The sequence below is a fragment of the Hyaena hyaena genome, unplaced genomic scaffold, assembly GCF_003009895.1.
Source record: "Hyaena hyaena isolate Hyena2069 unplaced genomic scaffold, ASM300989v1 scaffold_155, whole genome shotgun sequence".
In the NCBI taxonomy this organism is placed as follows: domain Eukaryota; kingdom Metazoa; phylum Chordata; class Mammalia; order Carnivora; family Hyaenidae; genus Hyaena; species Hyaena hyaena.
The window spans coordinates 2,931,347-3,002,385 of record NW_024080787.1 but is presented as its reverse complement, the minus strand read 5'-3'; the positions used below and the strand labels follow the sequence as shown (position 1 = coordinate 3,002,385).

The 71,039-nt window shown below is 45.2% G+C and overlaps 3 protein-coding genes, 1 long non-coding RNA gene and 1 pseudogene across 5 annotated transcripts; 3 read left to right on the top strand and 2 right to left on the bottom strand.

The window, feature by feature from the left end:
* Positions 1–10,815: 10,815 nt before the first annotated feature.
* On the bottom strand, positions 10,816–11,134 carry LOC120236490 (annotated as a pseudogene).
* A 13,592-nt stretch (positions 11,135–24,726) lies between these two features.
* LOC120236489 (olfactory receptor 15) lies at positions 24,727–25,665 on the top strand. The gene has a single exon (XM_039239315.1). It carries the CDS (start codon positions 24,727–24,729, stop codon positions 25,663–25,665), a length of 939 nt encoding a protein of 312 aa, XP_039095246.1.
* Positions 25,666–36,552: 10,887 nt separating this feature from the next.
* ZSCAN32 (zinc finger and SCAN domain containing 32) lies at positions 36,553–49,801 on the bottom strand. The gene is given in 7 exon segments (XM_039239313.1): positions 36,553–36,917; positions 36,919–37,684; positions 42,012–42,135; positions 42,435–42,529; positions 44,846–45,011; positions 47,134–47,612; positions 49,738–49,801. Coding segments are annotated over 6 exon segments (1,620 nt in total). The 5' UTR covers positions 47,497–47,612; positions 49,738–49,801; the 3' UTR covers positions 36,553–36,811.
* LOC120236494 lies at positions 37,010–43,700 on the top strand. Of its 2 annotated transcripts, none has more exons than XR_005529687.1 (5): positions 37,010–37,091; positions 37,206–37,301; positions 37,659–37,841; positions 41,073–41,209; positions 43,632–43,700. It is a non-coding gene; the product is annotated as an uncharacterized LOC120236494 (long non-coding RNA). The 2 variants fall into 2 exon arrangements; XR_005529686.1 differs by having other exon boundaries at positions 43,627–43,700.
* A 221-nt stretch (positions 49,802–50,022) lies between the features above and the next one.
* ZNF174 (zinc finger protein 174) lies at positions 50,023–57,043 on the top strand. Its single transcript, XM_039239314.1, has 3 exons — positions 50,023–51,132; positions 52,041–52,263; positions 55,901–57,043. The coding sequence occupies exons 1-3, from the start codon at positions 50,725–50,727 to the stop codon at positions 56,500–56,502; spliced, it is 1,233 nt and encodes a 410-aa protein (XP_039095245.1). The 5' UTR covers positions 50,023–50,724; the 3' UTR covers positions 56,503–57,043.
* The last annotated feature ends 13,996 nt before the right edge of the window (positions 57,044–71,039 follow it).

The following is a 71,039-nucleotide window of genomic DNA, read 5'->3' as shown; positions in this document are numbered from 1 at the left end:
GAGATAAGTAATTTGTATAAATTTATGTCATTTTCATTTGGTTGACTGATTGGTTTTCCACCATCAGTTTCCCACTCTGCCTTATCTTCAAGTCCAACTTCAACTCCTGTAAAACAGAATAGGAAAAACATACCTCTACTAACTTAATATTAATTTTAAAGAATAGATGTGAGGGGTGCCTAGGTGGCTCAGTTGGTTAAGTGTCCAACTCTTGATTTTGGCTTAGGCCACGATTTCAGGGTTGTGAAATTGATCCCTGTGTTTTGCTCCAAGCTAACAGTGGAGCCTACATAAGATTCTTTCTCTTTGCTCTCTCTGCCCCTCCCCTGCTGCCTCTCTCTCAAAAAAAAAAAAAAAAAAAAAAAAAAGTGATTGAGTTAGCTTAGGCATTCTACTAATTTGAGAGTGGACATTAACACCCACATTTGAAGGGCACATCCAATATTTTTACTTCTTATTAATCTTAGGGATTTTGACACGATTAAAACATTAAAGGCAGAAAAAAGAATTCTAGATACACTCTTAATAATACATTGAGACACAAAGCAAATTTCTTAAAAAATTGTAGGCACGTTAGCATGTAAGTAATTATATTTTACTTGCTAAAAGATGAGTTTATTTTTTTATTACATCTGAAATTTTCACATTGATTAACCCCAAAACTATCAGAAACTTAAGCAATGTTATGTAATACTATCTGAAAGAAACTTTATGATGGAAAGATAACCCAATTGCTCTAAAGGCAAAGAATCTGAATAGGCATTTCTCAAAATACGATATACAGATGGCCTATTAGCATACAAAAAGGCAGTTAACATCAGTAGCCATCAGGAAAATGTAAATCAAATTTACAATGAGATACCACTTATATCTACTAGCATGGCTATAATAAAGAAGTCAGATAATAACAAGTGTTATTGGGGATATGGAGAAATTGGAACTCTTATTTACTGCTGGTGAGAAGGTAAAATGGTTCAGTCAGTGGTTCAGTAGAAAACACTTTGGGCACCTTTCAAAAAGTCAATCATAGAATTACCATTTGACACAGCAGTTACACTCCTCAGTATATACCCAAGATAAATGAAAACCTACGTTCACACAAAAACTTATATACAAATATACATAGCAGCATTATTCACAGTAGCTCCAAAGTAGAAACAACCCAAAATGTCCATCAATGGGCAAATGGATCAAGTGTTGTGTGTGTATGTATATGTAAATATATATATATATATATATATATATATATATATATATATAATGGGATGTTATTTATCAATAAAAAGAAATGAAGTTCTGATGCATCCTACAACATAGATGGACTTTGAAACCACACTAAGTGAAGGAATCCACGCACTAAAGATCAAATATTTTATGAAGTATCCAGTATAGGCAAATCCTCAGAGACAGAAGATAGATGAGTTGTTTCTAGGGGCTGGGAGCTGGAAGAGAATGGAGGGTGATGGTTAATGGATACAGGGTTTCTTTTTGAGGTGAAGCAAATGTTCTGGAATTAAATAGTGGTGATGAATTGTGAATATACTAATAAAAACACTGAGTTATATCCTTTACAATGGTGAGTTTTATAGTAAGTTGCTTATAGCTCAATTGAAAACTTGACTAAGAAGGGGAATAAAGTGGAGAGTGATAAGCAGGCTTCCAGGTAACTAATATATGCAACAAGGAAGAGTGTGGACAGAAATAAAGAAAGATCAAGTAAAGGCTTTGAAAAGAAACTAATTTAGGAAGTCTTCCGTGGATGCAGGGACTAGGTATCTGAAGGGAGAACCAATAATGGAGAAAAGAAGCAAAATGATAAGGATTAGAGAAGCAGAAACAAAACTATTGATATTGGGGTTCCAGTTCAGGGTAAGATAGAGTGAGCACGTCTCATCTTTTCTCTCACATAGAAACAACTATCAAACTTGGATAAAATACATGGAGCAGCTGTTTTGGAACTACAAAGAGCCCATAGCAGGAGGTGATTTGGCGAAGAGGACCAGAATCCAAAGTGTCACTGCAGTGATTGTGAGTTTGCAGTTTATTTTCTCTGATATCCCTTGACCTCAACACAACTAGAAACCTGAAAGTGAACACTGCAGTAAAGATAGAGAAAAACATAAAGCATTTATTTATGGTAAAAACTATCAGCAAATTAGGAATGGAATAGAACTTCACCTGTAAAAGAGCATCTATTTTTTAAAAACAATGCCTAATATCATACTGAATTGTCAAAAATTAAATGCTTTCTCTCTGAGATCAGGAACAAGACAAGAATCCTCACTCCTACTCTTCCTATTCTGTGCTGCCAGCAGAGAGCCTGTTTGGGATTCTCTGTCTCACTCTCTGCCTCTTCTCTCTCTTTCCTCCATCTCAAAAATAAATATAATAAACATTTTAAAAATCTATTTTAAAAAAGGAAAGGAAATATAAAGCATCTGGGTTGGAAAGGAAAAAATCAGTACACTCTCTATTCAGAGAAGACGTGATTGTCAATGTAGAAAATCCTAACATCTTACAAAAATTTCTAGAATAAGCAATTTTAGTGAGATCACAGGATGCAAAGCTAACCAAAACAAATCCTATTTCTATACGCTGGAAACAATATCATTTAAATAGCTTCAAAAATGAAATATTTATGTATAACTCTTAAAAACCATGTATGTATGCTGAGAACTTCAAGCCATTGGTGAAATAAATCAAAGAAGTTCTAAATAAGTAAAAAGACATACCATGTTAATAAATTGGGAAGACTCAACATAGTAAAGATGTCAGTTCTCCCCTGATTGATCCATAGATGTAATGTAAGATGGAAAGGTAAAGGAACTAGAATAGCCTAAACAGTTGTGAAAAATAATAAAAAAAGATTTGAAGGAATCACATCATTTGATTATCAGACTTTCTCTAAAGCCACCTTAATCAAAACAGTGTGGTACTGGTAAAGGGATAGACACATAGATTGATGGAATAGAATTAAGAGTCTAGAAATAGACTCACATAAACATGACAAATTGATTTTTTATAGGCAACTTTTTAATAGGTGACATTTATATTAAACAAAATTAACTATTTTAAAGTGAACAATTGAGTTGCATTTAAAACATTCACAATGCTGTGCAACCACCACCTCTACCTAGTTCGAAAACATTTTAATCACCTCCAAAGAAAACCCTGTATCCATTAGGTAGTTACTCCCCATTCTTCCCTTCCCATAGTCTCTGGAAACCAGAAGCTTGCTTTTTGCCTCAGTGGATTTATCTCTTCTCACTATTTAATGTAAATGGAATCATACAATATGTGACCTTTTGGGCCTGGCTTTTTTCCATTTAACATTATGTTTCTGTAGCTCATCCATATTGTAGCACACATCAGCACTTCATTCCTTTTTTGGCTGAATAAAATTTCATAGTATTGATATACCAAATTTGTTTATCTATTCATCTGCTGATGGTCATTTGAGTTTTTCTACTTCCTAGTTAACGTGACTAGTGCTCCTATAAACAGGCATGTATGAACATTTCTTTGAGTACCCGTTTAGTATACATTTAGGAGTGGACCTATCAGATCATTTGGTAATTCAATGTTTTATTATTGGGAACAAACTCTTCTATAGTGGCTGAACTATTCTACATTATCACCAGCCATATACAGGGATTCCAATTGCTCTACATCCTTGCCAACATTTGCTATTTGCCTATTTTATGTTATTATTATTGTCATCTAAATGAATGTGAAGTGGTATTTCACTGTAGTTTTGATTTGCATTTTCCCAATGACTAATGATGTTGAGCATCTTTCTTTGGAGAAATGTCTATTCAAATCCTTTGGCATTTAAAATTTGGATTTTTGGGGCACCAGGGTGGCTCAGTCACTTAAGCATCTGCTCTTATTATTTTTTCTTAATATTTATTTATTTTTGAGAAAGGGATAGAGAGAGTATGAGCAAGCAGGAGAGGGGTGGAGAGAGGGAGACATAGAATCTGAAGCAGGCTCCAGGCTCTGAGCTGTCAGCACAAAGCCTCACATGGGACTCGAATGCTCGAACCTTGAGTTCATGACCTGAGCCAAAGTCAGATGCTCGACCATCTGAGCCACCCAGGCACCCCAGTGGCTCTTATTTTTAGCTCAGGTCATGATCTCACGATTTGTGGGTTCAAGCCCCACATTAGGCTCTACACTAACATTGCAGAGCTTGCTTGGAATTCTCATGGTCTCCCTCTCTCTCTTAAAATAAACTTTTTAAAAAAGAAAATTAAAAAGAACCTTGAGTTGTTTTTTTCTTTTTGAGTTGTGGAAGTTCTTTATATGTTCTGGATATTAAACCCATACCCTATATATGATTTACAAGTATTTTCTCCCCTTATGTAGGTTTTCTTCTCACTTTGATGATAAAGTCCTTTGATACACAATTTTTTTTAATTTTGATGAGTTCCAATTCATCTATTTTTCTTTTTTTGCTTTTGCTTCTGGTATCCTATCTAAAAACCCATTGCCAAATCCAAGATCACAAAGATTTACCCACATATTTTCTTCTAAAAATTTTATACTGTTAGCTCTTAATATTTAGGCCATGGATCCATTGTCGTTAATTTTTGTGTATGATGTCTATTTTTGTTTTTGTTTTTGTTCTTGTTGGGCACATGGCTTTCCAGTTATCCCAGCACCATTTGTTGAAGAAACCACTCTTTCCCCCATTGAATGGTCTTGTAATCTTTATTGAAAATCAGTTGACCATAGATATAGAGGTTTATTTCTGGAGTCTCAGTTCTATTCTAGCAGTCTACATGTCTATGCTTATGTCAGTACCACATCATTTTGATTTATAATATGTTTTGAAATTGAGGAGTGTGAATCCTCCAACTTTTTTTTTTAAGACCGTTTTGGCTAATCAGGATCCCTTGCAATTCCATATGAATTTGAGATTGGCTTCTCCATTTCTGCAAAAAGACTATTGATTTTTTAAAATTTATTTTTTAGGGGCCCCTGGGTGGCTTAGTCGGTTAAGCGTCCGACTTTCGCTTGGGTCATGATCTCGCGGTTCGTGGGTTCGAGCCCCGCGTCGGGCTCTGTGCTGACTGCCAGCTCAGAGCCTGGAGCCTGTTTCAGTCTGTGACTCCCTCTCTCTCTGACCCTTCCCTGCTCACCCTGTCTCTCTCTCTCTCCTAGAAATAAATAAAAACATTAAAAAAAAATTTAAATTTATTTTTTAACATTTATGTGTTATTGAGAGACAGAGAGACAGAGCTTGAGTGGGGGAAGGGGAGAGAGGGGGAGACATAGAATCCAAAGCAGGCTCCAGGCTCTGAGCTGTCAGCACAGAGCCCACTGTGGGGTTCAAACTCACAAACTGCGAGATCATGACCTGAGCCCAAGTCAGATGCCCAACTGACTAAGCCAACCAGGCGCCCCAAGATTATTGAAATTTTGATATAGACTACATTGAATCTGTAGGTAGCTTTGGGGCTTATTGACACATTAACAATGTTAAGTCTTCCATTCCATGAGCACAGGGTGTGTTTTGTTTTATTTATGTCTTCTTTAATTTATTTTATTAACATTTTGTATTTTTTAGCATAGAAGTCTTTCTTTTGTTAAATTTGTACCTGGTATTTCATTTTTTTGGATACTATTGTAAATGGAATTGTTTTCTAAATTTCTTTTTTATATTATTCATTGCTGGTGTATACAAACAACTGATTTTTCTATGTTGATCTTGTATCCTGCACCTTTGCTGAATTCATTTATTATTTATAGCGATTTATATATAGATTCTTCAGGATTTCCTTTATATGGGATCATATCATCTATGAATAGAGGAATATTTATTTCTTCCTTTCCAATCTAAATGTCTTATATTTGTTTTTCTTGGCTGCTTATTTACCATAGAGCTTTCAGTAAAATGGTAAATATTAGTGATGAAAATGGGCATCTTTGATTCTGATTTTAGGCAGAAAACTTTTAGTCTTTCACCATTGAGCATGATGTTGGCTGTGAGGTATTTATTATTATTATTATTATTATTATTATTATTATTACTCTTTATCATATTGAGGAAGTTCCCTTCCATTCCTAGTTTGTTAAATGTTTTTTATCATGAAAGGGTGTTGGATTTTATCAAATGGTGTTACTGCATCATTCTTTTCTTCCCCTTCACTTTATACTGTCGTGTATTACATTATATGTAATCCAACATTATGTTGAATTACCCTTGCATTCAGGGGATAAGTTCTACTCAGTCATGCTATATGCTGTTGGATTCAGTTTGTTAGTATTTTGCTGAGGATTCTTTGCATCTATATGCATAAGGAACATTAGTAGGTAGTTTTCTTTTCCTGGGGTATCTTTGTGGCCAATTTATTTTTGACAAAGGTGTGAAAACAATTTAGTAGATAAAGGACAGTCTTTTCAATAAATGATTTTGGAAGAATTTGGAAGAGTCCATGGGGGGAAAAATGAGCCTCCATGTGAACCTCATACCTTATACATAAGTTAACCCCAAATTGGTTACAGTTCTAAATGTAAAATCTAAAACTCTACAACTTCTAGAAGAAAATAGGAAAAAATCTTGTGACCTTGGAGTTAAGCAAAGAGCTCTTAGACATGACATTAGCGCATAATCCATAAAATAAAAAGACAAATTTATTGGATTCTGTTAAAATTTTTAAATTTTACATGAAAGTCACTAAATAATTAAAGTTAAAATAATGAGAGGACTGCTTTGGAAAAGAATCTAGTAGTTCCTCAAAAGGTTAAACATCTATATGACCCAACTATTCCAAAACTAGGTATGTATCCAAAAAAATGAAAACATGTCCACCCAAGAACCTATTCACAAATGTTCATAGCAGTATTATTCACAACAGCCAGAAGTGGAAACAATGTAAATGTCAATCAGAAATAAAAGGAATGAAGTACTGGGGTGCTTGGGTGGCTCAGTCAGTTGAATGTCTGACTCTTGATTTTGGCTCAGGTCATGATCCCAGGGTTGGGGGATTGAGCCCTGCGTCAAGCTCTGCAGTGAGCCTGGAGCCTGCTTAATGTTCTCTTTCTATCCCTCTGCCCCTCCCCCCACTTGTGCACAAGCATGCTCTCTCTCTGCAAAATAAAAAAACAGAAATGAAGTACTGATTTATGCCATTACGTGGGAAGACCTTGAAAACATTATGCCAATTGAAAGAAACCAGTCACAAAGGACTGCATATTATATGAATCCTTTTATATGAAATGCTCAGAATAAGTAGATCTGTACAGAAAGTAGACTGGTTGTTGCCTAGAGCTTGAGGACAGGTGGGAAGGTTGGGTCAAAATGGCAATAGGTATGAAGTTTCTTTTGGTGATTAGAAAAATGTTCTAAAATTGATTTTGAAGATGGTTTGTACAACTCTATGAATATACCAAAATCTATTAATCTCACACTTTAAATAGGTGAATTGTACCATATATGAATTATATCAATAGAACTGTTATAAAAATTAAGAATAAGGAGCGCCTGGGTGGCTCAGTTGACTGAACACCCAACTCTTGATTTCGGCTCAGGTTGATCCCAGGATCATGGGATCAAGACCCATATTGGGCTCTGTGCTGAGCATGGAGAGTGGTTGGGATTTTCTCTCTTTCTTTCTTCCCCTCTCCCCCACTCATGTACTCTCTCTAAAATAAATAATAATAATAATATAGTAACATTAATAATAATAATTTTAAAATAATAAAAAATGAGAATAACAAGACAAGCTATTGATGGGAGAAATTATTTGCAAATCACCTATTTGACAAAGGACTTGTATCTAGAATACATGAAGAAATTTTAAAAGTGAACAATAAGTAAACAATCCACTTTTAAAGTGGGCAAAAGACATAAACAAGAGGATATACAAATGGGAAATTACCAAATTAAAGATGTTCAACATTGTTAGCCATCAGGGAAGGGAAATTAAAACCACAATGAGATATCACTACACACCTATATCAGAATGGCCAGAATAAGAAGTAGTGACAACATCAAATGCTGGCAAAAAATATGGAGGAACTGGATCACATTCATTGGTGAAGGTATTATAAAATGATATAGCCATTCTGGAAAACATTTTGGCAGTCTTATTAAACTAAACATGCAACTACCAAAAGAACCAGCAATTAAAATCTTGGGCATTTATCCTGAGAAATAAAACCTTAGCACCCTGAGGTGATTTCTGAAAATGTTTCACTATTTGCTTGACCCAGAAAGCCCTACAAAATCATGCACATCAGGAGATTCAAGTCTTTGTGTTCACTTTAAGAACACACATAAAACTACCTAGGCTACCAAGGATATACAACCCAAAAAGCCACCAAGTATCTAAAAGATGTCACTTTGCAGAAGCAATGTGTGCCATTCTATCACTACAGTGGAGGAATTGGTAGGTGTGCCCAGGCCAAATACTGGGACTGGACACAGGGTCAGTCCCCAAAAAGAGTGCTGAACTTTTACTACACATGCTAAAAAATTCATAGATCATGCTGAACTTAAGTGTTTAGGTGTAGTTTCTCTAGTCATTGAGCACATCCTGGTGAACAAAGCCCCCAAGATGGAGTATGGAACTCACAGGGCTGATGGTCAGATTAACCCATACATAAACTCCCCCTGGCATATTGAGATGATCCTTAATGAAAAAGAGCAGATTCTTTGTAAACCAGAAGAGGAAGTTTCTCAGAAGTAAAAGATATCCCAGAAGAAACAAAAAATAAAAACTTATGGCCCAGGAGTAAATTCAGAATAAAATAAATGCAAATAAAAGTAAAAACAAAACAAAATCCCTTATATTTACACAAACAAACAAACAAACACAAATATCCATAACATCTATATTCGTATAGCCAAAAACTGGAGACAGCTCAGATGTCTTTCAATGGGTAAATAAACTATTGTTTAACTATTTAAATACTATGAATATTCAGCAGTGAAAAGGAATGAGCTATCAATACATGCAAACTGCAACAAGTTGGGTGAATCCCCAGTGAATTATGCTGAGTGCTGAAAGCCAGTCTCAAAAAGTTCTATACCATATGGCTGCATTTATGTTAAGTTTTTGAAATGGCAAAATTTTACAAATGCTGAACAGATTGGTGGTTACTAGGGGTTAAGGTGGGAGCAGGAAGTAGGTGGATATGGCTATAAAAAGGCAACCTCTGGAATCTTTATATTTTTAAAACATTTTTAAAATGTTTTATTTATTTTTGAGAGAGAGAGAGAGAGACAGCATGAGCAGGGGAGGGTCAGAGAGAGAGGGAGACACAGAATCTGAAGACAGGCTCCAAGCTCTGAGCTGGCTGTCAGCACATAACCCAATGCAGGGCTTGAACCCATGAACTGTGAGATCATGACTTGAACTGAAGTCAGACGCCTAACCGACTGAGCCACCCAGGCGCCCCTGGAATCATTATACTAATGGAACTGTTCTTTATCTTGACTATAGTGGAGGATAGACTAACCAACATATATGATATAATTGTAGAGAACTAAATACACATACACACATATGTACACACCACACACATAGTTGCAAGTAAAATGAGGGAACTGTGAATAAGATTGGTGGGTTGTACCACAATTTCTGACTTGTGAGAATGTACTATATATATATAGTTCTGCATACTGTTATGACTAAAGGAAACTACTTAAAGAATATATGAGTCTCTCTATATGATTTCTTATAACTGTGTGTGAGTCTATAATTATTTTACCACAAATTTAATTCAAAAAATGGGCAAAAGTCATGAACAGACACCTCACCAAAGAGGATATAAGAACAGCAAATAATAAAAGAAAGGATGTTTGACATCATTAGCTATTAGGGAAATGCAAATTAAAACTAGGATAAGATATCACTACACAACTATGAGAATGGATAAAATAAAAATAAAATACCAAGCAGTAGCAAATATGCAGAACAACTAGAGATGTCATACATCACTGCTAGGAATGCAAAATGATACAACCATTCTGGAAAATCATTTGGCAATTTTCTATACAGTTAAACACAAACTTAAAGTATGACCCAGAAATCCCATTCCTGTGTATCTGCCCTAGAGGAATAAAAACATGCTCCCACAAAAATTGGAACACAAATATTTATAGAACTTCCCTTCATAATCACCATAAACTGAAAACAACCACAACAGATGAATGGACATATTGTGATATATTCATACAAAAGAATGTTACTCAGGAAGAAAAAGGAACAAATTTTTGGTATACATGACAACTTGGATGAATCTCAAGAGCATTGCATTAGTTCAAATGGTTACATACAGTATAATTCCACCTAGATGATATTATTTAAAAAGACAATTTATAGGGCGCCGGGGTGGCTCAGTCAGTTAAGTGTCCGACTTTGGCTCACATCATGATCTCATGGTTTGTGGGTTGGAGTCCCACTTTGGGCTCTGTGCTGACAGCCAGCTCAGAGCCTGGAGCCTGCTTCAGACTCTGTGTCTCCCTCTCTCTCTGACCCTCCCCTGCTCATGGTGTCTCTCTCTATATCAAAAATAAATAAAAACAAAACAAAATTTTTAAAAATAAAATAAAAAAGACAACTGCTATGATATTTTCATCTCTTTGGGGATGGAGAGCAGATCAGTGGCTGCTAAGGTCAAAAGGTTGTGGGGAGTGTCTACAAAGGGATAGCAGCAGGGAGTCTTGGAGGGTGATTGAAATATTCTATGTCCTGAGTATGGTGATTATTACCCAAATCTATACATGTGTTAAAATTCTTTTTTTTCCGAAATGAACATAAACTCAAGATTTTATTATCTTCATAATGTAACAAAATATGAAGCTTAGAACTGGATCACTGGGCCTTTTGTCTTCTTATCTCTTCCCATTTCAAAATTCTTGCATCTCTTAATAGCCAGCATTCTCTTAGATCTGCAATTGGGCTCTACACATTCAAGCCTCAGCATAAGCTTCTTTATAGTTTTAGCCTTTTTCCAGAAAATCAGCTGTTTTCCCACCATAGCCACTCTGTTTCCTGTCACAACGCCACTTTCCCTGGGCATAAAGAGAACCTTTGCCTTTCTTGTACTGTGTCACTTTGTGAGGTTGGCGCTTGCCACACTTCTTTCAGAAAGTCCCACAGGTTTTAGGAACATTCACCATGGTTGCGAGAGCACTATCAGCACAAAAAGAAAGATAATACATGTGTCAAAATTCTTAAAAGAAAAAAAATCACTTTCACTGAAAGTAAAAATAAAGAAGGCTATTTTTTATTAGCAGATTATGTAACTGCCTACAGTTATATAAAATCCAAGAGAATAACCAGCTAAGGTTAGTATCTTGCTAGATAGAAGATTAGTGTATAAATCAATTACTTTCCTATATACCAGCAAAGTTAGAACATGTAATTTATAAAGCTTTGCAAAAAATATAAATTATTCAGTGGTTAATCTAACAAAAGATATGCAAGACCTTTATGGAAAAAAAGATGTCATAATTAAATCACATTAAAGAAGACTTAAATAAATACTCTCATCACAGGTAGGATGACTCAAACTCACAGAATTGATTCTTCTCAGTTAATTTATAAATTCAATACAATTCTATTCAAAATACTCACAGGGCTTATTTTGAAACCTGAAAAGGCTGATTTAAAAATCTATGTGAAAGGTGCCAGAGTGGCTCAGTTGGTTGAGCAACTAGCTCTTGATCTCACCTCAGGTCTTGACCTAGGGGTCATGAGTTCAAGCCCTATATTGGGCTCTGTGCTGGATGTAAAGCCTACTTAAAAAAAATTAGGGGCATTTGGGTGGCTCAGTCAGTTAAGCATCTGACTCTTGATCTGCCTCAGGTCATGATGTCAGTTTCATGAGTTTGAGCCCTACAATGGTCTCTGTGCTGTCAGTGCAGAGCCTGCTTGGGATTCTGTTTCCCCCTCTCTTTGCCCCTCCCCTGCACATATTCTCTCTCTCTCTCAAACTTAATGAATAAACTTAAAAAAAAAATTTTAAATGTATGTGAAAGAGCAAAAGGTCAAGAATACCTAAGACAGTTTTGAAGACCAGCAAATTAAGGAATTCAAAGCCTAGAGTTCTTTTTGTGGGACATTACTGTTTACTTTTTCAACTTCTTCAATGGTTATCAATCTATTCTATTTTCTGTCATGTCCCAATTTCAGCATTTCATATTTCTCCATAAATTTAATAATTTCATCTAGATTTTCAGATTTACTGCTCTATAGTTGCTTATATTAGCTCTACTATGTATCTTTTATTTTCCTTCCTGAAATTTGTATTTTATATTTTTTATATTCTACTGTTTCATTTTGAGCCATGCCAGTTGTTGGATTCTCTCTTGTATCTCCTTTCCAACTAGTTGCAGTAAATGCTTAACTATTTTCTCAAAAATTTAAATTATGAAATAACAAACTATACATAAAAATGTACGTGGAATAACATAATGAACACCTTTGCACCTACTACCCAACTTAAATAAAATCTAACAAGTACAATTGAAGATAATGTGTAACACTTCCCATTCTTATTCCTCTCCTTCCTGTCTCCAGAGTTGACCTCTATCATGACTTGGGTGCTCATTGTGGGATTTTTTAGTAGTCAGAGTGTTGACTCAGGAATTTGATTACCTGGGTTCATAATCCAGCTCCACTTATTAGCTGTGTGGCCTTGAGCAATTTATCCTTTAGATTTCTCAGTTTTCTGTTTTGTAAAATGAAAGTCAAAAAAGTCCACCTTATGAGGGAAATTAAATAATTAGCACATAAAATGCCCAGAACATCCTGGCTTTATTGAACCACTATGTAAGTGTCTGCATGTATCACTAAGTGTATAGAACTGAATAGCATTGCATGTATAGTATTGTTTTGCATATTTAAAAACATTTTATTAAAATTTTTTAATGTTTCATCCATTTCCAAGAGAGAAAGAGACAGCATGAGCAGGGGAGAGTCAGAGAGAGAGGGAGACACAGAATCTGAAACAGGCTCCAGGCTCTGAGCTGGCATCCAGCACAGTGCCTGACACAGGGCTCGAACCCACGAGCCGTAAGATTATGACCTGAGCCAAAGTTGGATGCCCAACCACCTGAGCCACACAGGCACCCCTACATATTTTAATTTTTTACATAGAAGTTTTCTTATGATAAAATTTTTTCTTCAGTCAGTTTTGTTCATTCCCAAATTGGAAAGGAAGATGCAAAACTATCTCTATTAATAGATGTCATGATCGTATTTATAGAACGTCCTAAAGAATCCCTACAAAACCCACCTATTAGCATTAATAAACAAATTCAGCAAAGTTGCAGGATGCAAGATCAAGATACAAAAATCAGCTGTGTTCCTATATATTACCAATGAACATTTTATAAAGGAATTTAAGAAAACAATTCCATTTACAATATATCAAAAAGAAGAAAATATTTAGGAACAAATTTCACTAAGATGATATAATACTTGTACACTAACAAGTATAAAATATTGCTGAAAGCAATTAAAGAATACCAAAATAATAGAAAGACATCCTATGTCCATGGATTGGAAGTCTTAATATAATTAAGATTGCTATATTTCTGAAAGCAATCTACAGATTTAATGCAATCCCTGTCAAAATACTAACTGCCTCTTTGTAGAAATGGAAAAGCGAATCCTAAAATTAATATGGAATTGCAAAGGATCCTGAATGGCCAAAACAATATTGAAAAAAGAAGACAATTGGAGGACTCACTATTTCTGATTTCAAAAATTGTGACAAAGGTATAGTAATGAAAACATTGTAGAAAGATAAACATATAGAGCAGTTGAACAGAAATAAGAGTCTAGGAATAAGCCCATACATCTATGGTGAATAGATTTTTGACAGTACTGTCAAGACCATTCAATGGAGAAAGAAGAGTATTGCCAACAGACAGTCCCAAGAAAACTGTATATGGACACACCAAAGAGTCAGATTGCATACCTCACACTATATACAAAAATTAATTCAAACTGAATAGAAGACCTAAATGTAAAAGCTGAAACTATACAATTCTTTTTTTATTAAAAATTTTTGATGTTTTATTTATTTTTGAGAGAGTGAGAGAGAGCGTGAGCAGGGGAGGGTCAGAGAGAGAGGGACACACAGAATCTGAAGCAGGCTTCAGGCTCTGATCTAGCTGTCAGCACAGAGCCTGACACGGGGCTCAAATCCATGAACCATGAGATCATGGCCTGAGCTGAAGTCAGACACTTAACCGACTGAGCCACACAGATGCCCCGAAACTATACAATTCTTAAAAACAAAAAACATATGGGTAAGTCTTCATGGCCTTGGATTTGGCAATGGATTCTTAGATATGACACCAAAATGAAAAGCAACAAAAGAAAAAATAGATACATTTGACCTCATCAAAATAAAAAACTCTGGTGTTTCAGAGGACACTGTCTAAAAAGTGAAATGACAGTCCACACAATGAGAGAAAATTTTTGTGAATCATATGTCTGATAAGGGTCTGGTGTCCAAAACATGTAAAGAACTCTTCAAACTCAAACAACCCAATTAAAAAATAGGGAAAGCACTTGGATAGACATTTCTCCAAAGAAGATATATATATGGCCAATAAAGAGGTCAAATGATGTCTCAACATCATGAGACTCTGGCAGAATGAAAATCAAAACCACAATGAAATACTACAACTCACCCACTAGGATTGCTATAGTTTTTTTAAGGAAAATAACAAGTATCGGAGAAATGTGGAGAAGCTGGAACCCTGATGCATTTCTGGTATGCCTATAAAATGTATTTTTCCATACATTCTCTATGGAAAAATAGTTTGGCAGTTCATCAAAAAATTTAACATAGAATTACCATGTGAGCCAATAATTCTACTCTTAGATATATATCTAAAGGAATTAGAAACATGTTTTCTTTTTTTTTTTTTAATTATGTTTTATTTATTTCTAGGAGAGAGAGAGACAGCGTGAGCAGGGGAGGGTCAGAGAGAGAGGGAGTCACAGACCGAAAGAGGCTCCAGGCTCTGAGCTGGCAGTCAGCACAGAGCCCGACGCGGGGCTCGAACCCACGAACCGCGAGATCATGACCTAAGCGAAAGTCGGACGCTCAACCGACTAAGCCACCCAGGCGCCCCTAGAAACATGTTTTCAAACAAAAATTCACACCTGAATGTTCACAGCAGCACTATTCATAACAGCCAAAAATTTAACCCACCCAAATGTTCATCCACTGATGAATGAGTAAACAAAATATAGTATATTTATACATTGGAATATTATTAATCCATGAAAAGGATTTTAATACTGATATATACTACAATGGATGAATATCATGCTAAATGAAAGAAGTAAGACACAAAAGGCTACATACTATATGATTCCTTATGTATGAAAAACCTGGAATAGGCAGTCCTATATAGATAGAAAGGAGATTAGTGATCCAAGAGGATGGGGGCCGAGGGAGAATGGGGAGTAACCACTTAATGGGTGCAGGAATTCTCTTTGGGGATGATGAAAATATTCTGGAACTAGACAGTGGCATTGATTGTACAACTCTGTGAATATAACAAAAGTCACTGGATTTAACCCTTTAAAATGGTTAAACTTGTGAATTCTGTTATGTGAATTTTAAAGATTTTACTTTTAAGTAATCTCTACACCCAATATGGGGCTAGAACTCACAACCCTGAGATAAAGAGTCACATGCTCTACTGACTGAGCCAGCCAAATTCCTCTGTTATGTGAATTTTATCTCAGGAAAAACTTGAGACATTAAAATTCTCCTTTATTGGTATATTTTTTAATGTTTACTTATTTATTTTTGAGAGAGAGAGAGTGTGTGTGTGTGTGTGTGAGAGAGAGAGAGAGAGAGAGAGAGAGAGAGAGAGAGAAAGAGCAAGGGAGGAGTAGAGAGAGAGGGAGATAGAATCCATAGCAGGCTCCTTGCTGACCGCACAGAGCCCAATGGGGGGTTGAACTCACGACCCATGAGATCATGACCCGGGCCAAAGTCAGAAGCTTAACCAATGGCGCCATCCAGGTGCTCCTATTTGGATATTTTTAATTGTAAAGGAATTTATTCTCACCGTGTTTATCCAAACAATACAAATGACCATTTAAGTTTTTTAAAAGATTTTATTTTTAAGTAATCTCTACACCCAACTTGGGGCTCAAACTTACAACCTCTAGGTCAAAAGTTGCATGCTTTGGGGTGCCTGGGTGGCTCAGTCGGTTAAGCATCCAACTTCAGCTCAGGTCATGATCTCCTGCTTTGTGGGTTTGAGCCCCATGCTGGGCCATGTGCTGACAGCTTCGAGCCTGGAGCCTGCTTTGGATTCTGTGTCTCCCTCTCTCTCTGTCTTCCTCTGCTCATGCTCATGCTCATGCTCTGTCTCTCTCTGTCTCAAATAGATAAACATTAAAAAAAAAAAAAACTAAAAAAAAAAAAAGTTGCACGCTTCACTGACTGAGCCAGCCAGGTACCCCAGAATGCCATTTCAAAAGAGGTTTTGTGGCAGGGACTACTGCTTGGCTACTCAGTATCCACTCTCCATTTCTTAGTAATACAAAGCTTATTTATATTGTTGGTACTGCATGATATGATATGATATGATATGATATATGATGCGATCATTGTGACCAGGTAAAAACTACATTTCTCAGCGTCCTGTGCAATTAGATTTCCTTATATGACTAAATCCCCATCCATGAGATGTAAGGGGAAGATATTGGTGGAACTTCTAAGATAGCTTCCCAAAAGAGGCAAAAACATCTTCCACCTTCCTTGCAGCAGTGGGGACATGATGAATGGAGCACCTGCCACCAGCTTAGACCATAAGTAGCCTTGAGGATGGATAGAAGCCCCTGATGAGGATGGTGGAGCATGAAGGTGGAAGGAACCTGGCTTTATGTTGACGTGCTACCACACTAGATCCTGATCATTTATCTCTGAATTTGCTTTGTGTGAAGGAAAAATACTCCCCATGTATTTTAATAAAATAATTAAGCTGAGAAAAAATTTGGATCACCTCATAGCACATACAATGATGAAATCCCAAAGAATTAAAAACTTAAATGTGAAAGCTAAATCTATCTGAAGAAAATGAAATTGGATTTGTTTGTATATTAGGGGTTGGAAAGAATTTTTAAAAGCATAAATCAACTTCAAGCAGAAAATGTATTAATTGGATAATATCAAAATTAGTATTTTTGTTCAAAGTTCAGGATAGACTTAACTAGGGGGAAATATTTACAATGTCTATAACTGGCAAGGTTTAGCCAGACAGTACTAAGAACAATGGCAAATAAACAAGAAACACAAAGAAAAAACTAAAAGCAAGTAGATGATATTAAAATGCAATTTATAGAATAAGAAATTTAAAAAGCCAACACATCTATAAAAACTGTTAAACCTCACTAGTAATCAGAGAAAGGCAGACTAAACTGGGATACTGTTTCATACCCAACAGATTGGCATATATTAGGACCTTTGATTATACTAGGTTTTGGCTAGGATGAAGGCAAATCAGAAACCTTCATTTCTAGCTGTTGGGAGTATTAGACTGCATCAACCCATTGGCAGAATCAGATAGTGCTCATATGCATATCCCTGTTGCCCAGCAATCTCCATCTAGAACGAACAAACATATATACATACATACATACATATCCGTGATAGGCACTGATGCAGGTCCATAAACGGAGATGCACATGAATGTTCATTGCAGCATTGTTTGTGGTAGTGGGAAATTAAGCCAGGCTGTATGTTCATCCCTAATGAAATGAAAAAGAAAATATGATAGATGCATATTCATCACGAGAAACACTGAAGCAAATGGACACATAGCAACATAGTTGTGTCTTTTAAAACATAAGTGAGAACATTGTGAAAAAAAAAAGTTAAAAGGTAAGAAACAGAATGAAAGCTATGGCAAATGCCATGGGCATCAATTTAAAGTATTTACATATACAAGACAGCATTATGTTTTACAAGGATACAATTAGACCCAAACACTTATTTGTCAACCACAGGAGACAGAGCAGGTGTCTATGAGTGTGGAATGAGAGTGTGGGTTGGGAATAAACTGGAAAAGTAAATAAAATAAAATAAGATTAAATTAAATTAAAACAAGAGAAGTCTTGCAGAGTCCAATGATGACAGTTTGTATAGTATTCCCTAGAGGTGCCATAATTTACTGAATTCCCCATTGATGTTCATTGAGAGTCTTCGATTTTTTGTGAGTGTGGACTTTGTAGTAAAAGAGACCTAGTTTAAGCTACTCTGCCATGTACTAGCTATTTGCCTTGCACCAATTATGTAATAGCTCTGAGCCTTAGTTTCTCTCTTGTAGAGCAGGAATATCTGCCTGGTGTTGTCGTCATGATAATGTTTGTAAAACTGCTGAGCACAGCATCTGGTACAAGCTAGCAAGCAGCGCTAATGATTATGACACTTGCTGGAGACAGGGCCACAGGGTGGGGAGTCCCACTCGATAAGGGCCCTGCCCATTTTGCTCACACCTGGACCCCACCAGCAATTGGCCACTGTGTACCCTCAGTGATCACTCCTTTGAATGACATGGTTTCTAGGTCAACACTTTCCAGGGTAATTTATATCCCATGATATCTAATGACCTAATCAGGTTGCCAGTCACCTTTTATGTATTTATTTAGTATCATTTGTAAACGGTTGCTCTTCACACAGCATGGTGTCAGTGTCTAAGGTCCATGCCCCTGATTACTAGTTTATGTTAGGGCCAGAGATAGCGGGAGTCCCTTTCTCCCCCTTCCCTCTCCCGAAAAACACTCAAAGACAACATCTCCCAGAAGGTGAGTCAAAAATACTCCCTTCTCCTGCATAAGATGGCCAATCTGTGCCAGTGAGTAAACAGGCACTGGAGCCACCACTGTTTAACACTAAGCATGTCATGTAATCACTTCCTGTTCAGTTTACTCATCTACCAAGTGGGGTTAAGACTACTGGCTTTAACTGGCAAATAAAGCCAGTTAAGGGGTGCCTGGGGGGTGCCTGGGTGGCTCAGTCAGTTAAGTGTCCGACTTTGGCCAGGTCATGATCTCACGGTTCGTGAGTTTGAGCCCTGCATGGCTCTGTGCTGGCAGCTCAGAGCCTGGATCCTGCTTCAGATTCTGTCTCCCTCTCTCTCGCCCTTCCGCCACTCACATTCTGTCTTTTTCTCTCTCAAAAAATAAATAAACATTTAAAAAATTAAAAATAAAGAACAATTTTTTAAACATTAAAAATTTAAAAAGGGGGGGGGCCGCCTGGTTGGCTTCATTGGTTAAGCATCTGACTTCAGCTCAGGTCATGATCTCACAGTTCGTGGGTTCGAGCCACTGCCATCAGCACAGAGTCTGCTTTGGATCCTCTGTTCTCCTCTCTCTCTGGTCCTACTCTACTCGCACTCTCTCTCTCTCTCTCAAAAGTGGGTAAACATTAAAAAAGATAGGAAAATAAAAGAGAGCATTTTAAGAACTGAGATCATATGAAAGTACCTTGAAAAGGATAAAATGACATCCTTAGTAATTGTTTAAGGAATGCAGTGATTCTTACTACCCTTCAATTAATGTGTGTTTGGGGTGGGCCTGAGGTGAAAGATGGAATGGGTTCTTCGGGGACAGCCTCCTGCCCACCCTGTTTGCTGGCCACGCTTCTCGTGCTTTGTGCTAATTGCCTGTGGGAGATGGATGTGCCCCCTTGGGCTCTGCAGAAGGATCCAGAGCCATCCAGGCTTCCAGGTGGCAGAGCCAGTGCTTCTCAGATGGCCAAGGCCAGCCGCAGGGTTAAAAGCCTGTGCTTGCAACTCGGGGGGGAAGGAGCAGCCACATAACGCAGCATCCTCCCTGATCCTCACTCTCTCTCCCATTTGATCAACCGAGGACAGTGTGATGGATTTGGCAGAGACCTGAAGCCAAAGGTACATTTCCATGAACAATCTGCAGACTTTTATTACTAGAGACTTCAGGGTATATGGGAGGGAGGCAAAAAGGGAAAAAACGGTGGGGAAGGGAAAGGGAAAAGAGAGAGTATGGAACAAATGGCTTTTTAAAGGCACAGATTTTGGAATCTTCCTAGAGGAGAAAGGTTGGAGGTGACATGGTATTTGAGCCCCAGGCCTTTTTGTGACCGTCTCCATCAACTCAGAAGAGATAGGAGGGGAAGTATTTGAGCTGTGAAGGGAAGTTTTGAAACTATAAGTGAGGAACTCTTTAAGAAAGTCATTTCATTTCTCTTTTTTTAATGTTTATTTATTTTTGAAAGAAAGAGAGACAGAGCCTGAGAAAGGGAGGGAGGTCAGAAAGAGGGAGACTCAGAACCTGAAGCAGGCTCCAGGCTCTGAGCAGTCAGCATAGAGCCCAAGGCCGGGCTTGAACTCACAAACCATGAGATCATGACTTGAGCCAAAGTCAGACACTTAACTGACTGAGCCCCAGGCGCCCCTAACAAAGTAATTTCTAAAATGATCCAGGAAGATAGCTGGGAAATTCCTAATCATGAGAATTAAAGAAACCGAAAACACTTCAGCATGCATGCTTGTGTCCTGAGAACAGAATCCTCAAAAGAAGAAAGTCATGGAAGACTTCAGTACAGTCCGGTGCCCCTCAGGCAGGCAAATCTCGAAGCACATCTTTTTCTTTTGCCAAAGAAGTTGCCCATGTGTTATTGTGCTGAAATTTAAAAATGTCCAGTCATAATTTCTCTTTTAATTTAAACCTATTTTCCTTTTCACAGATAAGGAGAGCACCTGCTGTGCAATCACACATCTTTAAACTGCCCTCGTTATCGTGAAGACACTAACCAGAAGAGAAAAGCAAACCAAACCTCCGTTTAACCACTTCTTAAACGAGTTAACATCTTAGCCATTCTCCACTGGAACCATTTCCTCCAGCCCCCTCCTCTGTAAAAATCTGCACACGTTCCATGTCTTTTAAACCATCAGACCAACCAGGTAAGAACTTCCACTAAGGAGCTGCCTAGGCAGCACAAGGCAGAGAGCTTTCCCCCTGGCCCTCATGTCAAATGTTCTGGTTTTCCTTTGGCGACACCCATCACAACGGACCACTGGCAGCTTGCTGAGAGATGTAACCTGGAGAGCTATTCCTGAACCCCATGCTTATCCGGCCATTTCCATTCTCTTGAGGTGTTCAGTTTGTATAGCTACATGATATGTTGCCATGCATTTCGCCCTTTTTCTATTTTGTGAGATCCTATGCTCCTTAGAACTACCACCCAAGCCAGGGTTATGGTCCCTGCAGCCAGGAAGTTTGTTCTAACGATAGCATCAGAAATCAATTTTAAGGGAACTTGGTTGTCTTCCCTGATGTGAATGTTGAAAGTTAAAGTCCCCTTCAGATGTCATTTCCCCCCTCAATTCCTATTTATAACCATGTTCCTCGTATTTCAGTATTTTTAAACTGTGATGCCCCTGAGGCATTGAAATTTCTGTAAGTTTAATTTTGAACTATGTCACTTTTCTCATTTGTTGGTCCTATTTTGCCTCTTTTAAGATTTCAACTTCCTCATCTCTAATTCTCAGATTCTAAGATTTGGGGATAAAATCCCCATTAATCTGATCAAATACCTTAAACTTTCTGACTGGAGAGATTTTGATTGTATTTCACCTCAGACTTCGTCCTTCTAGACACATTTTTTTGTGTGTGTGTGGTTCTTGCCTGACATTCTGCCTTAGTGTTATTCTCCCCTGAGAACCCCTCTTCCCATTCTGAGCAAGTCGTCAAGAAAGATTATCTTAGAACTTCCACGCAAGATGTGCAGGCACAACTGAACTCTAAGGAATATCACTGCCAGTCACCTCCCAAATAAATGAAATACTGAAAACACATCTAAAAATCTCTCTACCAGGACTGGGAATTCAGAATTGGGTTTGTTTGTTGATGAGGTTTCACTTTCCCTTTTTTGCTCAGCCTCACTTTAAAGCAAGGCTTGAATTCTGAAAACATGCAGTCACAAACGGGGATTGCCAGCAGCTCAGGAAGAAATTTCCAGGACAGGAGGCAGCCAACCCCCAATTCCAGACCTAATCCACACGTAGTCAATGAAGAGGTGTGGGATTTAGAGCAGGCAGAAAAGTAGGTAAAGGTGGGCAATTACAATATCCAGGATTCTTTTTGAAACATAAATCTTGGGTTCTCTTCTCAATATCCTGAGCATTCAAACCAAATTCACAAGCAGGATAAGATAGTAACCATGTATGCATCATATGAGCCATTTTTGAAAATCATTCTGGGGGTGCCTGGGTGGCTCAGTCGGTTAGGTGTCCGACTTTGGCTCAGGTCATGATCTCAAGGTTTGTGGATTCGAGCCCCACATCGGGCTCTGTGCTGACAGCTCAGAACCTGGAGCCTGCTTCCAATTCTGTATCTCCCTCTCTTTCTGTCCCTCCCCCACTACACTCTGTTTCTCTCTCTCTCAAGAATAAATAAAACATTAAAAAACATTTTAAAAAAGAAAGAAAATCATTCTGTACCCAAGGAACCTCCATCTGAGTGCCCCCTGCCTAAATTGCCCCATAAATGGTATACCCTTTGAGTTGAATATTGTCCTCTCTAGGCTTCTCTTAAAATGCAAGTAGTACTGGATCAATTTAACATTCCCAAATATGAGAGAAATAGGAACCAAGGGAAGAGACCTTTCTAGGGAGGACAGTACCCTGAAGGGTAGCTGAGTTGCTGAATTTGAACTGGAAGTTATAGCCTCATTGGCTTGGGGAGTTTGTCAAGCTCAGGCCAAAAGTCTAGCTGGTCTGACATTTGCTCCTGCACTTTCTGGTGGCTGAGGTTGATAGCTTCCCACTCTAAGTACAGCTTTTCCCTTTTCTGTTGTGGCTGATATGTTTTTGGGATAAAAAGTGCTCCGTATGCATAGAGCACAGTCTGAAAGAAATTCTGGCATCTCTGAGCTTCCACAAAGCACCAGACACCCAAAGAAGGGACAGTTTATGGAAGGAGATGAGCATTGTCTGTTTCTTTCCCCTAGAGAGATATAAGAGGGAGGCACTTTTACTATCCAGAGGCAGTGAGATGGATTTCAAGAAGAACTTATGGGGGCACCTGGGTGGCTCAGTTGGTTTAGCGTCTGACTTCGGTTCAGGTCATGATCTCACAGTTCGTAGGTTCAAGCCCCGCATCGGGCTCTGTGCTGACAGCTAGCTCAGAGCCTGAAGCCTGCTTCAGATTCTGTGTCTCCCTCTCTCTCTGACCCTCCCCTGCTCACGCTTCCTCTCTCTCAGAAACAAATAAAAACATTAAAAAAGTTAAAAAAAAAACTTATGAAAAGAAAGATGAGCTGACTATCAGATGGTAACTCAGTTCCTCAGCTACCTTAAATTCTTCTTTTTTAAATGTTTATTTATTTTTGAGAGAGTGAGTGTGAGCGGGGGAGGGGAGAGGAGAGGATCTGAAGCAGACTGCATTGACAGCCATGAGCCTGATGAGGGGCTTAAACTCACCAACCATGAGATCATGACCTGAGCCAAAGTTGGATGTTCCACTGACTGAGCCACCCAGGTGCCCCAGGTTTGTTTTACTTATTAAAGAAGGTGGAAGGGCTTTTAGTTAATGATCTTCAAAAAGAAGCCTAGGTCATGCCCAATGAAAGGAAATGCTAATTGGCCCATTATTAACAAGAGCTAATTTTTGTTTGTGAGATGTTAAGAATTACTCTACAGTTTAGACATGAGCATGGTGGTCATATACCTCAAAGGATCAAGGATATCCTCTGAAATCTTCTGATTTCCTTTACTAATAATGGGTACTCATGAACTGATTTTACCCCATTTTGGATAACTGCTGTTTATTTCTTTTTTAAAAAAAGTTTTAATGTTTTTTGTTTATTTCTGAGAGAGACAGCGTGAGCAGGTGAGGGTCAAAGAGAGAGGGAGACACAGAATCCAAAACAGTCTCCAGGCTCTGAGCTAGGTGTCACCAGAGCCCGATGTGGGGCTCAAACCCACAAACCGTGAGATCGTGTCCTGAGCCAAAGTCAGATGCTTAACCGACTAAGCCATCCAGGCGCCCTACCTGCTGTTTATTTCTTTAGTCTGTTCCACCTAAACTTACTTAGGTTTATGTGAGGTTTTGTTTATCCTACTTTTAACTTCTCTTAACTTACATATTTATATCTTCTGTGTTTGGTGAATAGGTCTGTATTCACTCTTCCACTTTTTTCATGCTTTTGTAGACTCATCATGTTCTTCCTCACACTTCATCTTTTTGGATCAGGAGTTTTCACCATGGAAGGGGGGTAGATGTAGGAGAGGGAGAAATGTTCATCAGAAACTTCTGGAGAGCTTTTCCAAATACAGTGGGTCTCCTTCCCCTTCCCCTGAGCATATCAAAACCTTGGCTAGGGAAGTGTGTATTTTAAGAATTTCTCCATGTAAGTCTAAGGTCAGTTCCCTCTATCCTTGTAACCGTTGTGCTGAACTGAAGATCCCTAATCCTTTGGTTCTTCCAAAGGCACTTCTTTCATTACAGCAATAGCTCATGTTTGCCATTTGGGTGGAATAACATTTCCATTCACTGAAGATAGTGGTTGGGGAGTGCATGAACGTCTGCAGTCATAAAAATTAAATTGGCACTTAAATATGATGCCCAGCAAACTATCAGACCCTCAATGATGCAGAGTAGCCTTATCCAATAGCTTCTTTCTCACTTGCTTTTCTCTCAGTGGTTTTCCCTGGACAGATTCCTTAAGTGACTGAAGGCAAGCAGAATGGCAGAGGCCAACAACAGCTTTTCAGATGGCTTCGTCCTGATGGGTATATCTGACCATCCCCAGCTGGAGATAGTCTTTTTCATAGTCATTCTCTTCTCTTACTTGCTGACCCTGGTTGGGAACGCAACCATTATCCTGCTTTCCTGTCTGGATGCCCGGCTCCACACCCCCATGTACTTCTTCCTCAGCAACCTCTCTTCCCTGGACCTTGCTTTTACTACTAGCTCAGTCCCCCAAATGCTGATCAACTTATGGGGACCAGAGAAGACTATAAGCTATGCTGGTTGTGTGATCCAGCTCTATGTTTTTCTCTGGCTAGGGGCCACTGAGTGCATCCTTCTCGTCGTGATGGCATTTGACCGCTATGTGGCAGTTTGCCGGCCCCTGCACTACACCACCATCATGAGCTCTCGGCTCTGCTGGCTGCTGGCTGCCATTGCATGGTTGGGCGGCTTGAGCAACTCTGTAATCCAGTCAACGTTCACTCTGCAGCTCCCATTATGCGGCCACCGGAGGGTGGACAACTTTCTGTGTGAGGTGCCTGCCATGATCAAACTGGCCTGTGGAGACACAAGTCTCAATGAGGCTGTGCTCAATGGTGTCTGCACCTTCTTCACGGCTGTCCCGCTAAGCATCATCCTGATCTCCTACTGCTACATAGCTCAGGCAGTGCTGAAGATCCGCTCAGCTGAGGGACAGAGAAAGGCCTTTAATACGTGCCTTTCCCATCTGGTGGTGGTGCTCCTCTTCTATGGGTCCGCTATCTATGGGTATCTCCTTCCAGCTAAGACCAGCAACCAAGACCAAGGCAAATTCATTTCCCTCTTCTACTCTGTGGTCACGCCAGTGGTGAACCCTCTCATCTACACTCTTAGAAATAAGGAGGTAAAGGGGGCGCTAAGGAGGCTGCTGGGAAAGGGAAGAGAACTTGGCTGAGAGAAAGGAAAATTCCATCATCATTTATCTCCTCTTCTTCTGTACATAACTTTTTTTTCATTCTCACTCTGGCCAGATGAACATGAGGAATACTAACTCTAGTAAAACTAAGATATGTTCCCAATAGCCATAAGCTGTTAAGACATGGTTAGTGTTATTTCTAATATTCTACACTTAGTTACTAAAAATCCTGTGGACTACAGGTAACAGAGTAGATGTGTCTCATCAATAGCTCAGAGGTTGTTGATTTAGTACAGACCTAGCTCACTGTCTCTATTGTCCACGTGTTATTTATTACATTTAATAAATATTACATATTTTTGTATTTCTAGAGGCTTCTGTGCTTTTCCTTATTTAAAAATTTTTTAATGTTCATCTATTTTTGAGAGAGAGAGAGAGATAGATGCGAACAGGGGAGGGGCAGAGAGAGGGAGACAGAGAATCTGAAGCAGGCTCCAGGCTCTGAGCTGTCAGCACAGAGCCAGATGTGGGGCTCGAACTCACAAACCTTGAGATCATGACCTGAGCTTAAGTCAAACACTTAACTAACTGACCCTGAGTCACCCAGGCACCCCATTGTGCTTTACTTTAATGTTTCTTAAAAATTATTATTTCTAAGAGAGAGAGAGAGAGGATGAGCAGGGGAGGGTCAGAGAGAGGAGACACAGAATCTGAAGCAGGCTCCAAGCTCTGAGCTAGCTGTCAGCACAGAGCCCAACGCAGGGCTTGACCCATGAACTCTGAGATCACGACCTAGGCGAAGTCTTACTGAGCTACCCAGGCGCCCCTGAACTGTCATATTCTTAAGGCAAATCATTTAAATTACTAAATAACTTGGGAGAAAATAAGAGGAAAACCAGGATTCTTTAAACACTTTGGAGTAATTCAGGTCTCCTGATAAAAAAACCAGAATATTTTATTTTATTTTTTTTTTTTTTAAATTTTTTTTAAATGTTTTATTTATTTCTAGGAGAGAGAGAGACAGCGTGAGCAGGGGAGGGTCAGAGAGAGAGGGAGATATAGACTCTGAAATAGGCTCCAGGCTCTGAGCTGGCAGTCAGCACAGAGCCCGATGCGGGGCTCGAATCCACGAACCGCGAGATCATGACCTTAGTTAAAGTCGGATGCTTAACCGACTAAGCCACCCAGGCGCCCCTTTTTTTTTTTTTTTTTTAAATTTTTTTTTTAATGTTTTATTTATTTCTAGGAGAGAGAGAGACAGCGTGAGCAGGGGAGGGTCAGAGAGAGAGGGAGATAAAAAAACCAGAATATTTTAAATCTAGCTTTGTGTTAGGGGCTAGTAAGACACAGAAGATTGGAGGAGAAAAAACTAACTGCCATGCTGGGTTTCTTCCCACAATCACTCGGCACTCTTTGTCTCTCTTAACAATGTAGCTGTCTAGTTACTCTGCCCTTGGGATAGGGAGGCAGCAGATAACTTAGAAAATTCATGATAATAAGAGCTAAGAGGCATTTTGGTGTACTCTGCAAACAATGAGATATGGTAGCTCATGGACATGATGTCTCCAGCACTCCCTTTCCTCGTATGTAAAATGAATAGAAGAGCCAGCAGGAACACTGTAGGGATCAAATAGATAATGTGTGTGGGAAAGTGTTTCATGAAAACTGCTCAGTGTTATGTTTAATCAAAGTGGAACTGTTTCCTAGAGAGGTTTATCAGTCTATTTCACACTCCACCTCTTTTCATTTATATCCTGATCCAGGAAACTCCTTCACTGAGCTACCAGTGTCTTCATAAATGATGGATGGATGGAGAAGCCAGAATAAAGGCAGAGAGACCATAGAGAAGTCTCCACCATTACTTCCTTCAAACTCCATATCCCAATCTATCAGCTCCCTCTTCAAAATATATCCAGAATATCCCAGTTGAGGGTAACACATACACACAAAATAATTAGGAAAGCGGGGCACTTGGGTGGCTCAGTAGGTTAAGCCTCCCATTCAGTTCAGGTCATGATCTCACTGCTCTGAGTTCTAGCCCTGCATCTGGCTCTCTGGTCTCGGCACAGAGCCTGCTTCAGATATTGTCTCCCCCTCTCTCTGTCCTCCACCTCACTCACATTCTCTCTCTCTTAAAAATAAATAAAAATTTTTAGGGGCGCCTGGGTGGCTCAGTCAGTTAAGCGTCCGACTTCGGCTCAGGTCATGATCTCATGGTTGGTGGGTTTGAGCCCCGCATCGGGCTCTGTGCTGACAGCTCAGAGCCTGGAGCCTGCTTCTGTTACCTCCCTCTCTCTCTGACCCTCCCCTGCTCACGCTGTCTCTCTCTCTCTCAGAAATAAACAAAACATTAAAAAACAACTAAAAATAAATAAACATTAAATATATATATATATATTAATATTTCTGAGAGAGAAAGACAGCGTGAACAGGGGAGGGTCAGACAGAAAGGGAGGTATAGAATCTGAAACAGGCTCCAGGCTCTGATCTGTCAGCATAGAGCCCGATGCGGGGCTCGAACCCACCAACCGTGAGATCATGACCTGAGCTGAAGTTGGACGCTTAACCGGCTGAGCCACCCAGGCGCCCCAGACGTTTTTTAAATTCAGAAAGTATTTCGGGACACCTGGGTGGCTCAGCCGGTTAAGCATCCAACTTCAGCTCAGGTCATGAACTGCAAAGTTTGTGGGTTTGAGCCCTTTATCGGGCTCTGTGCTGACAGATCAGAGCCTGGAGTCTGCTTCAGATTCTGTGCCTCCCCTTCTCCCTCTCTTCCTTGCTCACGCTCCCTGTTTCTTGATAATAAATAAATGTTAAAAATTAAAAAAAAGAAAGTATTTCAATGTCCACCGAAATGGAAATGATTGAAGACTGAACATATTATGGTATATGACTAAACACAGCAGCCCCAAAATGAAAGATGATGTCGATATACTGAAATAGAAAACCGTCAAGGTAAAGTAAATGGGCAAAATTGCATATGAAGGAACAGGAAGATATACACACAGTAACAGTTATTTCCTCTGTAGATCTGTAGAGAGAGAGTGTGTTGCTAGGGAAAAAAGGAGTGGAGAGATTTTCTTTTAACATGACAAGGATTTGCGGTACTGATGGAATATTAAAAAATGAAACAGGGAAGAAAACACTGGCTTGGAAGCGAGTTCTAGTCTTACCTCTGTCATTAGGCAGTCACTTGAAAACTGTCTTGGTTTCCCCTTCTAGAGAACGAAAATAGTAATACTACTGACTTCATGGTGTTGCAGGAGGGTGGGAGACACGCTGGTCCTTGTCTCTCATGGAGTCAAAGAATGACTCTCACGGACAAGAGTGAGGAGAGCGATAGTTTGTTGAGGGTCAGTATAATGCTCTTGAGGGTGAGTGGGGTCCTGACTGGGTAGTCGCTGAGGATTTTTGTCCCTGGCTTTTTAGTGAGACCTTATCAGAAAGTTTGTGGGACTGCACGCATGGCATCTCCAGGCAGGTCCAGAGCATATTTATCTCATCCTCTTTTTCCCCAAATTCCGCTGCCGTCACCGCTTCTTCAGGCTCCCACTTGAGGTTCCATCCTGCCTCCCTGAAGGTCTTTTATGTCTCCCTGCCTATTAACCCTTTCCCGACTCAGTAGGATGGTTCTTAGGATTACTTGGTATGAATATGTTTATAACTGTGCCTAAGCATACGGGTAGTGTGACGGTTTTGGATTGCCGTAGCTATAATATCTGTAAAACCCGTTGATCAACACTAGGGTTGGAAATGAAACCCATCCAAGTCAACAAGCAGAAAGCACCTGGCCCAGAACAGCAGGAACCAATGGAAGAGTGTTAAGAAACGCCCAAACCTTGGGGCGCCTGGGTGGCTTAGTCGGTTAAGCGTCCGACTTTCGCTTAGGTCATGATCTCGCGGTTCGTGGGTTCGAGCCCCGCGTCGGGCTCTGTGCTGACTGCCAGCTCGGAGCCTGGAGCCTGTTTCAGTCTATGACTCCCTCTCTCTCTGACCCTCCCCTGCTCACGCTGTCTCTCTCTGTCTCTCCTAGAAATAAATAAAACATTAAAAAATAAAAATTAATAATAAAAAAAAAGTTACAAAAAAAAAAAAAGAAACGCCCAAACCTGGCCACCCCCCTCCCTTCTCTCCAACAGCGTGATTGGCCCCAGGACATGACGTCAGAGGCTCCTGTCCATTCACTGGTGAGGACCGCTGTCGATTAGCGGAAGGCGGAAACCAGAAAAACGGAAATGTCCTTTAGGCCGCGCTTGCGTGTTCCGTGTTCCATCCGGCTCTTTTTGGGCTGAGCCACTGCGCATGCGTCTGGTCTTCAGAAAGTCCCGGCCTCCCTCGCGGAAGCTTCTGTCCCAGCGCGCGGGGAAAAGGCGGCGTGGATGGTGAGTGGCTCGTGTGAAGATGACTTTTCCTGTTCCCATGGCTCCCAGTGCCGCTGCTCTTGCCTCTCCTCTATAGCTGTCATCTCCCGACCTGGGTGTTGGGATGCAAAGACGCCGACTAGCCGTGTTCCAGGACCCCGCCCCTCTGGGGAGGCGTGGGGGCGAGGTAATCAGTGTGCCAGTCCGTCTCCCCACCAGGCACCCGTCCCATGCATTTCCCAGAGGAGCGGCCTTTGAAAGGCCATCAGCCTGTTGTCCTTGTGACTTTCGCTGATAAAACACTCCTTCCCTGAGTCCCTACTGCCTCAGAACACCACTCAGACACGTCTCCCAAACTCGTGGAGAAGAAAAATCCACCAAAAACATTCTGGTATTAGGTGGAATTAGATACGGTGCTTCGAGAGAGAGAAAGTCGGAGATCCAGCTGAGGAGTTGAAAGTGAAAGCATTAGGAGGCTTCAGGAAAGTGGTGGTGGTGGTGGTGGTACCAGTATTTACCTGTGGAGTTCCTTCCTTTTGATGATGCTCTCCTCGAGAACATTTCTCTCTACGCTTCTAGGCTCAGCTACTCTTCCTCCGCTAGTTGGGAGGGATGGAGACCTACAACCCCTTGTGTTCAGTTGCTCAGTTGTTATGGAAAGACTGCACTGGAAGTTGAGAAAAGTGTTCTAGGCAGAAGTTTAGCAAACCAGGACACTACGGCTTAGAAAGCCCAGAGCCAGTTTGTTTTAGGGCCTGAGAGTGATTCATCTGTGCTGGCTAGAAAATGTATGTAGGATAGTGGACAGTGAGGCTGGAGGGGTAGATGGGCCTTGAATCCTGAGGACAACCTTGCAAACTTGGAGATCTTGGCTTATGTCCGTGGCAACGGGAAGTCTCCAGGGCTTTGGAACAGAGTAGTTATACAATTGGATTCAATTTGTAGAAGGTAAAGAAGTTCAGATCTGCTTTGTAGCAAGACCAGATGGACAGATGAAGACTCTTACTCCAGCCTGGTTTAATGATTGTCCGTACAAAGGTTCCTAACCAGAGACAGTTTTGCCCCCAAAAAGGCATTTGGTAACAATGGAGGCAATTTTGTTTCTTCAACTCAGGGGGTGCTTCTGACCACTAGTTGGTAAAGGCCAGGGATACAGCTACACATCCTACAGTGAACACGACGCTCACTCTCTCTCATGCCCTCACCCTCAATAAAGACATGTGTGGCCCAAGATGTCTGTAGTGCTGAAGTACAGACATCCTGCTTAGAGCATTAGTGGTGGAAGTAGAGGAGAGACAGATGTCAGAGACAGACCAGTTTTCATCCCCTTTTACATTCTACATAAATGCTTAAGTACTCGACCGCTAAGTAGTTCATCAGTTCTGAAGACCCCAGTTTTACAATTTCTCACCGATTCATTCATTTGCAAAAAACTAATGCACACCAACAGTAATGGAGGTGGCCAAACCAATTCCCTGCTCTTCAAGAATCTTACATTCTTGCAAGAGAATAACAATTTAAATGTATAAATACATGTCAGGTGGTGAGATGTCATGAAGAAATTCCTGTAACATGTAGATTTTCTTAGCACCACAGACCATTTACTCTGCACTTTCTATGTGCCAAGTGTGGAGTTAGATGCTTTACAAACAGCATTTCTTTTTTTAATTTGTTAAGGTTTATTTACTTTTGAGAGAGACAGAGTGTGTGTGTGTGTGCACATGCACGTGTGCACCTGGGGGAGGGGAAGGGGCAGAGAGAGAGAGAGGGAGACGCAGAATCTGATGCAGGCTCTGAGCTGGCAGCACAGAGCTCAACGTGAGGAGCTGTCTCCCGATCCTCAAGATAATGACCTGAATGAATGGAAGCTTAACTTTCTGGGCTGCCCAGGCACCATTTGCTGCTGCTGCCTAAGTGCTTGTTTACTTCCTGATTGGCATTGGTGCTAGTTTTCCCAAGAGCTTCAGCTGTCATTCCCCTTTGCAGGCAGGGTGGTGGGTGAACAGCCAGGTGGGACCTTCACAGTTATTGAGCTTTCAGTAGGTCTCCGTTCCCAAGGATGAAGGAAGGGAGATAGTTGTCCCCTGTAAACTGAACCGGTTCTGCTCTGCAGGTTATATTCACCTGCACAGGCTCTGTGACTGAGCACCTTCTGCTCTCAGATGCAGGGATTGCATGCCCGGGAATCTGTGAGAACTTGGGCTCTGTCCTCAGTGTCTGAGTCACACTCCTCCCCAAAGCAGATGAATGTGACTGGATTTCTGGTCAGGAAAGGGCCAGAGTGAGGCCAGCCGGGGGCTGAGGGCAGCATGGCCATGTGTCAGCTGCGGGGCTCTGCGTGGGGGCTGCCACAGGCCTCCCTGCCCTGCCCTGAGCAGAGGGGCCTTTGAAGGGCTCTGCCACCATCAGATGTGGCTCTGGTTCCTGACCTGTTCTACCCAGCCACCCACACCGCCCCCTCATTTTCATTTTTAATTCAGCTCTGGCTCTCCAGGAACCTATACTACACCTTTCTTCCCTGGGCCCATTGATGATCTCCTTCGGGAAGGGAAGGTGGCAGTTTTGTCCAGGGTGGGGTTTTGTCCAGGTGATGGTGTGTGGGCTCCGAGGAGAGCCGGCAACGCTGCACTTCTGCGGGGAGTTGCAAAGCGTCTCCCATAAAGAGAGCCCATGAAGCCCGTGCTCAGGGGCTTTCCCAAGAGAAGAACCAGACAGACTCCTGCTCAGAACGCACGGGCCATGGGGCCTTCAAAGGGAGCCCAACTCTTCTAAGAAAATGGTAAGATACAGAGTCTCGGGCCAGAAGGGGAGAGGCAGGACGGATCAGGGACGAGAGTTTATCAGTGCCTCTGATGTCACAGACATGACCTTGTAGTTGTGTCATGACCAGAATGGGGAGCAGGAAACTAGCAACGTACTTGGTGTGCAGATGTCGGGTTGAGACAGCTCGGCTGCATATGTAGGCTTCACAGTTCTGTCTGGTCTTCCCCTCATAAAGGCTTATTCCATGATCGCTCTCAGCAGGGTCAGCCTGCAGAGACTCTCCCTCTCCCTCTGCTCTTCCCCCACTTGCGTGTTCTCTCTTGAAAAAAAAAAAAAATCTCATAGGGACATTTCAGGTGGCTTGTCAGTTGAGGAGGAATGAAAATACATATGAAATGATTCCAGAGTCCAGCTTTGAGGCAACAGTTAGAAGCCAGAACGACAGGGTAAGGGAGACTGGGTGCATGGATGAGGCCCCACTGTGCCTGGCCCACCCCAGAAACCACAGAGTGTTCAGCAACCCTACGTGGGATATCTCAGCTTACTGCTGCTGTGTCCTGTGACTGGGTCAAGGCTTGACTCGTGAAAACAATCACAACTGGGGATTCCAGTGGACAGTGCCTGATGCTGACCATGGATGGCCCCCTGTGGATGATACCTTGATGGCACGGGGGAGTGTGTGAGCATGCTCTGTTCCACACGAGAGCACTGATGAGTCTCATTTGCCTTTTCCATGTTCAGGCTGTAAAAGCTTCTTAGGCACCATGTCTTATCTCTACTGTAATGCCTAGCTTTTACTCTGGCGCCCGTACGGGGACACGTTGGGGAGAGTTGGTGGTAGAGGGTGTGAAATGAAGCCTCAGCGGTGCCTGCATGCTCGGGGGCCCAGGCCTCTGGCCTCTGGTGCCACAAGGATAGAGTGCTGGTGCTACCGTGCAATAGAAGGTCTGTGTCCTGAGGTTGCACAGAAGGTGTTGACAGAAAGATTGCTAAGAGTGAAAGATCCGTGTAAGTAAAGGTTTTGGAATCAACTTGACCCCCATTCACAGTCCAGCCCTGTGACGGAATCTCCATGCACATCTAACCTATGACAGCAGCATGCATTGGGCCTCCCAGGAAACCCAGGCATTACCTGGAATATTCAGTAAATACCACCTTCTGGAAAAACTCCAGAGGTGCCACTAGAACGTCCAAGTACATGGAACACGCGTGAACCGCTTCAGGGGCCCAGCGTCCTCCTCTGCCAGAGCAGGGCATCACAGAATTCCTTCTCTGAGGCGCACTCCCCACCGTGCGTACAGGCGAGCTTACTTGCTAGAGTCCTGTGTTCTCCATGAGTCATGAACCCTCATTCTGTCTGTCCACCAGGGAGCTGATGATGGGGAAAGCAAGGATTTGTGTGTGAGGAGGTCAGCAGTGAATGGGCACACTCCAGCCCAGGGTCCCTGGAGTCCCCGGCTGATCCCAGACTGGAAAGGCACTCCCCTCACGGGAGAGGCCTAGAAGAGGAGGCAAGATCAAAGGGAAGTCGGGTAAGGAGGTGGAGGGCCCAGCTCAGCTTTGGCCGTGGCCACCCTTCCGACTCTCTGGCTGTGGAACAGCAGATGAGTGGGAAGGAGGGGATCGGTAGGCTTTGGCCTGCTTCTCTGGGTTGAGAATACTGGATCCTCTCTATGGGAATGGTCAGGAATCCTTGGAAAAAGAATGCTGCCCATTAGGAAATTAGATCAGTAGTTAAAATGTTTCAGTGAGGGAGACCGAAACCATGGGGAGAGTCCCAGTATTTCATACACAGGAGGGAATAGTGGCTTCTTCGTGGTCTTAGGAAGGGCTGAGCCAAAGCAGGAGGGTCATCAACACGTGGGAGCAGATCTAGAGCCTTGGAGGTGTTACCTTGTGTATACTCACTTCAGATTCATTCTCTAGTGGCTAGTGCAGAGATCAGGCCGTGTTAGTCAATGGAGGTGGCCAGTGAGGTGTCAGGAAATGTGGCAAGCAGCTACTCCACTTGGGGCTGGGGGAACACAGGGAGAAGGTTGCATTGACAATCTGGAAGGGAGGCCTTGCTGAGCTGGGTCACATCACGGGGGTGCTGGAATTAGATGGTGCTGCCTCACCAGCTGGTGCTGGTACTTTGGAGGGTCTCATGAGGAGATTCTAGAACAAAGTGTCTGCTTCACTGACGGCTTTGTGTCTGGCTGCTACATAACCTGGTATGTTATAGGGAGTCAAATGTTTCCCAGGTGAATGAGTGAATGAATGTATTCCCCAGTTCTCACGATCTCCAGACTATGTGCGGTAGCTGACAGGCCAGGGTTGGGAACTCTAGTACTGACTTCCTTTCTGTGCCCCGTGGACTGGAGCGTAAAACAGCTGGAGTGAGGAGGCAACCTCCACCTCCAGCAATACAAGGAATCAGCAGATGCCCCTGATGCCCTGGCCCCAGCACGCCCTGGAGTGAGAGGAGCCTGCTAGTGAGGCTTCACTGGGCCCTCCATCCTTATTGTTAACATTGACTTTCACTGGTCCCGCCCATTGATCAAATCCAAGTCCTTTGAGTGGGTATAAAGTTCTTCTGTAAATGGTCCACCTTGGGCTGTCTCCCTCTTCCCCACCACGGATCTCCAGTGAAGTCATCTGTCCCCAACAGGTCACATTGAAGTGCATCTCTGTGTTTACCCAGGCTCTTGAAAGACATTTTTTTGTTTGTTTTTGTTTTGTTTTCCTGTGTATAGAGCAGAGTGTAGCCTGTCACTCTGGGAACTAGCATACATGGCCTGTCCTAAGGGCCACACTGGAGGACAGCGTATGCAGGATTCATGGGGTGCCCAGGCCAGGCTCAACTGGGGGAAACACTGAGGTACATTCTTACGTGTTGCTTTCCTTCTCTTCACTAAAATTAAAAAAAAAAAAGTATATTTTTCCTAATTGATACAGAATATTCCTTATTTATGTTCAGTTCCTCAGAGTCTGAAATAGTGACCATGATCCTTGTCACCATAATTAGACATGGTCTTAACACCTTGAGTGCACTGGCCAAGAACCAGGACAACGTGCCCATCGTTTCCCATATTTTATCTATGGAAATTTGATAGAAGCTTAGCCCTCTAGGCCTGTTCAGAATTAGTGTTTTTAGGTTGGCTCCTGGTGCTTCTCACACCCCATGTTCCCTCCTCCTGTACCCGTTTTCCATACTCCTCTGCTGTCCCTCTCAGTGACTGTGCACCCCCGCCCCCCAACCCCGTTCTGCTGCTTCTCTGCATGTCCTTCTGCAGCAAAGCAGGCGCTGCCCCCGGATCCCCTGTGGGCTTCTGCCGGAGGATAAGGTTTCTGATGGAGAAAGTTCAGACCAAAGGCCAAGAGTATGTGGAGGGAGAAACACCTTTATTTTCATCAGAAGCAGTAATGCGTATGAACCTGCAGCAACCATTGACTGTACCAGGTAAGAAAGCAGGATCCTGGTGGGGGTGAGACACAGGAGAAATCTTAGAGGAAGCCAGAGGTCACACCTAATGAAGTCTGAGATGAAGTCACTTGGAGTAGTAGTATCTGGTGGCTTAAGCCATTCCTCAAGCTTTGCTCTTTTCTGGGTGACTGGGATACACAGCAATGATCTACTCTGAGGTGGAAGTTCCTGAAAGCAGGTTATCTGTAGGCCATTATTAGTTTAGGAAACCAATCTAGTAGCTTAACTTCTAGATGTGCTTCCCATGAGGAGAGAAAACATCTTCTGTGACCTTCCCCAGGAACCCTTCCCAGGCCTCTAGCCTGGACCCCTGTTCAGAACAAGATTAACCTAGTTTCCTGTCAGGACTTTGGACCCCACAGGCCTCTTCCTTGAGAGCAGACGGAAGTCCACGGTGACACACGACTGTGGGTCACAGGCAGACCTATAAAGAAAGCTCAGGATTCTTTTGCTGGTTGCTCTTCCTGCCCGTGTTGTTGAGACCGGCTGGTGAGTAAGTCTCCTGCTGCTCCAGGGCCTGGCTAGCAGAAGCCTCCACGAGCTGACAGAAGCTTCAGGTAACACGTCAAACTACGGAATTGATTTGTTGGCTCTCCTACACCCCCGCTCCACGTATCCCTTCTTGGTGATGTGAGGTGTCTTCCTTGTGTGCCCCCTTATGGCATATCAGGGCAGGGTGCTTAGTGAAGCTTCCCTCACACAGAGCAACTGTAATACTTCTCCCCAGTGTGTGTTTTCTGGTGGGCATTGACGGAGCTGTTGTTGAAGCTTTTCCCACACTGTGCACGCAGGTATGGGCTCTGCCCCATGTGGGCTCGCCGGTGAGCGCTGAACTGGGAGCTGTTGTTGAATCTCTTTCCACAGACGGTGCACTGGTAAGGCTTCTCCCCGGTGTGGGTCCTCTGGTGGACAATGAGGCTGGAGCTCTGGTTGAAGCTTTTCCCACATTGCCCACAGCGGTAGGGTCTCTCCCCCGTGTGCGTCCTTAGGTGGGCAGTGAGGTTGGAGCGCTCACTAAAGCCTTTCCCACACTCGCTGCACTTGTGAGGCTTTTCTCCCGTGTGGATTCTCTGATGCCGCACAAGGTAAGAACCTCGGCTAAAGCTTTTCCCACATTCCTGACACTTAGAAGCTCTGTCCAGCTCGGGGACTGGCTGATAACAACAGAAAGTTCCTTGAGAGCAGGTTCCCCCTGCACAGGCCTTCTCTCCAGCCTGGAGTATCTGCTGCCTCTCCCTCTCCTGGGCTGGGGCTGTCCCCTCGTGCTCGCCTGGAGACCGTCTACATGGCCCTCTCAGCATAGGCTCACCCTTCCCTTCTCTCTCCGGTTCAGGGTTCCAAAAAAGGTCACCAGACTTTCTCCATAGGGCCTCCTTCACCTCAGCCTGCTCTGAATGCTCCCATTTTTTATTCTCTTTTTTGGTTCCATTCTTGATCTCAAGACCTGAGAGAACAGAAACATGCCGGGCTGTGGAGAAAGAACAGAGGAATGAGGAAGGTTATCATTAGAGCACCAACAAGAATATCTAAATGGAGGTCTTCACAGGATTCAGTCTTCTACTAATAATAGCCTCATTTCATTTTCCAGTTGTAATATTTTCAAGCTCCAAACCCTGTGGTCACAGGTAAATACCCCTCAACTCCACCTGCTTTTCTCTTGTTCTGTCCCTTTTTGGATGTTTGGACACAGTGACAAAACCGAGGCAGGGAGGCCAGTTCTGTGCCATCTGCCAGTCTGTCTGCAGGTTTGATCTCAGTTCTTGACAGCCTACCTGAAGGGCCTCCCGAGTTTGGCCCAAATGAGAAGAAAGCGTGTTGCGAGCACCTGGCCAGCATGTGATTTACCAGGAAAGGGGGATCATGCAGCAGGAGGAGGGAAGAGGAGAGTCTGCCTGGAGGCCTGACTGGCCATCTGAGGAGGCTGACGAAAGGAGCTGCACAGGAAAAATGATAGGCCCCCTGGGAAAGAGGCTGGTGGATGTGGGATTTGGGATCTGTAGGGCAGAGGAAACAGCCTCAATGTGCAGAGAGCCAGACTCCCTGGCCTGTGGAAGGCCATCCATCAAGGCGGTGAGCACACCAGCAGCAGAGGCAGCCCCTGCTTTAATGCTGGGCTGAGGTCCTCTGGGTAGACCTCCCTGTCCTTTGAGCATCAGAGGCAAGAGTCCTACCAACTCTCTGTGGGAACAGAACTGGCAGGTCTTGTCTCCTACGTCCCTGGCCAGGATTCCAGATGTCCTTTTCATCCCTGGCTGCACCATCCACCACTGCCCCTTCTCTGACCTCTGTGGGCTCCCCGTTCTGCTGACTTAGCTCCACAAACTCGGCAACCCTTCCGTCTTGGTCAAGAACAGCACTGCTTCCCACTGTGCATGTGGAGGCCCAGGAGCTTGACGGGTGTCCATTCCTCCTCAAGGCCAGATGGCTCAGCAACAGCCTCCTCTCACTTTGTGGTATCTCAGCTGTAGGCAGTACCCTGTTCCCAGAGTGCTTTTGCTACCACCCTGTAAGTCTGGCTGTTCTGACGAGGATGGAGTTTCTCATGTAGTTGAGCTTTACAGAGAACATCCAGGGGCGCCTGTGCCTCCTCTTCACCCCAGCGCACACCTGCCGCCATGGGCCAAGGGACACATGATGAGATCACAGAGGCCTGGACGCCACAGGGCAAGGTTAACAGCTCAACAAGTTCCACGTTGGTTTGTCCAGCTCTGCCACCAGTGTCTGCTGTCATCCCTGGGAAACCACCTGACTGTGGGGGTCTTTGCTAAAACAGAAACGTTCAGTGTAGTGGAAAGGGCATCCTTTCTGGTGGAGAAGGGGTTGGTGAGTATTTACCAAAGTTGCACTTTTGTTTCTCTTCATCCTGAATCCCACTCATTTCTCCTGAGTGATGGCACGTAAGTGCAATGCCTATCTCTGTGGTTGGGAGAACCTGTGAGGGTTTGTAGCTCATGAGAGGACATGGCTGCTGGTAAGTCGCTTCTGTTGCCTTCCACCTCTGATGTTGAGTAGCGCTGACTGGCCCATCCCTGTTTTGAGTATCTGCTGTCATCCTTGTCGATGCCACAGCATGACCTATCCCGAGGTGGAAGAAGCAGTGCTCCCCCGAGAAGGGCATGAGGCCCGCTGGTTCCTCAGGAACACCCAGCACATGCTCCTCACAGTAGGGCCTACGGGCTGGTTCGGGGAGGGTTCTTGTGTCAAGGAACTACTCAACACGATCCTTTTAAAATGATTCCCTGTGTGCTTAGAGTACTGCAAGGCCACCCCATTTCACTGAGAAAACATCAAGTGCTTACAAAGTCCTTTATGTAGGACCCCAGCTCCTACATTAGAGCTTGTCAAGGGCGCCTGGGTGGCTCAGTCAGTTAAGTGTCTGACCTCAGGTCATGATCTCATAGTTTGTGGGTTCGAGCCCCGCATTGGGCTCTGTGCTGACAGCTCAGAGCCTGGAGCCTGTTTTGGATTTTGTATCTCCTGCTCTCTCTGACCCTCCCCTGCTCACACTGTCTCCCTCCATCCCTCTCTCCCTCTCTCTCAGAAATAAATAAAACATTAAAAAAAAGAGCTTGTCAACTATCTCTGAAAAGCCAGGTGGTTTGTTGTGAATGATACAGTAGAAGTGCACTTGGACACAGCAGCAATAGGAACTTGTCAGGTCTGTAAATGCTTGCTCTGTCTCAGTTCAGGTCATTTTCAGTAACACTGACCCAAGTGATCTGGCGCCGGATACCATTTTTCAGGCTTACCCTCTCTCGGTCTGCGCTGGCCACACTGGCCACCTCCTCAGACTCACTGTAGCCTCAGCCTGTGTGCTGGCTGTTTCCTCTGTTGCATTCTTTCCCCAGACGGCCATGTAGCTCGTGGCTGCTCCTGACATCTTTGTTCACTTGTCATCTTCTCAGCGAAACGCAAAGCCACTCTCTACCCCACTTTGTCCCCACACCTTTGATCACTTGTCTTCTGCTCCACTGTCCTGTAGCTGCAACGGAAGCTCATTCCTAGCCACTGTTACTGACTTCTGGACTCGTCCAACAGCCACAGCTGCTAGGACATCACCCTCTTCCATAGAGAATTCAGGACCTATCCCCACACTATTACCTTAATGTTGTGTACACAAAGTCCACAGGTAATAGCGAGGCAGAAAATTCACTACTTCGGTGACAGAGACACACTGGCTTTGGCTTTCCAAGTTCAGAACTCCAAAGAAAATGCCCTGGGTTACCCAGCCAACATAAAGGCTTAGGTGCTCCTTTCCTTGTGTGTAAGCCGTACACAGTCCAACAAGTGGCATTAATGTTGGCTGCCCAATACAGCCTTCATTCCGACTGCCCCCACCTGGGAGGGAATAGGAACCATCTTCAATTTATAACCAGAAGACAAGACCCAGTGTGGGGGACCCCTGTGCTCCTGCGAGTAGTGCAGAGAGGCTGTGGGGGTCCAGGGCTGGCTGTTTGCTGTCGGATTTGTAGCTGCTGGCATTCCCCGCTGTGTCTTTGTACTTGAGGAGTCTTGGCTTGGGCCCTGACCTCAACTGCCCTATCTGCCATATTCCTAGGAGAACCACAGGAGCCATGTGAGGCCAGCGGCGCTTCCATGTCCTCTCAAAAGACAGGTTCTGGGCTGCGGTCTTGAACAGCCCTGAGGCTTTTGAACTTCCTTTGATGTTGCTCCAGAGGCCATGGGGACCACATTCACACAAGAGCTTGGCAACTTTGCATACTTAACACGCTTTAAAAAAAAAAAAAAAGACCCGGGCAACTTCCCCACACAGCCAGCTGCTTACTGGTGCACCTGGAGTTTCCCATAAAATCCAGGTTCACTGACAACTGACAGGAACATTCTGCTTTCCTCAGCAGCCCGAGCTGTGCCTGCCGTTTCTCCGGCCGCTGAATCTGGCTGCTGGGTGTCACCTCCGATCCATTCTTCCCCGTTTGGCGGTGTCTCATGGGCAGTGTCCCTGTGGAACTCCTATAATGTTCCTCGCTCAGCGGTAAGTATTGAGGGCCCCTGTGTGTTCTTGATCCGGAGCATGACTGGGAACCCCCGCAGGGAAGAGACATCAAGGCTGAGCCAGCCGCAGAGCATCTGTCCCTTCCCTGAATCTGCTGCTCTGAGGTGCAGCCCTGAAGAGGCAGAACTGATTTTTTTTTAAAATGTATTTATTTTTGAGAGAGACTGAACGTGAGTGGGGGAGGGGCAGAGAGAGGGAGACATAGACAGGCTCCAGGCTCCGAGCTGTTGGTACAGAGCCTGACGCAGGGGGCTGAGCAGGGCGGGCAGAGCTGACTTGAGAACAGCAACCGACAGGCCGGAGACTGCAGAGGGCCTGGCTGCCTCCTGAGGGCACAGGCACAGAAGCATGCGGTCAGAGTTGGGTGCTCTTGTGTTTCACCTCTGCCACTCAGGACAGCCCTCGGGGGCGTGTGTGAGCACAAGTGCATTTGTGTCCGCCCGGTGTTCCCACAGGCTGCACCCCCTCACTGCCGGCGGTCCCCTGCTGTCTCTTTCTCACTCCCTCCGCCCCATGCTCTACCTGCCGCTTCCACCCCCACTGCTCTCCGTGTCTCGCCCTCCCTCGTTCCCACCCTGTAATGCTGTCCACCCTGTCATGAGCCCTCTGGCCTGTCTTCCCTCTCTTCCAGTCTCTGTGTCTTGTACCTGCTCTCGGGCTCCTCCGGTTTATTTCCTTCTTTCCTCGACCCAGTGGTCTCCCTCCCTTCTCGGGTCTCACAGTCTCTCACTCTCTGAACAAATGAACATCCACTCTGGGCTGAGGGAATGGGCATCCTTACCCAGAGAGTCATTTTTGTCATTCCTCCTTGTAATGTCCCTGTGGAGGATCCTCTGTGCAGGCCCGAGGTATAGCCGTCCTTCTTGACCGAGGAGTAAGGCTTTGTCCTCACACGTGGCTGCTCCCTGTAACAACACCGGGGGCTGCTGCTACCGTTAAGTAGCACTGCTCTCGCCTGGTGTGGGCTAGGGACATGGCCACAGGCATCACGTCAGGGTAAAGCGAGGCAGGGGACGTCAGGTCTCTGAGGGAAGCATCAGGGTGAGGAAGGAGCTGGGAAGATGACAGGTGGACAGAAAACAACGCAAAGAAGGCCAGTGGATGGACCTCATGATCTCCCTAACATCTCTGGAAATGGGGCTTGGGGGTAAGAGTGAGTGAAATGGGAACCTCAAGAGACAGAAGGAGTCAAAGCACAGCTCACCTGGGCCCCAGCTGTCCCACGCACAGCGCCCGTCTCCTGGTCTCGAAGACCCCTCTCTTGGGGCAGGTTCCTGGGAGGCTGTGCCATCATCCAGGCTGGCGAGAAAACAGCCTCTGTTGGAGGGCGGCTGCCACAGAGCAGCCAGAGCAGGGCTGTGCGTGGGGCTCCCAGCCCAGAAGCAGCAGCAGCAGCAGCACTGGGCACCCGTCACAAATGCACATTCCTGGGCCCTGCCCCCACTGCATCAGAAACTCCGGGGCTGTGAGTGGATGGACACAGCCCCCCGGGTGAGTCCAAACACGCTAAGAGTTTGAGGACCACTGCCATTGCCAGTGGCCTCTGTGTGTCAAGAAGCTCCTTTCAGCAGACACTTTGCATGACAGCTTTTATCAAAAAGGCTTTCTTCATTCTAAAGCTCTGTGGGGGCGCCTGGGTTGCTCAGTTGGTTAGGCATCGACTCTTGATTTCATCTCAGGTCATGATCCCAGGTTGTGGGAACTAGCTTCCTGTCAGGCTCTGTGCTGAGCTTGGAGCCTGCGTAAGATTCCCCCATGCTCCTCCCCCATTCTCTCGTGCACGCACTGTGTCTCAAAATAAATTTTAAAGTGCTATGTGCATGTTATAGAAAAAAAATGTTTAGGGGTACTGGGTGGCTAAGTTGGTTAAGTGTACAACTCTAGATTTTGGCTCAGGTCATGATCTATCTCATGATCATGTACTGACAGTGTAGAGCCTTGGGATTCTCTCCCTCTCTCTGCCTCTCACCTATTCTGTCTCTCAAAATAAATAAAAAACATCAAAAAAAGTTAAATGGAGAAGGGAAGCTCTGAGCCCCACCATCAAGATGACCCTAGCACTCCTAAAAATACCATAGTAATTGAAGACTTTTACTTTTCTCACACAAACATATTTCCCAGAAACCCACCTTCAGGAATTCTGCTAAGTGGGGCCCTAGGTGGCTCAGTCGGTTAAGTGGCCGACTTCAGCTCGGGTCATTATCTCATGGTTTGTGGGTTCAAGCCCCACATAAGGCCCTGGGCTGATAGCTCAGAGCCTGGAGTCTGCTTTGGATTCTGTGCCTCCCTCCCTCTCTCTGCCCCTTTCCTGTTCATGCTCTGTCTCTCAAAAATAAATAAATGTTAAAGAAAAAAAAGAATTCTACTAAAGAAAGGGTTTATTTTGTTGACTGAAGAACAGAACCTCTAGGACATGCAGAGGTCTGTGACTATGAAGATGTTATCGAACTAGGGATCAGAGCAGCCTGAAGACAGGTGAGCTGGGGGAGCGGAATCTGGCACAGGGTGAGTTTTTACCCCCTTCACATTCAGACCCCACAGCCCTGGAAACCACATACTGGAGAGCAGTGATGTTCCCAAGATTAAAAAAAAAAAAAAAAAAATGCTAAGTGGTAGAGTTTTCAGAGATACTGACTGAGTGTCCCATTTGCTTAAAAACACAAAACTAAGTACACCTCTTAGACAGTTTTCTGTTTCAACAGAAAGTAGCCAATGGAAACAGGGTCAAGATGTAATGTTTTCGTCTAGGGTGTGGGTTAAATAAAGAGCTGGTTTTTAGGAATTACTCTACACCCTACGATGGTAGCTTTCGATTAAGCAGAAAAGGCAGTAGTGGCCTTGGACTATCTCAAAATGTATGCAGCCACACTGGTTCCCTGTAAGAGATACAGAACAACAGAGACTTGGTCTGTCTTTGCATTGGAATATTATTTAGCCATGAAAAGGATGGGAGTAGTGATAGAGGCTTAAACCTGTTAAATGAGAAGGTCATGTGCTGCAGGCTACCCTTTCTATGAAATCTCCAGAACAGACCCATAGAGAGAATGAGGAGTAACTCCTGAATGCGTGGGTGGCTTCCTTTAGGGGGTGACAGTGTTATGAACTGGAGACACATGATTGTAGAACACGTGAATGTATGTGCTAAATGCACGTGGATTGCTCACTTGAAAATGGCTAATTTTGTTACATGAATTTCACTTCAACGTAACAATTTTTTAACAAAAAAAAATTAAGAGAACAAAAAGCCAAAATAGAGCTTTGGAAGAAAGGCAGAAATAATCAGGGGAAATTTGTTTTGGATGAAGTTAAGCTGGATGAGAAAAGGGGTTTTGTCTTCAAATATATGAAGAGCTACTATGCAGGTAAGGGCACATGTACTGATTTTAATATTCCGGGTGCAGAAACAGCAGAATCAACTGTAAGAAGGGAGAATTAGGGCGACACAGAAAAAAACTCCACCCGTCTAAGTGCTGTTACCATCACCGAACAGAACATTTGAAATCTTGTGTTGTGGGTACATTTCAAAGACATTTAATCTAGAACACTCAAGCTCAGACCTGCATTTCCAAAATCAGTTTTTCTACAGCCCCAGGCGAGGGCAGGAATTCCAATTACCTTCTGGCTGTTGCGCTGATCTTTGTTGGGAGCTCTGTGACCCCGTCAAAGCGCTTTCCTCTGGATGACCCCGCCGGTTCAGGTGGGACCTCCGTGGCTCTCTGGCTGCTCCCAAAGGGGCTGTCTCCTCATTGAGCACTTTCCAGTCCTTCCCTGAATCTGGGACCTGAGAACAGACCCCATCATCTGTCACTCCAAAGTCCTGCCTAATGGACTTTAAAACCCCTAACAGTGGCATTAGGAAATGACGTGAGATACAAGGAGGCAGAAGAGAAATACTCTCAAGGTCCTGTAATTAAAAAAAAAAAAAGAAAAAAAAAAAAAAAAAGGAATAGAAGTGGGTCTCAATCCCCGGGTCTCCAGCGATTCAGATTCAGTGGAAGCACTTAGCATACAGGTGACATGGTCCAAGTGCTAACCATGGTGCACAGCTTCAGAAAGCTGTGGCCCCAGCAGTACTGCCCTCTCCCCACGCCCCATTAAGTGCGGCCCCAAGTCTGGTCAGTTCTACCAGCATCAAAGACCCCTCACCTCAGCCCTTTCAGGCTGCACCCACCAGCCTGCCTCAGGGCGTGTTCCTCTGCTGCCAGACCTTCTGATCCACTCGCTGCCTACACAGGATCCAGTAGGTCTTTTGAAAGTGTGTGCTCACCTCCGCAATGCTGTGTAAAGCTCCCCGTGCCCCCCCCCACCCCGGGCCCCTTCTCATCCAGCCCCTTTCTCCCACCCTCCTCTGCCACCTAAGGCTCCTGACACAGCCATTCCTCCTCCATCACAGCTCAGCTCCAGGGGCGGTGCCCACTTTGTCTGCCCCACAGTCATTCTCCATCACATCAGCCTGCTCGTTCCTGGATCTTTCTTCCTTTGCTTGTGGTCTTTGCTCCATGGACGTGGCTGCAGTAGCCCAGGGACCCCACCTGTCCCGTTCCCTGTAAAGTCCCCATATCTGCCGTCTAGCAGGCACCTCAAAGCCACCTGTGTCTTTCAGAGCCACCTTCCTTCATGAAGTCCAAAGTGTATGACTTGTCCTTCAAGTGAGTGAGGAGTGTGCGTCCTGGCGAGTGCCGTCAGCTTGCATTGCTCCCTCTCCCCTCCGCTCGCTCTGCCCTTCACGCCCCAGACAGGTTTCAGATGGCTGTTTTGTCCCTGACGTTCCTGTACCGTGTGCGTTCCTGTGAAGATCCTGGCTCTGAAATGGTGGGGGCCACGGGAGAGAGAGACTGTCACCACAGGGAGAGGCCAAGGGGACCTGGGTCAGGATGACTTCTCGCAGGTAGGGGTTCCCGCCAGTCGCCTGCCCCGGCTCTGACTCCATACACGTGCTACTGCTCGCCCTTCTCCGCGCCGTCCCACGTGTTATTCATTGTCCCGACGCCATGGGTCCTTCATGAGCTTCCTCAGCTTCGTCCCTGCTGCGTCCCCACCACACGGCTCTGCCCTCTGCCCATTATGTCAACGCCACTCAATCCTCGGTCCTGTGACATGCTAAGCCTCCTCCCCATTCCCCCTCCCTCAGCCTGGGGACCCGGCTGCCTCCTCACCAGGGACACCAGAACCTCCCGTTCCAGCCGTGCCTTGTCCGCACCCAGCGAGCTGCTTCCTGTGGCGCACAGAGGGGCACAGGCCACAAGCGTTCCTCTGACCCACACGCTTCCTTCACTCTGTGGCTCTCCCAGACCTGACTGGGGTCTCACGTGCCTTCTTCCCACAAATCCCCCACAACCAAAGCCACGTTCCTGTTCTCCTGTGCCTTTCACAGCTCCTTCTCCAGGAATGTACAAGATCGTTACACTGACCAGATCTCAGACCGAGGCCTACCTGGACAAGTGCACACGGTGTGAAACTCCTCACTATGCCATTCTGACCCGCTAACCCCGGCGGCAGCAGCTCTGATACAACTTTGTTGAGTGTATAACCATAGCACCTGCACTCAAGGAACCTTTCAGCAAGAGAGACTGGATTTTAACTCACCAACTCTAAGTCTCCTGATCCCCTGAGTGAGGAACCGTTGTCCTTTCCCTGGCCTTGTTTTGGAGAACTACCCTGAGCTTATATGTTCGTGTTAGGGACGCTAGAATCCACTGACTACATCAGCATGTATGTTACTGCAGCAAATGAGGAAGTCTCCCCATAGACGAAGGGCATGGGACCAAGCCAAGATAGCTGAGTTTGTGGTGGGTGGCGGAAGGCTACTGTGCACTTCTCAGCGCCTCTCCAGTAACAGATTACTGCGCACCTCACTCCACTTCGTAACTAAATTCACCAGGTTTTGATTTGCCTTTTCTCACCTGTTGCCCAGACACACTCTCCACATCCTCCACTAAAGCCACAGCTTCATCGCCATTTTCTGGATGTTGCTCCCTCACCCAGGCCTGGATCTCCTCTGGCAAGATGGTCAGAAACTGCTCCAAAACCAGCAGCTCCAGTATTTGCTCTTTTGAGTGTGTCTTAGGCCTCAGCCACTGACAGCAGAGTTCCCAGAGCTTGCTGAACGCTTCATGGGGGCCGGCTACCTCCTGGTAGCAGAAGTGCCTGAAGCGCTGGCGGGAAGCTTCGGAGTCAGAGCCGTTGCTGGGAAGAGCTGATTTCTGTCCCTCTGTGGAGTCCTCGCCTGGGGATGGGTATGCCTTGGGACTCCTGGTTGTAGCCATGATTTGCTTCAGCAAACTGGCTCAGTGGTTAGCTGCTTCTATCCTAGAGAGCAGATTCCATTTCCTCTCAGATCACTGGGAAGCCATTCTCCTGGAGACCAATGAAAGAAGTCTTTCTGGAATCAGACACACACGAGAATTTCAGAGTGGTGCAGTTGAGAAAGACAAGGCATTGAAGGGAGGCTACAGAAAAGGGAAAAGACAGGGTAAAGTTATCTCCTATTCCTTCCCTCTGCCTCTTGTGATGTACTTTGTCCTTTTCCTTTGTTCCCTCCACAGTCCAAGCCACAGATCTAAAACATTGGAAATATCAAAATAGTTTTCACCACATCCACATGGTGTTTGCTAATGAATTCCCCAACTAGTTTCACAGTGTCATCCAGCTGTTCTTTCTTTTATTTCCCATATTATTGGGATCTTGTCTCTGCCCTCTGTCCGGTCCCAAAGCCAGGAGCCACCTTCTCAATTGCCACTTTCTCTTAAGGTGCCTAGGATCAACTTATTCATCACTTTCACCCTCCCCCCCCACCGCCCGCCACCACCACCGCCACCACACACATGCACACACAGAGTGTAGATGAGAAATGACTGGTTTGCTATATGCTCTTATTCTCCAGTATTCTTTCCTATTTAAAAAAAAATTTTTTTTAATCTTTTTATTTATTTCTGAGTGAGAGAGAGAGTAAGCGTGAGCAGGGGAGGGTCAGAGAGAGAGGGAGATACAAAATCTGAAACAGGCTCCAGGCTCTGAGCTGGCTGTCAGCACAGAGCCCAACATGGGACTCCAACCCACGAACCATGAGATCATGACCTGAGGCGAAGTCGGATGCTTAACCGACAGCCACCCAGGCGCCCCTTTCCTATTTTTGAATGCAGTCTCTTCTTCCTTTGTGAAAGAGTCCCTTTCTAGCCCAGTGAATCTGGTGGGTCTATTCATTACAGTACCCTGCTCCCCACCTGGGGAGCAGGCATGTGATATAAACAGGGCCTGTCAAAATTCCCTGAGATTTTACCTACAGGTGGGGTAGGAAAAGTTCCAAATTTCCTAGGAATTGCTGAATTGTGAGGCTGTAAGACTGGAGCTGTCCCTAATTATGTCACACTCAACATTCTACTCCTCTACCGAAAGGGTAAACCTGTTCACAGGAAGGAGTAAAAAAATGCTTTTAAAAAACTGGATTCAAGGGGTGCCTGGGTGGCTCAGTTGGTTGAGGTTCAGACTTTGGCTGGGGTCATGATCTCACAGTTTGGGAGTTCGAGCCCCACATAGTTCTTAGTGCTAACAGCTCGGAGCCTGGAGCCGGCTTCAGATTCTATGTTTCCCTCTCTCTCTGGCCCTCTCCCACTTGCACTCTGTCTCTCTCCCCAAAATAAATAAGCATTTAGAAATATGTGAGAAAAGGGGCGCCCGGGAGGCTTAGTCGGTTAAGCGTCCGACTTTCGCTCAGGTCATGATCTCGCGGTTACTGGGTTCGAGCCCCGCGTCGGGCTCTTTGCTGACTGCCAGCTCAGAGCCTGGAGCCTGTTTCAGTCTGTGACTCCCTCTCTCTCTGACCCTCCCCTGCTCACGCTGTCTCTCTCTCTCCTAGAAATAAATAAAAAGCATTAAAAAAAATTAAAATAAAAAAGAAATATGTGAGAAAAAAACAGACTGGGCTCAGATTACTCTTCTTCCAAAGTTGAACTGCCTTCACTTATAATCTCTAAACATGTAATGCGGCCCAAGAGGCAAGAAGTGGAGAAATGGAAGGCATTACAGATAGTAGTTCTTTTTAACAAAAAAGAGCATCACATGGCATATAGCTCCTCAGCACAAGGTCCAGGACTCGAAGACGGGATTTTCTACATCCTGCACCTTCTCTGGAAGAGGAATAATTTGATAAATGCTACCCTCGTTTCATGCGGAAGGCAGAGCCTGTGCTCTCTTGGCCTCTGCCATCCCACCCTTAGTTTGTTTTAAAACGTTGGTCTCAGAAATGTGTTTCACTCCGGCAAGAACTCTGGCGCTTGGCGGGAAGCAGGACGAGGACTGGAGCCGGGCTGATTCACTTCGTCGGCAGCAGTAAATTCCGCTGCGCCCCCGGCGTGCGAGATGCGGAAAAACATCCGCACGGGGACGGCTTGGAAGGAGGACCGCGCCTGCCCCCACCATTCTGAAAAGACTTCCAGCGGCAAAGGGGCTCATAGGCCGGCGTCAGACCCCGCCGCGAGCCCGCAGTCGCGAAGAAAGGGAACACTCACCGGACTCGCTCAGCTGCCGGGCCGGAAGTCAGCGCCTGGAAAGCCGGCTACGCGTGCTCGCGAGTAGCGCCATTGGACTACAGCTCCCGGCGAGCAATGCGAAGGCCGGGCGTCGTCCCTCGCCAGCACCGACAGACTTCGTAGCAAATAGATGCGAGAGAACGCCCTCTGGGAGCCAATCCCTCAGGAGAGGGGGCGGGCCCTCCTGCGGCGCACTTCCCCGCGTCATTCCTCCTCAGCCAGCGGAAGCGTCCGCGACGAGCGGCCCCGGCCCCGCCCCCGGCGCTAGCTCTCGGGTTCCGGGTCCCGGGTCCCCAGAGAGGTGAGTCCGCGGCAGGTGGGCGCCGGTTGCCAGACCGCTTGCGAAGCCGCCCCCTCAGGGCCAGCCCGGGCCCTCATGCAGTCACGAAGCTGAGCCGCGCGCCGGAGAGCCGCAGCTTCGCCTCGCCGGGGACAGCCGGGGCGCCCTTGGAGGCCGCAGCGAGTGGGCCTGCCGGGCGTCGGGAGCGAGCCGCCGCCGCGCTCAGCCTGCCTTGCTGTGCGTGGGGGGCTTCCGATCCCTCCCTCCGGCGCGCGCTGTCGGGCGACATGCTCGAGGTTGTTGCCGCCCGAGTGCGGCGGAGCTGGCGCAGGCCACCTGTGTGACAACTTGAACTTTTCCTAGGATTTCCCGGCCGCCAGTTTGGTCACGTTGCGCATTTCCTCTGAGACCTCGTGCGCTTATCGATGAAGTAAAAGCAAGATTTTCCCTAGTTCTTTCAGAACGTTACGACTTTTCTCCATTTCGAGACAGCTCAGGAAACTACCAGAGGGATAGACACTCCCCTCCGTCGGGCCCTGCGTTGTCTTTGGGAGCTTGGGGCCTGTTTGTGCCCCGCCCTCACTGACGTCTTTCCATCACTTAGAGACGACACTTGTCCGGAGACATGATCCCGAAGGCTTGAGCTACTCGCCTGGAGAGAGAGAGGCTGTCTCCGGAGCCCCAAAATGGCGGCTAAGATGGAGATAACTTTGAGCTCGCAGTCCCACATTCAGGCCTCCTCCAAGCCAGAGAGACACATAATAACAAAGCTGGAGGAGAAACGGGGACCGGCTCTGCAAAAGGACCGCCCAGATCCCGAGCTCTCCCGCCAGAGCTTCCGAAGGTTTTGTTATCAAGAGGTGTCTGGACCCCAAGAGGCACTCTCCCGGCTCCAGCAGCTCTGCCGTCAGTGGCTGCAGCCTGAGCTGCACACCAAGGAGCAAATATTGGAGTTCCTGGTGCTCGAGCAGTTCCTGAACATCCTGCCCCCGGAGATCCAGGCTCGGGTCAGGCATCGATGTCCAGTGAGCTGCAAGGAGATTGTGACCCTTGTGGAAGATTTTCAAAGAGCAGCCAAGAGACCAAAGCAGTGGGTAAGGAGGGCCCTGTCTCGTGGTTCCCAGGATTTCGTTTTCATCTGGATAGTATTTGGGCTCTGGATCCCTCCCTAGTTAGTCCAGAAATGCACCGGATGGCTTCAGATGTTGCTTCTGGCCTCTGTTTGGGAACATCCCCTCAGAGAGATAACAGGTTGTCAGGCACTGGCACTCCAGTGAGGAAGTAGAGGATCAAGTAAGGTTCTTGCATTTTTGCTGACAGATCTCGCCACACCCATTCCTGAAAGTTTCCTACAATCAGGATTCTTAGCAGAAAGGATCATATTGTTGGGTAAGAATTTGATTTGGGGGGAATGTAATGGTAGACCTTGTTTTCGTGAAGTGTCTTGCTTTTGGATCACGAAGTTGCAGCTCACTTGGCCATTCTTTCTTCTAGCCCCCCCCCGCCCCCCCCCCAAGTCAGATTCCAGTCAGAGCCCTGCTACTACTGGGATCTCCTTCCCAGGGAAGTCTTGGGCAGAACAATTGATTAGGTAAGGGTGGTTGTTGTTTTAATGGCCTTGCCGTACTACTTCCCTATCCAGCAGGGCCTGTTTTCAGTAGAAGTAGGGAGGCACATGGACATAGGGTGACAATCTGTTAGGCCAGTGTCACGACTGACCAATATTTGTGCCTTCTCTGTGATGACTCTGAGGCCTCGAGAAAGGCACATGGTTTAGGGCACCCACTCAGGAAATCCTGGCTGATTTGAAGTAGCGTCTCTCTAATCGTTTTCCACGTCCCGCCCTTTGCTTCCTTTGAGACTCTCCGAAGTCTCTCCAGGTTGGCCCCCACGCTGTTTTCAGGGATCCGCAGGGTGAAGGAGTCCTCGCAGAGCAGAGAGAGGCCCAGCTCCTCTCGGCGCGTCCTCTAGCTGCACGCTAATGCATGGGACTTGTTCCTAGGTGGCCGTGTGCATGCAGGGGCAGAAGGTGCTCTTGGAGAAGACTGGATCTCAGCTTGGAGAACAGGAATTGCCAGACTTTCAGCTGCAAACTCCTAGGAGGTATCCCCGGGAGAGTGCTCTGGAGGAGCCTTCCCAGGCGGGATCTCCAGACCAGCTGAGCTCTCATCATTGGGAAAAGTCACCGCTCCTCCAGGAACCAAGCCCCAGATTGGCTGGGACAGGTAAACACTTGATACCTCTTCTCTCCCTAAGTCCTTTACCTCTGTCAGAATATCTCATCGTTCTGAGAAACCGTAGACCTTGTGTTGAGTTTGTTTAATGTTTTATATAGCAGGAGAGTTTTATTCTCTAACCAATTTAACTGAGCAGAATGGTAGTGATACTGTACATAAGAAGTACCTTTCTATTATTGTCTGTTAATGACTCTAACAGTCCAGCGCACAATAGGATTATCTAGGTCCTACTTCTCTGTTCCTTTCAGAGCTTCTTGCAGTGAAGACAGATCCACATATGGCCACTGATGAATGTCCATGCTATCAGTGGCTGAGTGTCATCACTTAAAATGATCCTATGTTTAGAAAGGGCCTAAAGGAAAAGTCCTGCTCCATAATATCTTCTGCCTCTTCCTCTCTCCATGACGTCTTATGTCTATTTCCCTATTTGTGTCTGGTATGATGCCAGTAATTGTTGGCCCTGCTGTACTCGAAGACCAAATGACAGTGACGCTTTGGCCAATCTTAGCGATATGAATACAGGGGCCGGTCAGCGGGTTAGAGAAAAAGGTTACCAGAAGGCTAGAACATCTTGATTCCTTAAGATTTGCTACATTTCAGTGAAATACTTGGGTTTGGTTTTTCTTGGAACTTAAGAGTAGAGAAGATCAAGGTACCTGAGTGGCTCAGTCAGTTAAGCGTCAGCTCTTGATTTAGACTCAGGTCATGATCTCACTGTTCATGGGATTGAGCCCCGCGTTGGACTGTGCTGACAGTGTGGAGCCTGCTTGGGATTTTCTCTCTCCCTCTCTCTGTGTCCCTCCCCTGCTCACATTCTCTCTGAAAATAAATAAACATTAAAAAAAATAATGAGAAGACCAGGGGCATCCAATGGAAAAGCACTTTGACCCTGGCTGAGGTCCTGACCTATAACCTATGGACTTCATGGTCCTCAGCCTGCACACTCCCTTCTCCTGTCTCATCATAGGCAGCTCAGTGTGCATACAGGCTCCGTCTCCTTTTATTTGATTGCTGCAGGTAGAGTCTCGTGTTCCTCACACCTAAGATCAGCAGTGCCTTTCTTCAGAGCTGCACTGCCCATACAGTTGCCAATGGCCACAGGTGGCTATTTAAATTTTATTTATGGAGCTATAATTCACATATTATAAAATTCACCCTTTCAAAGTGTACAGTACAGTGGTTTTTATTATATTCATGCACTTATGCAACCATCCCCACTATCTTTTTTTTTTTTTATTTCTAGGAGAGAGACAACGTGAGCAGGGGAGGGTCAGAGAGAGAGGGAGGTACAGACTCTGAAATAGGCTCCAGGCTCTGAGCTGGCAGTCAGCACAGAGCCCCACGTGGGGCTCGAACCCACGAACCACGAGATCATGACCTAAGCGAAAGTCGGACACTTAACCGACTAAGCCACCCAGGCGCCCCTCCCACTATCTTATTTTTGAATATTTTTATGACCTCAGAAAGAAACCCAGACCCATTGGTGGTCACTCTCTAGTGCCCCTTTTCCAACCCCTGGCAACCACCATGTACTTTCTGTCTCTGGATTTGCCTTTTATGGATATTTCAGAATCACATTTGCTCTGCTGTTTTGTGAATGGCTTCATTCCCTGAGCATAATGTTTTCACGGTTCATCCATGCTGTAACACGTATCAATCACTACTTTGTTCCTCTTATGGCTGATATTCCATTATATGGATCTGCTGTTTATGCTTCACTTGATGGTCATTTGGGGTACTTCCATTTTTTGACTGTTAGAAATTATGCTGCTGTGAACACTCATGTACAAGTGTTTGTGTGGACAGGCTCTCATTTCTCTTGGATGTATATCTCAGAGTGGAATAGCTGGGTCATATGGTAACTCAGTGCTTAACCTTTTGAGGAAATGCTAGGCTGTTTTGCAAAGCAACTGCGCCATTTTACATTCCCACCACCAGTCCCTAGGAGAATTCTGATTTCTCCACATCCTTGTTACCCTTGTCAGTCTTTCTGGTTACAGCAATCCCGTTAGGTGTGGAGTGGTACCTCATGGAGGCTCTATTTCTCTGATGGCGAATGATGTTGAGCATCTTTTCATGTTTCTGTTGGTCATATATCTTCTTTGGAGAAGTATCTATTCAGATCCTTTGCCCATCTCTAAATTGGGTTAGTCTTTGGGGCGCCTGGGTGGCTTAGTCAGTTAAGCGTCCGACTTTCGCTTAGGTCATGATCTCGCGGTTCGTGGGTTCGAGCCCCGCGTCGGGCTCTGTGCTGACTGCCAGATCAGAGCCTGGAGCCTGTTTCAGTCTGTGACTCCCTCTCTCTCTGACCCTCCCCTGCTCACGCTGTCTCTCTCTCCTGGAAATAAATAAAACATTAAAAAAAAAAAATTTTTTTTTTTAAATATTTAAAAAAAAGTAAATAAATTGGGTTAGTCTTTGTTTTTAAGAGTTCTCTGTATTTCCTGGATACTAGAGTCTTATATATATAACTTACAAGTGTTTTCTCTCTCTTTGGGTTATCTTTTCACTTCCTTGATAGTATACTTTGAAGCACAAATGTTTCTAATTGTGATCAAGTCCAGTTTGTTTATTTTTATTGGTTTGCCTGTGTTTTTGGTGACATATCTAACATACCATAGCCTAATCCAGAGTCACAGAAATTTATACCAATGTTTTGTTCAAAGAGACATTGGTTTAGCTCTTATATTGAGTTGTTTTTTGTTATGTAATGAGGCAAGGGTCCACCCTCATAGTTTTCCAAGTGGATATACAGTTGTCCCAGCCGATTTTATTGAAAGAAGTATTCTTTCCCCATTGAATTGTCTTGACAACCTTGTTGAAAAGCAATTGACCATAATTGTGTAGGCTCCTTATCTAAATCTGGATTTAAATTAATTAAACTGAGGTTACACTAGCCACATTTCAAGGACTCAGTAGCCCCAGGTGGCTAGTGGCAGCCATATTGAATAGTGCGTGCACAGGTACCCATACACATGTACCCTTCCCACCTGGCAGGAATCCTATGGGATAGCATGGCTCCAGATCCTCCAACTTGTCCACAGACATTCTAGCTCATTTCCATCCTGATCCTCAATCATGATGATCAGAAATTGGGGAGTTTCTGAAGTCAGGACCCAATGCAGTTTTTAACCCTAATGCTGTCACGTCGTAATGAAAGAATGTGTCATGTTTGCTGGATTTCCCATTATTTAAAGAGACAGTGGCGATCATTCAGTGTCCATGTGAGTAAGTGTGTTGCAGTGTTGAAATTTCAACTCTCTTTTATTTCCATTTGTTAATTAATGCTAGGGCTGATGGGTTTGCTTTTCCATATTTCTTCTTCCCAAACCGTTCCCTAAAGGCCAGAAGGAGATAGGATTGGAGAACTTGGTTCCTAACTGTAATACAAATTAGAATCAGCCCAGGAGCCTGTGGACCATGCAGATTTCCAGGTCCCAACCCCCAGAGATCCTGACTCCACAGTTGTGGGGATGAGGGGGCAGCCTGCTTGCATAACAGGTGTCCCAGATGAGTTGAATGCAAGGTGCCAGGGGAGGACCATACTTCGAGAATGTTTCTTAGCTGTTTGGCTAAGGCCCTTTCTTCAGAGCCCAGAAAATGAAACTATTCTTTCTAATTATAGAAGCCCCCAGAATGAAAAGTGACAACAAGGAAAATCCACAGCCAGAAGGGGCAAAAGGAGGGAAGCCATGTGCCCTGTCCCCTGGCAGATCCAAAGGTAATGGTCTGCAGAGTCCCGAACCGAGAGGGGCGAATATGAATGAACCCCGGTTGTCACGGAGGCAGATCAGCCCCCCAAATGCTCAGAAGCCATTTGCTCACTACCAGAGACATTGCAGGGAACTGGAATACATCAGCAGCCCCCTGAAAAGTCACCCACTGAGAGAGCTGAAGAAAAGCAAAGGGAGCAGAAGGAGCCTGAGCAGTCGTTTGCAGCGTCTTGGTCACCAGCCGACCTGTTCGGCAAAGAAGCCTTACAAATGTGATGACTGTGGGAAAAGCTTCACGTGGAATTCAGAGCTGAAAAGGCACAAGCGAGTGCACACAGGGGAGAGGCCCTACACGTGCGGAGAGTGTGGGAACTGCTTTGGGCGCCAGTCGACCCTGAAACTGCACCAGAGGATCCACACCGGGGAGAAGCCCTACCAGTGCGGCCAGTGTGGGAAAAGCTTTCGCCAGAGCTCAAACCTCCACCAGCACCACAGACTCCACCACGGGGACTGAAGCGGGCTTTGTTCTCTGTTCAGAAGGAAGACATCTATATTTCTCCTTCCCCTTACTTGCATGTAAATCACAGGTTGTCTGCGTGACTTACAAGGAAAGCAAGAAGTCCCCAAGGGATGCGGTGCACGTGCAGCTGGTGAGGAGTTCCAGACGATGCTGAGGGGGATGTGACTGTGTCGGTGACAGGGTGAAGAAATGGCAGGTCTGGGCATTGGGTCAGAGAGAACTGGGGCCTCTGCTGGAAAGCAGGGAGTAACAGCTGAGAGAATCTAGCCGATCCCGCAGGTGCCCCTCCCCCCACCTTGGTGTGACATCTTCCCCCTGCTGCTTTATTTATTCTCTAAACGTGTTCAAGGGTAAATTACATACGTATATATTTAATGTACTTGCTGTCATGCCAGACTGTCTTTACCACACACACACTTCTTTAATAATGATCAGTGATTTCAAGGCAAAATTTCATTGGAATATAAATCCCCTCATATTATTTCTGTAATTGCTGGCTGTTCGTAATAAAGGATACGTGAAGTCAGAGTATAAACATGTTTGTATAAGGACAGAATTTTTGAGTAAGTAGTGCTACACACACGTGCGCTCACACATATTGAGGAGTCTGTTTCTAGTAAAGCACTTTTGATGAAGGAAATCTGCCGCAGGCCCCACAGAAGCAACAGGGAAAAGGTACAACAGAAAAGAAGCACATAAAGTGTGTCCACAGCTGAGGATGTGCCGAAGGGAGCCCTCACTGCTCTCCTTCCCCAGGCCACTGATGAAATGTTATAAAACTGGGTATTCCAGTACCTTTACTAACAATCATTGAAATGGGTTAATTTTATGATGAATAAATTAATCTCTCTGTGAAGCTTCTAAAAAAGAAAACACAACGTATATTTGTGTAGCGTTCAAGTCCTGGAACAAGGCCAGAGAGCTGGTATAATTCCATCCCTACATTCTTTCAGAGTAAGAATCCGAACCCAGTCGGGATGGTTCTTAATTGCCCACAGCAAGTGAGTGGATCTCGGACTTCTGAGAAGACCTTTGGTGGATGGGTGCCTCTGGCAAGAAGCGGCTGTGTGGCATTCCCCCTAAAGCACGAATATCCACAGGTCACTGCTGCTCTCTTCCAGGCTGTCTCCCATGCTGCATCCTCCCTCCGCAGGGGGCTCTGCCCACGCTGTTCCCTTTGACCTTTCGACCTGCTGCCCCCACCACTTCCTCTCCTGCTCCACAGGAGCAGCCTGCTCAGCAAAGCCTCTGGGCAGATTTTTTGTGTTACTCCCTGCCTCACACCACACACCGGTGGTGCTCAACCTGGGAGCAGATTTGCCCCCTAGAGGGCATTTGGCAATGTCTGGAGATGCTGTTGGTCCTTATGATGTGGGGGGAGGGAGGGTAGTGTCTGGCTTCTTGTGGGAGACCAGGGGATGCAACTAAACTGCCCCACAGCAAGGGCGCCTGGGTGGCTCAGTAGGTTGAGCATCCCGACTTTGGCTCAGGTCATGATCTCGTGGTTCATGGGTTTGAGACCTGCGTTAGGCTCTGTGCTGACAGCTCAGAGCCTGGAGCCTGCTTCCCATTCTGTGTCTCCCTCTCTCTCTGTCCCTCCCCTGCTCATGCTTAGTTTCGTAGTGCCAACATCAGGGAGCTGTACTGTACACGGTAAAAGCTGTTTAAGGTCAAGAATCTTATTTTCCCCTCATTTTAGCTTTTAGACTGAGCCCATGCCCAGCCGAGAGAAATAGGTGTTCCATCAGGGCCAAGTCCTGAATCAGAGATCCTGGTGACAATGTTGAATGCAGATGACAAAGCCCCTTGTCTTTTGGGCAGAGAGACTTAATGGAAGCCCAGTGGCCTTTTTGGTGGACCTTTAGACTAATTCATGGTCCCCTTCCTGGCAACCATGTTAGATTTTAGAGGAGTTCAGGGGTGCCTGGGTGGTTCAGTTGGTTAAGCATCCAACCTCGGCTCAGGCCATGATCTTGTGGTCTGTGAATTTGAGCCCCGTCTCAGGCTCTGTGCTGACAGCTCAGAGTCTGGAGCCTGCTTCAGATTATGTATCTCCCTTTCTCTCTCTGCCCCTCCCCTGCTAGTGTGCTTGCGCGCGCTCTCTATCTCAAAATAAAAACATTAAAAAAAAGAAAGATTTTTGAAGAGTTTGGCTTCATTACTACTGCTCCTTACCTCGCCTCTGTCTGTTGCCTCTCACCAGTTAGGGCCTCTTGATTCCTCATTCATTCCCACGTCATCCGTCTCCTTTTTCCAGGCCAATTTTGCTGTCATAAGACCCCCTTCATGATAGTTTTGTCTGTATCAGTTTCCTCTTGGCACTGTAACAGATGATCACAAACTTAGTGGCTTAAAACGACTGCAATCTCTTAGAGTTCCAAAGGTCAAAAGCCCAAAATCAGGTTCAAAGAGCCAAAATTAAGGTGTCTGAAGGGTGAATCTGTTTCCTTGCCTTTCTGGACATCTAGTGACCGCTTGTATTCTGTGGCTGGTGACCCCTTCATCTGCAAAGCGCATGTCTCCATTCTCTGTCAGCATATCACCTTGCACTGACTCTGACTCTGACCCTGACCCTGACCCTCTGGCTTCTTATTTATTTATTTATTTATTTATTTTTTAATTTTTTTAATGTTTTATTTATTTCTGAGAGAGAGAGAGAGAGAAAGTGTGAGCGGGGGAGGGTCAGAGAGAGAGGGAGACACAGAATCTGAAACAAGCTCCAGGCTCTGAGCTAGCTGTCAGCACAGAGCCCGACGCGGGGCTCGAACCCACGAACCATGAGATCATGACCTGAGCCAAAGTCGGACACTTAACCAACTGAGCCACCCAGGCACCCCTCTGGCCTCTTATTTTAAAGTGCTGTAATGTTTATATTTGGGCCCACCCAGGTGATCTAAGATAATCTCCCCATCTCAAGATTCTTAATCACATCTTCAAAATCCCTTTTGCCATATAAGGTAAAATTCACAGGTTCCAGGGATTAGGATGTGGGCATATTCGGGTCGGGGGAGGGGGAACCAGTTTGGGCCAACCATACCCATCTGTTGAATCAACTTGGTTAGTCAAAGATTCTCCTAAGAGCGAATGAACATAGATTTCCAGGCTTCTTAGTTATAAGAGTTGGACAGGAACTCTTCCTAACTAACTAAGAGCTTTGGTATGTTTTGGAGAACCTGTGTGTATGTGCTTTCTCTCTTCTGAACAAAATCAATAATTGCTGAATCTTAAGACTTCCTGAGTGGCTCAGTCAGTTAAGCATCCGACTCTTGGTTTTGGCTCAGGTCATGATCTCAAGGTTCATGGGTTCAAGCCCTGTGTTGGGCTCTGTGCTAACAGAGTGGAGCCTGCTTGGGATTCTCTCTCTGTCCCTCACTCATGCTCTCCCTCTCTTTCAAAAATAAACATTTAAAAAAATAATTGCTGAATCATAAAGTCTTTGGGTATCTATTCAAATGCGGTCCTTGGATAAATGTGACAAAATTGCCAATATGAATATCCCTCATTTCCAAAATGTCTTCAAGCCTGTGATGCTACCTTGCCTCTCCCAGCCCAGTTTTCCTTTAGCAAGTCAGGCTCAACTCCAGGCCAGCAGAGTCTGAAGGATGGAAGAAGACACGCAGCCACATTTGCAGGTATGCTCAGATCTGCAGATGTGGGATTCTCCCCACCCCCTTGCTTTCGTGTGGGTCCACCAGAGGCCTCCACACAGACCACCAACTTACTGGCTCGCAGCTAGCAACCCCATTTAAGTAATAGTATTTCTCCTTTTGTGTGCATCCCTCACCCATGAGCAATGTGTAAGGTTTACTTTTTCCTGTGGCTTTGGCTTGTACTTAGCCCATGGATGGGGATGACTCCTACTTAAGTTGTTTGGTCCCCTCATTGCCCCCAGGGAGGCAGACAGGGAAGCATTCGTGCATAGGTTGGGGATCTGGACTTCACAGATTTCCCTTAAAAAACATTTTCCATTTACAGCAGATAAGGACTCTTCCCTTCATACCATTACCACTCCTAACGAATCATCAACTACCAAATACCACCCAATACACAGTGTTGAAATTTCCCCCCATGTTTCTAAAAGAAAAAAAAATTTTTTTACAGCTCTGTTGATACCTACCTTTAAAGTATATAGTTCAATAATTACAGTATCTTCATGGAGGTATACAGCCATCACCACAGGCTACTTGAGAACATTTCAACAGCTAAAGAGGAACTCCATCATATTTAGCAGTCACTCCCCAAACCGGTGTCCCCTGGAGCCCCCTCTTCACTCAGGACACCTTCAAGGTTCATTCATGTCAAAGCAGGTGTCGGAACTTTCTCCTTTTCATGACTGAGTAATATTCCACCATGTGGACAGACCACTTTTCTTCATTCATCTAGGGATGGACATTTGGGTTGTTTGTACTCTGGGGCTCTTGTGAATAGTGCTGCTGTGAACGTGTGCACGAGGCTTTCCATGACCCCGTGTTTTCATTTCTCTTGGGTATATACCTACGAGTGGAATTGCTGGCTCATATACTAACCTGACGTTTAAGTTTAGTGTCCGAGGAGCTGCCAGACTTTTTCACACTGAACCTCACTTCCACACCTGCAGTATGTGGAGGTCTCGGCTCTTCCACATATTTGCCAACACTTGCTGTCGTCTCTCCAAGTGTAGCCATGTAGGGGATACGAAGTGCTGACTCACTGTGGTTTTGGTTTGCGTTTCCCTGTTGCTGCGTATCTTCTCATATGCTTACTGCCCATTTGTGTATCTTCCTTGGAGAAATGGCTATTCAGAACCTCTGCTCTTTTAAAATTGGGTTGTCTTTCTCATTGTTGAGTTGTAAGAGTCCTTTATATGTCCTGGAATCAAGTCCTTTTCAGATACATGACTTGCAAGTTTTTTCTCCCATTCTTTTGTAATATACTTCTGCACAATTGCAACATATCTTTTTAAATATAATTTTTAAAAGTTTGTCTATTTTGAGATAGAGAGCAAGGGGGGGCGGGCAGAGAGAGAGAGAGAGAGAGAGAGAGAGAGAGAGAGAATCCCAAGCAGGCTCTGAGCTGTCAGCCGAGAGCCTGATGCAGGGCTTGAACTCACAAACTGTGAGATCATGACCTGAGCCAAAATCAAGAGTTGGACACTTAACTGAGCCATCCCGATGCCCCTGCAGTATATCTTTTAATGTAGCTGTCACCAGCCAAAACATAGGTGACCCATATGGTCACAGTTCCTGAATTGCTGGTGAAACAAGTGAAGATAAACCACTTAAAATGTCACTCCTGGCTCTAGAAGCTCATCTGGAACCAGATAAGCACAGAGCCAGCTAGGTGAACCCCAAGAACCTACCTTGTTTTGGGAGTGACTTGGCTGTGGTTGGATCTGAAGCAGCTCAGTAAACAAGCCAGAGGAATGGACTTAGTGCCAGGCTAAGACCAAGGGATTGTGCCCAGCTCTGTCACTCATTCTCCAGTCTGGTGACCTGGGTGCATTATTTAAAACATCCAGACTGGGGAGCCTGGGGTGGCTCAGTGTGTTGGGTGTCCGGCTTCAGCTTAGGTCACGATCTTGTGGTTTGTGAGTTCAAGCACCACATTGGACTCTGTGCTGACAGGTCAGAGCCTGGAGCTTGCTTCAGATTCTCTGTCTCCCTTTCTCTCTGCTCCTCCCCTGCTTGTACTCTGTGTGTGTGTGTCTTTCTCTCAAAAATAAACATACATTAAAAAAAAATTTTTTTTTTTTGTTTTTTAATTTAAGGGGTCCCTGGATGGCTCAGTCAGTTAAGTGGCTTCTGCCCAGGTCATGATCTCACAGTTCATGAGTTCAAGCCCTGTATCAGGCTCTCTGCTGTCAGCACAGAGTCTACTTTGTTTTTTTTTTTTTTTTTTTTTNTTATTTCTAGGAGAGAGAGAGAGACAGCGTGAGCAGGAGAGGGTCAGAGAGAGAGGGAGTCACAGACTCTGAAACAGGCTCCAGGCTCTGAGCCGGCAGTCAGCACAGAGCCCGACGCGGGGCTCGAACCCACGAACCGTGAGATCACGACCTAAGCGAAAGTCGGACGCTTAACCGACTAAGCCACCCAGGCGCCCCGCACAGAGTCTACTTTGGATCCTCTATCCTTCTCTCTGCCCCTTCCCTGCTAATTAAAAAATTAAAAAATAAATTTAAAACATCCAGACCTGGGCCACCTGCATCGAGTCTAGATCTCAGCTCAGGTCTTGATCTCCGGGTCGTGAGTCAAGACCCAGGTTGGGCTCCTCGATGGATGCAAAGCCTACTTAAAATTTTTTTTAAATAAAAATAAAACATTCCGCCCTGTTTCCTCCACTGGAAATAGGAAAGCCTGTCCTGATTACCTTTCATAATCGGCGAAGTGAACATGTGTGAAAGTATTTTGTCTTCTGGCCAGCATCACATGAAAGGAAGACGAATTAGGTGTCAAGTAAAATGGAGCTTTTTTTTTTTTTAATTTTTAATTTCTTTCTGAGGGAGAGACACACACCGTGTGAGCAGGGGAGGGTCAGAGGAAGAGGGAGAAACAGAATTGGAAACAGGCTCCTCCGGGCTCTGAGCTGGCTGTCAGCACAAAGCCCAACGCGGGGCTTGAACCCACGAACAGTAAGACAATGACCTGAGATGAAGTTGGCCACTTAACTGACTAAGCCACCCAGGCACCCCTGTGGAGCTTCTTGAGTTCTCCCATCAGCCCTACAGCAAAGAGGCTGTAGGAATTCAAGGCAGGAGGAGAGGTTCCATTTCCTGGACCTTGCATTTTTTATTTATTTTTATTACAAAAAAATTTTTTTACTTTTACTCAGTATTGAGAGAGAGAGAGAGAGAGTGTAAGCAGGGGAGGGGCAAAGAGAGCCAGAGACACAAAATCTAAAGCAGGCTCCAGGCTCTGAGCAGTCAGCACAGAGCCGGATGCGTGGCTCGAATTCACCAACGCTGAGATCATGACCTGAGCCAAAGTTGGCTACTTAACCAACTGAGCCACCTGGGCACCCTGAACTTAGCATCTTTTATTTTATTTCATTTTTTTTTTTTACTGATAATATAATAATTCTTTTATTATTATTATTCTGATGCATATCTCTATCTTTGTTTCTATTATTCTTACACGTGGAGCTCCGTGTTACTCATCTTTAATAAGAATTAGTTCAGATTTAGTCCTTGGGTTTACATATTTTTTTATTTTTTAAATCTGGGAAATTATTTAGGAAAAACAAATCTGGAAATGGTCTACATAAATTACATCTAAATTCTCTCTGGTTATTCTTTATGATGGTTGGCAGGAGTTTTAGCAAGTCATTTCAAGCTGTTAGTACACAGAAAATAATTATTTTCAAGTTCATAAAGAATTTACAATGTTTCATTATGTATTAATTTCAACATAGTTATGATCCATTTTTCTGTACAATTTGACTCTACTATTAATAAAGGTGAACTTAGCATCTTTTAAACTAATCACAGATCCTGTCCTGAAAGGGAGAATTTCACCGAAGGGCTGTTTGTGAATACAAATGGGTGTCCTGAAGACACGGGCCCCAAAGCTGAGATGCCCCCTTGGGCTTTTTAATTTATTATGGTAAAATATACATAAAATTTACCATTTGTGATGGTACAATTCCGTGGCATTTAGTGCATTCACACTGTTGTGTAGCACTCTCCACCATCCATCTCCAGAACTATTTCATCTTCCTAAACCAACACTCTGCCCGCATTAAACAGCCACTCCCCATTCCCCCTCCCTCGGCACCCACCCTTCTACTTTCTGCCTCTGTGAATTTGTCTATTCCAGGGACTTAATATAAGTGGACTCACACAGTATTCGTGCTTTTGTGACTGGCTTCTTTCACTGAGTGCAGTGTCCTCAAGAGTTCATCCATGTTGTTGAAGGTGTCAGAATTTCCTTCCTTTTAAAGGCTGAGTAATAGTCCACCGTATGGAGAGACCACATTTTGTGTATCCATTCTTCTATCAGTGGACACTGGGGTTGTTTACACCTTTTGGCTATTGTGAAGAATGTGTTCCTTATTTCTGGCAAATACATAATTTTCAAAAATCCGATGAAAAGTTTGCCACCGGGCCTCGGAGCCTCATGAGCGTGGCAGCCTGCATTAGCGTTCCCGGAGAGCCCGCACGCAGGAATGAGGCCAACGTCTACAGAAGGGCTTGCTGTAGAGGCGGAGCCCAGGTTTAGGGGCAAGGGGAGAGACGGGGATGGCAGAGGGAGGGCGTCCCCAACAGGAGCGGCTTTAAGCACCTTTCGAATACCCAAAAACGAATGTTAAAAATTTGGGGCTATTTGGGACCCACTGGGAGGTGTGAAGCTATGTCTGGGGGAGGTGTGTGCTGGGGAGGACTCCTGTACTGGGGACTTGGCTTTTTCTGGGACAGGACAGGAGCCCTGTGTTCACCAGTGGGGGGAAGGAGGGCCCTGACTTGATGGACTCGGAGAGGGACACAGTCTCAGGAAATGGCAGAACTCAGGAAGGGATACTGCAGAGAAGTGTGGTTCATGTGGTGCGTGGATGTTCAGGCCCAAGACAGTGTTTGCAGGAGGAGTTTTAAGGCACTTGTTTTACCTTTTGGAAAACTTTACGGAAGGGGTGACGGCAGACCGTTCTGCGTAGCCAGGTGTCTTGGCCTGTTCAGGCTGCTGTAACCAAGTACCAGCCTCCAGGCTTACACACAACAGACATTATCTCTCACTGTCCTGGAGGCTAGAGGTCGGAGATGTAGGTGCCCGCACCGCCAGCTTGTGTTCCAGTGACAGCCCTCTTCCTGGTTGGCAGTGGGCCGTCCCCTCACTGTGTCCTCACATGGTGGAAGGCGCCGGGAAACTCTCTTGATTCTTTTAGGACAATAATCCTATTCATGAGGCTCCACCCTCATGAGCCTCAGAACCTTCTGAAGGCCCCACCTCCTAATACTGTCGTCTTTGGGGGTTCAGATTTCAACATACAAACTTTGGGGGAGCCTCAGACATTCAGACCACAGCACCAGGTGTGCATGAACTTTGGCTTTGGACAGACCTGCATCCAGTCACGGCTCTGGATCCCCTTTGAGATGTTGCTTCATCTCGGTAAGGTTTAAATGACAGGACCCAAGTTGTGTGCGTCCAGTGCTGTCCTAGTCTTCAGTTCTAAGATGCTGGAGTTTGAGCCGTGTAGGTGTTTCCCCCGCAAGTTCTGGTTGCTTGTATGAACACCCCAGAGAGGGGATGGGCTGGTGAGGGGGACCAGGGATGAAGGGATCATGCTGTAGCCTCTCAGGTGCCCCACACAAAAGTTTGGTAACCAACTATTCGTCTGAACTCTTCTGAATGCAAGGAAGGAGCCTGTCAGGGATGGGCTTTTCATGATGAAGGTGACATAAAGACACCCCTGGAGAGCATGCCCCTGTATGCTAATTTCTGAGGCACATATGGCACCAAGCAGATACTTCCCTGCAAAAGGGGTTCTGTTCTAGAAAAGGACACAAAGAGTCTGGTCTAATTTGGAGGAATCAGAAGTCATAGAGGTCATCAGAGGTCACACCAGAATGAGACAGCTGCCCTTAGGAAGAAATTGGAGCTAAGAAGAAAGTTCTCTGTGACAGAGAAGTTTGCTCCTAGAGTAAGGGACCTCGTGAGGCAGGTGGAGGGGACGGGGTGTCTAGTTCTGTCCCAGAGGACTACTCACCCTGAGTGGGCTGAGGTACTGAGTGGGACGTGTCCCTCCCAAGGCCAATGTGCACCCGATCCCCTTTTCATCTGGATTTTCCACTCATGGACAAACTCTACCCCCACACCCCAGTGAAAACCCTCCCACACTGTTCTGTGAAACTGTGGGACCTACTTTCCCTTTGCAACAGGTGAGTTCTATGGAAAGAAACAGCATCTAAACCAGGACACCCATCTTTCTATGGTTCATTGATCTTGGTGGGAACTGCATTCTTATATTAACATCCAGCTTATTTGATTTTTACTTTGGTTTATAGTATTGAGCAAATTCTAACTCACACAGATTGGTTGCAAATGCTAAGAAATTTTAACAGCTCATCTTACGAGATAATTTACCGTTTTGCCCAGAAAAGACAAAAGCAGCTTTACTATCAGGTCTGCACAAAAATAAGCTGGTAACATAAATTATTTTCATGTCTCTGATATGTTATTTTGTATATTACATTTAAATATATATTACAGTTTTAAAATACATATTTCAACTTTTTTTACTACAAAGGTTATTTTTTACATTGAGATATAACTCAAATACTATAAAATTCATCCTTTTGAAGTATATATACAGTTTAGTGGTTTTTAGTGCATTCACAGAGATGTGACATCCTTTTAAAGTAGATACAGTTCCACTGGTTTTTAGTGTATTCACAAATCTTTTTGAGAGACAAGTTACTTCACAAGGAGCTAGCTGATCCCACAGCTAGCATGCCGCTGCAGTACAACTTGACCAGGACACAGCTCGGGTCCATGGAAAAGGCACTGAGCCAAGAGCCTGAAGACCCTGGTTCTGTTTCTAGTGTTCAGCTAGCCAGTTACTGAGCTCTAAAAGGCCTACACCTCAGTTTCCTTGTCAGGAAAATCAGGTGTTTAGACAGAATGTTCTCTAGTTTTCCATTCTACTCTGAACTGTCCATCTATACCTGGAAAGTGTGGTTCTGGCAAAGTCAAGGTGATCCCCCCAGAACTCAATATTGCAGATTCTTGTTGGAAGCCTGGACAGGACCTCTGGGGGAAGAGGAAGCAGAGGGTTAACATCTGTTCAGGGTACCCTCCACCCCCCACCCACGAGAGGAGCTTATCAACCATCACACTAAGGACACTCTAGGTCCCTTCTCGCCCTTCCCATCCAGCATCCTGACTTCCTAGGCTCTCTCTGCAAATCCACCTGTCACCCTCTGCGTGCTCATGCTGAGCCTAGTGTGCGTCTCTTGGACAGGACAGTTATGAGCACTCCAGCAGCTTAAGGATCTGCTCCTTGGGAGGCATCTGTGGCCTTAGCCACTGATGGCACAGTCCCCATCGGTGGCCAAGAGCCTCCCTGGCTCAGCTACTTCTGCATGGCAGTTTCAGGACCAATAGTGACAACAGTGTTTTGGGACCAAGATCTTGGGTCTGCAGGTGGGATTCCCACCCCTACGCGGCATCTTTTATCAGGAGGCATAATAGTTCTAGGGGATGGGGAGGTTCAGGGCACTCAAGTTTGCAGCCATCAAATAGCTCAGGAGACAGGCTCACACCAGCTGGGACTGGACCTGGAAACGTCACACCCTGTCTCTCAGCTGGGTGTGGTCAGGCCTCTGGGTTCTCCAGTTTCTGGCGGTTTCCCTGGAAACAGAGACAGTACAGATGAGCAGGAAATGGCTGCTATACTGGAGCAGCTGACACATAAGAGGCCCGCCTGAGGTTCTCCAATTAGAGACAGCAGCCCCCCGCCTTGTGCCCTTTCCAGAAGTCTCCAACCACTAAACTCCCAAGTCACTGTTGAGCTCTCAGAAGTGCCCTCCCTGAGCTTCCTGGGCTGGTGAAATACCTCTTAGCATGACACACCTCGTCTCTGAAGCACTTACCACAGCTGCAGTGTCACACTCGTGATTAACCCATCTCCCTAGAAAGTTTAGAAAAACTGTAGATTCCAGAGGAGGCAAGACATATCTCCAAAAAGCTGCCGGCCATCCAGTCTCCCAACCCAGAAACTTCCAAGTCCTCTCTGCCTCCCTGCTCTCTTACCCCAAGAAATCGTTATTTTTGCCTCCTGAATCTGTCTCGAGCCCACCGCCTCGCTTCCAGGACCCCTACCTCCTCCGGGGCCTGCTCTCTCACTCGCTCCACTGCAACCTTCTGTCCTAATCTGCACCCACGAAGCAGGTCACGCCGAGCCCCGCCCCGTCCGTCTGGCCTCACCAGGGTACAGGGGCGCCCCTCACCCGCGGTGGAGCAGAAGGCGGCGCGGGGAGCGGGGAGTCGGGAGCGGTGTCTTGTCTGCCAGGCCGGGGATTTGCTCCGCCGAAGGGGCAGTACCCGGAGCCCTCCTAGGACGCCCGGACTGACCGCTTTCGCGGAGCGACCCCGGCCAGCACTTCTCGGCTGGACCCAGTGGCGACAGGCAACCACGGGAGAAGTGTGCGTTGATGCGACCGGGGGGAACTCGGACAGGATGTACACCATCGGTTCCCTAGCGATCCCCACAATCCGGGCCCGGGCCACCGCGGAGGCCTCTGGGATATGTAGTTCTAGACCGCTCCGCCTCCAGCGCGCGAAGGGAAGCTTAACGCGCGTGCTTGCGTGGGACCGTTAGCCTCAAAGTAAAAGTCTGTCCTGGAGGCTCATTCACTCTTGTGACAAATACTTATTGAATGCCTTCTACACGCCAGGCATTACGAGGTGCTGGAGGTCCTGTGGTGAACCCAGACCATCTGCATCCAGTCTTAGAAAGCCCAGTGTAGAGGTGGAAACAGATGAATCAAATAGTTGCACCAACCATAATTACTAAGAAAAAAAATGTAAGCAGGAATCATGTGATGGGAAATGACTGGGGAAGGCTCCACTTGAGAGAGGAAGGTCCGGGTCTCCCAACTTTCTCCTGCCATCATTGGATGGCAGTGATTCCTCAGATACACACCTCAAACATCTCCCTTAACCCTTACACACGGTAAAGTGTACTTTAAGGTAGACTTCATGATTATTCTCTGGGCCTTCGAGGACACTGAGAATCCTTTTCTGAAGTTTGCACCAATCATAGGTAGCTGGGCTTTAACAGCACACCTTCAACAACGAGCCTGAGACTTCCATCCTGTCTCCTCCTACTTCACAACACACCCTACAATCCGGCCCTATTTTCTGCTTGTGGAAAATGTACATAACAATGGTGAAATACTCCAGGAGAAGTGCTTAGCACAGGAGAGCCAGGCACAGAACAAGCCCTTGGTTAGCGTTGGCCGTTTCCATCACTACTCTAATTGCCTGTCTACTCTGACTTGCCTGTTACTTTTGACCCCAGCCCCCATCCTCTCCCTACAGTAGCCTACATATTCCTTAGAGTCCCTTCCTCTCTCCCACTTTGTACATGGGGTACTGGTGGGGCTGACCCGGGCTACAGCTCTGGACCACAGCTCCAGGAGAGCGCATGAAAACCAGGCCTGGCTAGTCTACTCCAACCTCCGAGCCACAGTAGTTGGTCGAGGGATGGGATCATGAGCCAGTTCAGTCAAGTGAAACTTAACTTCTGAAAGGAATGCGGAACTGCTGGCCAAGTTCCTTTTTGTTCCAGGGTATTCAGGGTGACAGCAGTTCACCTTCTTGTAATTTCTGGGCAGCCTAGCCTACAAGTGTAGGACCATTCTGCCTGCCAATTGGGTTGCTTTCTCCTCCCCACCTGAGGGGATCTTCTAGGATGGGAACAGTACAAATTTTATCCGGCCAGGTCCTTCTGTGCCTGTGATCTGAGCTCTTTTAATCACTAACACTTTACTCCCTGAAGGCTTAAGGGAGTACGATGTAGACCCAACTTTCATGTCTCCCTCTCTGGCTTATTAGCTCAAGGCAATTCTATTTGAAATACAAGCCATTTATCTCTATTCTTTCAAATGTGGCTTGTAGCAACTGTACATCTTTGCTAAACTATTCCTTCCAAGCAATAGGACATCTTTAACATTTTTATCCTGAGAACTATCTTAGTCAAGCTTTTTGCTAAATTCCTTACAGCTTTTTTGGGCTACTGTTAAACCTCCTGCCTACTTTAAATGACAATACCACTGCCTATTCCCTTTCCTCCAGTCAGTCTTTTTTTTTTTTTTTTTTTTAATTTTTTTAATGTTTTATTTATTTCTAGGAGAGAGAGAGAGAGACAGCGTGAGCAGGGGAGGGTCAGAGAGAGAGGGAGACACAGACTCCGAAACAGGCTCCAGGCTCTGAGCTGGCAGTCAGCACAGAGCCCGACGCGGGGCTCGAACCCACGAACCGCGAGATCACGACCTAAGCGAAAGTCGGATGCTTAACCGACTAAGCCACCCAGGCGCCCCTCCTCCAGTCAGTCTTGTAGCTGTCTCCCAACAGTGTAAAAGTAACAGGGCCACAGAAATGTCCTTTATGCACAATTTTAAGCCATGTGTCTGATCCCTGCCCCCACAGAGACGTTAAACCATTTGTTTTATAATTACTATTCAATTTTGTAATGGTAGGTAAGCATGCAGGGGTGGCGGGGATAGGGTTCTAGGTAAAAGGAAAAGTGTGTTAACAATTCTTAAGAAGTAAAGAGCTTGGTACATCTGATGAACTGCAAGTGCAGCTGGAGAGACAGAGAGAATAAACCAAGTAGCTGGAGTTGGCAGGGCAGTAACAGGAAGGTTGCATTGAATATTATGGATGTTACCCTAAGGCCAATAGGAAGCCAGTGGAAGATGTCAGGTTGGATGGTGACATGATCAGATGTGTTGGCCGTGCTGGCAGAGAACGAGTGATGTGAGAGGTCAGAGGGCTATTCCAGGACTGTTAAGGGTGGAGCCAGTGGAAACAGAATCAGTCCGGTCTGAGAGACATTTT

Coding starts and splice junctions, on each gene's coding strand:
- LOC120236489 (XM_039239315.1), top strand. CDS start 24,727: ATGGCAGAGGCCAACAACAGCTTTTCAGATGGCTTCGTCCTGATGGGT.
- ZNF174 (XM_039239314.1), top strand. CDS start 50,725: ATGGCGGCTAAGATGGAGATAACTTTGAGCTCGCAGTCCCACATTCAG. Junction 51,133..52,040: donor CCAAGAGACCAAAGCAGTGG/GTAAGGAGGGCC, acceptor ACTTGTTCCTAG/GTGGCCGTGTGCATGCAGGG. Junction 52,264..55,900: donor CCCCAGATTGGCTGGGACAG/GTAAACACTTGA, acceptor TTCTAATTATAG/AAGCCCCCAGAATGAAAAGT.